Source organism: Chelonia mydas, chromosome 2, assembly GCF_015237465.2.
Source record: "Chelonia mydas isolate rCheMyd1 chromosome 2, rCheMyd1.pri.v2, whole genome shotgun sequence".
Lineage (NCBI taxonomy): Eukaryota > Metazoa > Chordata > Testudines > Cheloniidae > Chelonia > Chelonia mydas.
Window position 1 is genome coordinate 242,765,860 of NC_057850.1, and position 72,089 is coordinate 242,837,948.

The following is a 72,089-nucleotide window of genomic DNA, read 5'->3' on the forward strand; positions in this document are numbered from 1 at the left end:
TGAGGCAGTAGTGCACATGATCTGAGGCAGAAACATGGAAGCCTGGAGAACTTTTATTACAAAAGCTGAGACACTAAAGGCTTGTCTACACTGTGCCGCAGTTTGGACTCCAGGGGTGTAAATTACAGCATGCCCCAAAGTGTTGCGCTGTAACTCCCCCCTGTGGACACTGCAGGCACAAACTAAAAGGTTCCTAGTTCACATTAATGTAGTTCTCTTCAACAGGACAACACTAATGTGAACTAGGAACCTTTTTAGTTTGCGTATGCAGTATCCACATGGGGGTGGGTTATAGTGCAGCACTTTGGGGTAGACTGGTCTTAACACCCCTACAGAATAAGCTGTGGAGTATTGCAGACACAGCCTAAGTGAGGTGAGACACCCCCAGAGTTGGAGGGCTGCCAAGTGGGGTTTTCGGAGTGGCTAACTCTAGGGTTTAAGCGCCTAAGTATCTTTGTGGATCTGGGCCCAAGGTATCACTCGGTGTAAATATGGGTTTGCAAATCAGGCCTTTGTGCTCTTAAAAAGAGTGCTTTAACTTGCAGACCTGGGGATAATTTTTGAAGGAAATATATAAGCAGGTAAATACACCATTTTTGTTGATGGCTCACAGGAGGTGAAATCCTGGCCCCACTGAAGGCAGTGACACAACTCCAGTGTTGCTGTAGCTCCTTCTTTCTTGCTGGTTTCAAACCTCAGATAAAACAATTGAACCAAATACATAAATAGCGGCAGCTTTCAAGCCTGCTTGTCACGTTCCGCTTACTGAGTGGCAATGAGTTTGCAAGCTTTTCTGGGCAGGCCACCAGTCTGAATCTTTGGTGAACAGCTCCCAGGAGCTCCACTCAAAAGCTTTTATCATTGTAGGCAATGCTTGGAACTCATGATTGAGTAAAAAGCAATCTCCTGCTTCCTAACCTTTGCTGCCTGGCCCCTGCACTCAAACTACCCCAGACCGCATTTAAAACCAAAACCAAATGACCCATCACACCTGCCTACTCCGCTTCATAAAAACAAACCATTCAACTTGGGAAAGAGAGAAACAAAACTAAAATAAAATATGTGAACTGAACTACACACACAAAAATTAATCCAAAAATGCTGTAAAATTCTGAAGCAGGAGGAAATATGTGATTAAAGCACAGGACTAGGATGTGGGAGATCTGTGCGCTCTTCCTTGCGCTGTGACTTTGGGTAAATGTCTTAACTTCTCTGGCTCCATCTACATTAGCCAAATGCACTGTTCCATCTAGCTACGCCTTCCTACCACCATTGTCTCTGCAATGGTTCAATATGTTCATATCACAGCTCTGTATTTTTTTGTAGAATGGGTGTGATGTATTTTCACACACAGCACTTGTTCCAATTCTTGATGCAGCAGAACAACAAAGTACCTAGGCCACAGTTCCCCGTACACCCCGTACACCTCCAGAACAGGTGCATTAAAATATGGCATAGCAATAGGTGAAGATAATCCAGCAGAAAAAGGTTGGTTTTATTATGAGTTTATAACATCTATTTTTTTAAATCTATAAAAATATTAGTGATGGAGTATCCAGAGGTGGGTGAGGGATGCAGACAGTCATTTTCAGAACCTTTTGGTAATGACAGTTGTATATAACTTTTTGGGGAAAAATCAATCATTAAAATTTTCTCTCATTTCATATTTTGAAAATGTTTTTGGGTGCAAAATGGGATGAAATTTTCATTAAAATTGTCATGGACAATGTTGCACTCCCCTCCCCCTTTTTGCAGGAAATTCAAATTAGCAATATCTACATTTGCCTTGTCCCAGTGGGCTGGGCCAGTGATTGGTTCCAGCTTGGCTAATGATCCACACGTGCATCCTGAAAAGCTCCACTCTCACTTCAGAACTTCAGGATGGCACAATGGTGAAGGAGGCAGGGAAACAGGAGGCTCCCTCCAGCCTGCTGTCCCTGAGTAGAGTGCCCAGACTCTCATTATGATGGGCGCTGCCACAGCTGTAGGGGAAGGAGGCTGCTCAAGGCTGTTCTTAACTTTTTGTGCGTGTGTGTGTGATTTGATTAAATGTTTGACCTTTTTAATATTACTCATTTTCCTAAATGGACTGACAGCTTCCTTCACTGTGTATTTCACACATGGATGGATAGAATTCTCTTTGTAGATAAGGCCAGGTGGAACCTTGCCGTTGACAACAGGATCCAGGCCCTGGCTAAACTTCAGGGATCTCAATCTTTGTAGAAAGAAAAGGAGTACTTGTGGCACCTTAGAGACTAACCAATTTATTTGAGCATAAGCTTTCGTGAGCTACAGCTCACTTCAAGAAGCAGCAAAGCCTGAACTCAGGTTCCGGCATTTAGGTAAAAGAGGAAATAATTTTAAAATACCTGTTCATCAAAGGCATTTATTTGTGATTTTTAACACCTACCTTTTTGTTTCAGTCATGATTTAGGATCTCATACAAGTTTTTAGTATTTACTATTTATTTACTTACTTAAGTTATACTGGTTGAAGCCCTTGAAACAGATTTAAATAAAGTTAGGAGTTTGACAATCCAAGGACAAAGGTCCTAATAAATATATTTAAAGTGCATAATAGGATTTGCTGTCAGCTACCCATTCTTAAACTCCTTGCCCTTGGGTGGTTGTTACATTTCTTTCTATAACTTAAATGAGCTTAAGGAAGCCAAGTAATACCAGACCCTGACTTGTGCATGAATCCATCAGTGGAAGGCTTCTGTAATTCACGTATTTTTAAAGTAAGAATGCAGACTGCAACAGGTTTTAGGTACAGAACAGCTGTTTTATAGGGGCAGGTGTGATTTGTATGCCTCTAGGCCTTGAGGTAAACTAAGCTTTATTGGAGGGAAAGAGAAAGTTCCTTCAGGAGATGAATCACAAAAAGTGACATATGGTAGAAGTCAGATACCTCCATCTACAATTTCCTGATAGGTCAATGCGAAAAAACCCAAAAAACCCCCAGAAAAACAGACCCAGATTAAGCTAGACCCAGCCTTTGGAAAACCTACGATAAAGGTCAGATTATCTCATTAAAACAGAGGACTAGACTCCAGTCATCCCCAATATCAAAAGATCCCATATTGGTTTATATACACAAGGGATGTAGTCAGCCATTAAGTTATACTGGATTGCGTGCAGTAAAATGTTAGAACAACAGTTGTCAGTTGTATATTTATTTAGCTTGAAAGCCCTGTCACAAAAGAAATGTATTTGGCCTACTTTTCCTCCCAGGCAGTAACCTTTAACATATGAAGTTCACTTGAAGAACAATACAAATCAAACCATGCCAGATGTGTTTTAAGTGGAGTATTGAGTTGCATACTTTTGCCAAAGGCAGATACGACAGCCAGGCTTGTGATTTCAGAACAGAATTGATATCAGCTATCATCCCCCTTGCACATGACAATGGAAAAACAGAAAGTTGAAAAGCCTGCAGAAACCTGGGCCATTCAGGTATAGTGTTAAAACCTGCCAAAGGGATTTGCGGATGATTTATCAGTGCAACACTCCAGCCAAAGCGGGAAAACAGACTTTATTGCCCTGTTAATTTTGATACAAAAACCAGGAAAGGGTTTAAAACCTCATTGTCCACTAAAAAAAAAGGGGGGGGGGGGGAGGCCCTGAAATCGTGATAATAGATCTGTGTGGACTGTACTACATAGGTTGAAGGACTGAAATATTCTGCAATATATCTACCAATGAAACATCATGCTTATGGTTCGACTCAATCTAAAGCAAATCTCACAGTATTTTCCATTAGTTTTTCAGATGTAAGAGCCCGAATTACAATAGCTGTATGGTTTTCCAATATACTGTATTTTCCATTACTCTGAAAATCATATTATATTCATGGAATAATAAAAACCCTAGCCCCTCAGAAAGGATTTTTGCCATTTTATAAAAAAGCAATTTTGTTTCATTCAAATGAGCAGGAAACATGTTTCAGTTTTTACTCTGACTAGAGATGAAAAAAAGACAGCAGGTGTTAAATATTGTAATATTTAAAAATGAGTGAAGCTGTATTCTGTGATGCACAAAGTGGAAGGAAAGTCCTGAAGGACGTGTAACTTCCATAGCAAACTCTTGCTGGTGTCCAGTTTTGGAGAAAGCCACTTTCTTTCTGCAGTAATACCACAGACAACCCTGTTAGGAAGAAGAGGTGCCTTGGCACAGTAAGCTTTACTGGGAAGAAAAAGGTGTTCAATTTATTGTTGTCCAATGTTTTCCTTTTCAAAATTTCATTCTATACTTGGGACAGTACCACAACACAGAATTGGCAGCATGCAGCAGGTAAATTAATGTGTACACTCCTCGAAATGCAAATAAGACATCCCCAAAGTTACTCACCCCCAGCAGGTCATAGCAGTCTTGCCTTGGGGACCATGCAAAACCATCGTTTAAACTGCACGCAACACACTGAATGCATCCGATGAAGTGAGCTGTAGCTCACAAAAGCTTATGCTCAAATACATTTTTTAGTCTCTAAGGTGCCACAAGTCCTCCTTTTCTTTTTGCGGACACAGACTAACACGGCTGCTACTCTGAAACAGAATTTAAGATATCAGATCTATATCCTAGAACTTTCAATCTCAGTTAATCTCTTTCACCAGTTCAGTGTGTTTGGTCAAATTCTCTGAAGGCAACTTTTGTTGCTCTCTGAGCATTGCAATGTGGAACAGCACCATATTTCAGCAACTTCCCCTGCAAATTCATATTCTCAAAAGATTCTTAGAATATGCCACATCAATATGTTTTTTGACAAAAGTCATAGGCAAAACTGATTTTTGCTGGAAACAGAAGCAGTAGCTATGTTGTATGTCAGAGGCAAACACAGCAGGAAAGGCAAGTCTCAGTTATAAAAAGAATAAAAACGGATTGTAACTTTAAACTGTAAGGTTAAAGCCAGCACCCTTAATTGCAGTAGTAACTGTGCCTCTGGCAACTGCAGCAAATTAATGTATTCAGAACCATAAAACGCTAGGCAGAATTTCCATTGGTAATAGAGGATATTCCCTTTTGACTACAAATGGAAGCAATTGGACAAGGAAGTAATAGCCTGTCACATTTTGATTATTTTGAAGGGGGACATTTTAATTTTCTTCAAGAACAAGGTTGTCCCTGCCTTTCTGGCAAACTCCAGCTGGAATAACGTGAGTTTACATGTCTTGATTCATTACATATTAAACCACAAATATGTTAAAATAGCGTCCCGAAGTCTCACTTTCCTCTCAGCCCACCCCAAAAGCAAAGAAAGTAATAGGCAATTGCTGTGGCCTAAATTGAGTGCTTTTGTACTTAGCTCGGTTCCATGCATTTCACAGCAGCCTGAATCTCTATACAGTTACAGCAGGTTTATGTCAGTGTAACTCCAGCTGCAGGAATGCGGATTTGAGGCTTGGCACAGTTACTCCCCAGGGAACTATCTGCATCCCAGCATTTGACAGTGTGGCTGTGTTAAAGGGGTGCCCTCAGCTTGAAATCAAGTAAACAAGTAGGTTAAAGTACTTCAGTGGCTCAAAGTTTCCCGGACAATTTTGTGGCTTCAGTCACATCTTCCCGGTTTAACATTTTTTTCCTCTCTCATCTGTTATTGGGTGAAAGACCCACACTAACAAAAGAGGAAATGGACTGATTATACAGGAAATCTCTATACAAAGTACTGCCAATAGCCTAAAGTAAACTGAAGAAAGCAAAAACATTTCTCTCTTTCTCCGATGGTAGGTGTTACCTGTCACAATACTAACTACAATATTTTCAGTTAGAGCTGAGAATTTTAAGTTGATTGTGTCTTATTTTCTTTGTCTACTGCTCCATGCATCTTGCCCTTCCCAAACGAAGGCAATAACAACCTCACTTATGGCCCCAATGGCCATTCTGGGTGGCATCACTTTTGCTGGGCCTGAATGCTACTGTTCAGTTGAGCTGGGGAGAATTTCTTCCAAAATTTTATTTTTTTAATTTTATTTTTCAACAAGACTGACAAACAATGAAAAAAAGAAATTCACCATTTTCTTGTTTTCAACCATTTCTACTGTCCAATGAATTGAGACTTTATTGGGAACTGACTGCAATGAAACACATCTATTGCTGGGTTCTTAGCTAGAAACAAATTCTTTGGACAGAGGCAAATTTGAGGGAGCCTCACACACTGATAGCAAAACACAGAAATCAAAGTGACTAAATAGTAACTAAAATATTGTGTCATGGATCCCAAAGAAGTTTATCAAGCACCAAAGAAACAACTAAGTTTGTATTTCCAGGAGAGCTGGAAAAAAGTGCATTTTTTATGAGTAGCCACAGTCCTTCCAAAAAAAGGGCTATGGGATCTTTTAACATCCATAAAGTAGAGAGAGTGCACCTTCAAACAACATCACCCTCTATGTACCTGAAATGGTTTGTTGGTGTATTTAGACAGTAGGCTCCTTGGGGGCATGGACTGTCTCTTTATAGCACCAGGCATTCCATACCATACTAGTGGTATTCAGAATAATTAATCAACAATATAAATGTCATAACGCATTCTTTGTTTACACCTGTAGGAAGATGAGTTAGGTTACCCCGCTGGGATTTATTGCGTATGCATTGGTATGGCATCTGGGGGCATGAACCTATGGTTTCAAGGAGAGTATTTCAAACGTATGTTTAGATCACTAAGCCATCGATGCGGCCTAATGATATCAGAATAATCTTTGTTTTTTGGCAAAAACAATGAAGAAATTTACTACAGGTGGCAAAAACAATCATGAAACTATGGTTTTATCCAATATAAGCGAGACAAGGTGGGTCAGGTAATATCTTTATTGGACCAGCTTCTGCTGGTGAAAGAGACAAGCTTTCGAGCTACACAGAGCTCTTTTCAGTGTCACAGCTAACCACAAGATGGAACAGATTGTTTATCATAAATAATTAATACATATTGTGAGAGATCATTGCAGGTGAAGTGGCCAGTTAACACCTTTGCAGTGATAGGACAAAAAAAGGGAGTTGGGGGTTACAGATTGTTGTAATAAATCATAAATCCAGTGTCTTAATATTAAGACCATGATTTTTTGTGTCTAGCAAATTTATGAATTTAAGCTCCTATGCTCATCTTTTCAAAGTGTTGTGCAGGTTTCCTTTGACAAGAAGGACTGAGAGGTCAGATAAAGAGTGATCGTTTTGTGAAAAGTGTTCACCAAGTGGTAGGATGTTTTTGTCTTATTTTTCTGAGCATAGTAATTGTCTGGTTTCACCCACATACTTGTCATTGGAGCATTTGCTGCACTGGATAAGGTAAACTACACGTTGTGATAGGCATGTGTAGGACCCATGGATATTGAAAGGTGTATTGGGGGGGTGGTATTAATCATTGTAGCAGTTGAGATATGTCTGTTAGTTTTGCATCTGTTATGGCAGGGTCTGATGACACTGAGTTGGTGGGTCCTGGTCTGTTCTACTTTGTATTTAGCTCTGAGTACCTTTCTCAGAGCTGAAGAAGGGCTCTGTGTAGCTTGAAAGCTTTACTGGAACAACATAAGTTGGTCCATTAAAATATATTAGCTCACCATCTTGTCTCTCTAGTATCCTGGGACCAACATGGGTATAACAACATTGCAAACGAACAACATATAATATAAATAACAGACTTCACCCAGTCCACAAGAGATGAGCTGTTATGCAAAGAAAATTATAGGGACCTTCAAACAGCTGGATGGATAGTAGAGTAGGTATTAACTGAAGTATTCTCTTTTGGAAGATAGTTTGAAAGCCATCAGTTCAGTATCAGGCTACCACTTGCTCTCTATTAATAGTAAAATCTGAATTTAAAAGTTTCATTAAATCTCAAACAGTAAACAGCTGGCAAAATTTTAAAACTAGAAGACAGCAAAACAAGCACAATAAAATTGCACTAGGCAATTAGGTTAAAGTATTAGCATAAATTATGCTGTGATATTTAAACTCAGTATAACTGAGGAAGTTAGGCCTTCAGTCAGTCCACCAAGGTTTATAATGGAAACATCAAAAGATCTTTTTCTGATAGAGATGCAGGTGAACAAGGCATAGAGTTAATCAATACATCTCTTCCAACCCATATCTTCTATTATTCAATTTTATTTTAAATTGGGGAGTAGTTACAAGACTTACTCCCCAATGACTGCACCATCTAGTGGCCTGTTTTACAACAGATAATATGATTATGTTATTAAAAAGTTTTCACATTAAACTCATAGACCATAATATAGCACAGAAACAAAATTCGATTTTATTTATTCTGTAAAAAAGTGAACAGGTCTGAATATCAAACCCAATCTTACTCCATGATCTTACAGGAATTAGGAAGGCTAGAACCCTGGGGTTGCTGAACACTACCACCTGCTGACTGATTAAGTGGTATTAACTAAACTTTAAAGGAAACTCAGTTATCTTGCCTGATGATAACTGGCAACATGAGGTATACAAAGTGGAGGTGGATGGGGGACGACAATACTTTTTAAAGCAATGAACAACGTATAAAGATATATACTTTTTTCCTTCTTCAGTATTCTATGTTTCTATTTTCCCCCAAAGTTGAAACCATTTTTTAGGAGTGTACAATCCTACATCACCTCAAAACATGGGGTCCTTTGCAGCATTACAATCCTGCTCAGCATCTCAAGTCTTTGGTCTGTGAAAAACATTGTCAAGATCAGCTTTGTGCTTTCATGAAGTCCTTATTTTCCATGCAAGATTATTTGAAAATAAAACTACAGTTTTAATCTGGATTCTCTGGCTTGCAAAGTCCTGCTTACTAGTTCAACTCTTTCTTTTAGTAAGCTGGCTTCTTCAGCACTTTTGTGTGCTTGTACATTCTTCAGGAAAAAGTGGGAAAGGAAAAGCTTCAAACCTTCACGCAACATTCCTAATTTTGGGTTGTCAGTTAACCTGAAAAAGACAGACACACAAATCAGAAATAATTCCAGTTTCCTACTTTCCTACAATGTTATAAAGTCTCTTTTGCTATGCTGTCAGGTTTTGAGAAAAACCAAACTGAAAATTTATCAGGAAAATCCCAACTTTTTTTAAATTTAATATTAACAAGTACAGGCCTACACTGGTTTGGCAAACAGTTGAACATACTTCACATGCAATCTGTTTCTCAAAAGGTAGTTTGGAATTTTAAAGTATTTTTTAAGAGACTTGACTTAAAATATTAGTTAGGGCATAGTAAAAAATGTAAGCAACATGTGGCAAACCTCCCCCACATTTTAATGGATAGAATAGAATTTGAAAGACAGTACATGGCAATACAGACTTTCCACTTTATGTGTAGTTCTACAAATGTAAACATTGTCTTTTATTACTTTAGTATTTTTGGCAGATCTAATTCCACAGAATAAACACTATTATCTCTTCCATTATTAAATATTTATATAGCACCATTTCCATGGCTCTTTAAAAACAAACTAAAAAAGCAAAGTTGCTTCATGGAATAACTTACAAACTAAGGCCCTGACTGCAGTACAAATATACAACATGTCAGGAGACCAGATTACCTGTGACCCTTATTGAGCACTGTTCCAATATGTAGAGTGGATGAGATCTTAAAAGCATTCCGACTGTAACCAAATTAATGTCATAGACACTTATACGCAGCCGTCCATTGTGGGTATACAAGTGGAAGAATCAGGTCTAAATTTTAGCCGCTTCAGCGTGATTAAGACATTTCCTCTGATTACCTCTAAAAGGTGTTCACTTAATAACCCTTGCACCTTTAATATGAAGAATGGAGATTTCTAGATAAGATCTGCAAAGCTAGAGAGTTAACTTTCCCCCGATAAATTCCATTATTTCCTTTCTACAACAGGGAAATGTTGTAGCAAGAACAACTCTGCTGTGTGACTGAATTCTAGTTCCACACATAGAGTAAAGATTTTTGGGGTGGTTGGTAGGTCAGCTTTGTGCATCAACAGTTTTATTGTTCTTGCTTGATAGTGAGAGTTGATGTACTGATTATTTCAAAATTTGTATTAACGTTGTGTGTAAAATTCCATAATATATTTATAATGCAGTAGCACCTACAGACCACAATTAAAACCAGGGCAGCATTGTGCCAGGTGCTGTATGAACATATAAGAAGAGATGGACCTTTCACAAAAAAGCTTGCATTGTAAGAAGTGAGGTGTCAAGGGCTTCATGTAAGCAATGGATAATTAAAATAAATAAAATAAGCAAATCCCTTTTGTGTGTCCAATCACTACTCACCAAATGTTCTCTGGGAAGATCAATGATCACTTACCTTCCAAAAATGCTGGTAAGTTCTTCCAAGTCTGTTTTTATTAATAGTATATATAATACTTGCCGCAAGAAGTGGACTTTGGGTTTATCTAGTTCACTGAATTCAACTACCTAGTTAACAGAACCAGGGATGATAAAAAATAAATTATAAATCATAAATCAAAAAAATATGCCTTGCATAATTTGACAGTTGAGAGAGGAAAAGCTAAGACTAATCATGACCTCACATAGATATTGAACAAGAGTGGCAACACAACAGAATCTTGTGGAATCTGGGATGAGAGTGCATTCTGATTGCATGGCAATCGTCCAACACTGCCTTCTAAAACCTTGCAGGAAGGAATGAAGCCACTGAAAAACAACCTGGTCACCTCTACCTGATATACTAAGGCAACCAGATACCAAGGAGATAGGTATCTTCAAAGTATTCAAAGACACACTTAATGCACAGCAGTATTTTTAAATATATTTATTTATAGACATTACAACACTATCACTGCCATATCTGAGTGCCCCCAAAGGCTGCGGACAGATGCACTAAAAATCAGCATAGGCACCACACTTCTGTCCATATTAAGAATATTAATGCAGTGGCTATACCATACCCAGACTGAATGAATTAGGAGCTTAGGGCTCATCTACACAAAAGTTGGACTTCTTTAACTATAATTGGTATAGTTAAAGTGGTACAGCTCCCTTAGTGTGGATGCTGTTATACCAGTATAAAAGCTTCTTTTTTCAGTAGAGCTTGTTCCTGTAAGGGAAGTGGAATAAGGGCTTGTCTACACTGGCACTTTACAGTGCTGCAATTTTCTTGCTCAGGGGTGTGAAAAAACACCCCCTGAGCGCTGCAAGTTTCAGTGCTGTAAGGTGCCAGTATAGACAGTGCACCAGCTCTGGGAGTTCTGCTCCCAGCGCTGGTAGCTATTTCCCTCGTGGAGGTGTTTTTTTTAATAGCACTGGAGAGCTCTTTCCCAGCGCGATGCCACGACTACACACGTTGCTAGTGAAGATGTGCCCTAAGTTACACCAGTTTAAGGCATCTTTATACCAGTAAAACTGCAACCATGCTAGGGGTTGTACTGGTATAGCTTTCAGAAAAACCATCACTCCCCTGCCCCCAGCTGACAGTCACACCACTACAAAAGCTGCGTGTAGGCCAGGCTGATGAAATCAGTTGAACCTAGGTTCCACCCACAGCCCTCCTCAAAACAGGAAGGTTCAAGATAAGGAAGTAATTATCAAGGTCATGAGTATCAAGTGATGGTTTTTGGAGCAAGGTCTTAACCACTGTTTAAATGGTTTGGCATCTTGCCCTCCCCAAAGGAAAGCAACAACAATCCTTATCAGTAATAGCCCCAAACTTCACTGCTGGCTTTCAGCAGCAATAAGGAGCATGTGTCTGTCTGGTAGCAACTCCATCAGCACATCCAATACATGAAAGAGGCTGAAATGCCACCAGTAAAGATAGGAATGGGGGTGGGGGAAGATGTGTATTTCTTTAAACTCAGATTCTCTTTTAAAAAAGGAACAATAAATAATTTACTGTTGTCTGCAATAGCCCAAATTCTGTTTATCTTCTGGATAGCCATCTTAAGTACTTCTGTGACTCCCATTACCAGGGTATCTGAGCGCCTCACAATCTGTTTTAATTAACTTAACCTCACAACACCTCTGTGAGGCAGGGAAGTGCTACTATTCACATTGTACAGATGGAAACTGTAGGATAGAGAGATTAAGTGACTTGTCCAGGGTTGCACAGGAAATCCGCGGCAGGGCAGGGAATTTACCTGGGTGTTGCAAGTCCCAGACTAGCACCCTAACCACTGGGCCACAGTTCTTTTAAAAATAAATAAATAAAAAGTAAATTAATCTAATCTGTTTGGCCATTAAAACCACATGTATGAAACTAAATCAGATCCCTACGTTTGGGGCAGTTTTAGAAAACAGGCAAGTAAAGTTCACCTTAGCTAGGAAGTTCGGAATAATTTGTTTCAAAACTGAATAAGCAGCTGTAATACAGATTAGATAACAAGGAACACACACACATTTACCACAAAACTAACAAATGAGGTGGAAGTGCACAAGTACTTTAATAGAGACTATGCTGACCTTGAAGACTGATAGGGAGAGTGATTTTGTCTTTAGCAAGTGGGCCAACAGAGAAACCAGGTTGGAGAAAGTGGTGGTTGACAGGTTTCCCAAATCTCGGATTTTGTCCCATATACTGAACTGGAATGTCATCTAGGTATCAAAACAAAAACAAACACAAAATAAAAATTGAAGTCCAAGTCAAATAATTAATATATTATATCACAACAGGCTCTCAAAGCTACCTTGGCACCCTTTCCATTCAGCTATTAAGTACAAAACATATTATTAAGCTTATTTAATAAGGTTGTTTGATCATTTGCAATGCATTGGAAGCCAAAATGAAGGAGACATTACTTACCTTGTACAGTAACTGGAGTACTTTGAGATGTGTATCCTTCTGGGTCCTCTGCTGGGGGTGCGTACTTGCCTTCCATTGGAGATTTTTAGCAGCAGTGCCCTTTCAGTTTGCACATGCACCCTATGTATTCTCATGCTTCATACCAAGGATATATAGGGCTGCATGGGCGAACTGCCCTCAATTCTTTCTGCTCCTCAAAGCCCCAGGAAGATCAGATGGAGGATAGGTTGTGGAGCACTGACAGGGGCAAACATCTTTAAGAATTCCAGTTATTGTACAAGGAAGTAACCTCTCATTCTTCGAGTAGTGTCCCTACGGGTGCTCTATGAGAGGTGACTCATTAGCAGTATCCCTAAAGAAGGCGGGGGCTTCAGAACTCAATCTAAGGCTGTGTGTAGGACTGAAAAGCCAAAGGGAGCACCTGCCCAGGAAGGCTTCGTGCCTGGAGAAAGTGTGAATCAAAGCCCATGTATTAGCCTTGCTTTTTTCCATTAACAGACATCCTTTAGCAGGGCTACAGACACAGTACGATCTCACGGAATGAGCAACAACCTTAGAGGGGTAGGGTACATTAGCCAGATAACAGGAGAGTATGCAACCAGAAACCCACTTAGAAAGCCTTTGGATAGTCCCTGGAACCCCTTTAGTTCTGTCCACCATAAAAACAACCAATCTCAGGCCTAGTCCTGTCCTGATAATAAGCCAGCACTCTCCTGATATCCAAGTTATGAAGGACAGCTTCCTGTTTTGACTGATTAGGCTTGGGGTAGAATACCAAAAGATAAATGATAGATTGATATGAAAATCTGAAGTAAGCCTGGGTAAAAAAGGTGGATGTGGTTGAAGAGAAAAACTTTATCTTTGAAAAAGACCATATAAGGACAGTCAGTCATTAAAGCTTCCAGTTCTGCAACCCTTCAGGCAGAGGTAATAGCCACTAGGAATGCGGTTTTCATGGGGAGGCTCATAAGTGAGCAAGTTAACAGTTAAAAGGGTTGCTTCTTCAAAGCTCTGAGAACTAAATTAAAAGTTCCAAATGGGAATAGGGTGTCTAACATTATGGAAGAGGTTTTACAGACCCTTTATATATCTCAGTGTTACAAGGGGAGCAAATACCTAGAAACCTTTTACTGGAGAATGGAATGCTGTGATGGCAGTTTGGTGAACTTTAACGGAACCGTGCTTTCTTCAACGTAAGTAAGTAAGTATTCTAACACCTCGGAGATGAGAGAGGCACTAGGAGACAAAACTATGGTGAGTATGCTAGTGGTAAAACCTTTTCCATTTCTAAAGATAAGTCTTTCTGGTAGAATCTTTTCTACCATTCAGCAGAACCTCCTGAACTGCTGTGGAGCAAGATTGTTCTAGTACTGAGAACCATCGGGTGCTAGGCCTTGAGCCGCAATGTAGTCAGATTGGGCTAAGGACATTCCCTGAGTCTTGTGTGAGAAGACTGGGTGTCAGTGGAAGATCGATGGCCAGTCAAAAGGAAGATTTGCCAGGTTGGTGCAATCAAGATGACCGTGGCTTTGTCCTGCTTGACTTTGTTTAGGATCTTGAGGATCAGCGAGTGCAAGGGAAATGTGTATAGGAGATTCTTCGCCCAGGAGATGAGAAAAGCATCCCACCAGAGAAGTGGCAACCCAAGCCTCCCCTTGAACAGAAACGTGAGCGTTTCCAATCATCTGTGGTGATGAAAAGATCTGTTTTTGGATATCCCCAGTTTAAGAATTGTTTGAGTACAGATTTGTCTAGTTCTCACTCATGATTCTGAGCGAAGCGTCTGCTGAAGCTGTTAGCTATGGTGTTTTGGAGACTGGGTAGGTAGATTGCCAAGATCAGGATATTGTGGGCTATGCACCAGTTCATGGCCTCTGCAGAGAGGGAAAGGGCTCTTGCTACCCCTTGCCAATTTATATAATACATACTGGCCCTATTTTCTGTCGTTAAGTGAAATGATTGTCCTTGAATCCTGGATAGGAAGTGCAGACAGGCATGTCTGACAGCTCTGCTTTCCAGAACATTGATATGTAAGGTGGACTCTTGGGCAGACCATCTGCCCTGGAAATTATGGTCCTGAAGATGAGCTCCCCATCTGAGGAGGGACATGTCGGAAACTAAAATGTAAATGGGTTGGGGGTAGTTGAAGGGGACCTCTGGGAATATGCTTTGTCTGGATTCTTTCACCATTCGAGGGAAACTAGAATATGACAGGGGATAAAGAGCAGTTTGTTTAGACTGTCCCTGTTGGGTGTATAAACTGACCTGAAGCAGGCCTGGAAGCAATGCAGGTGCAGCTGAGCATGAAGCATGAGAAGGGTACCCTCTGTCATGTGCCCAAGAAGTTGCAGGCATGATCTGGCAGTGACTTGAGGACTGATGTGAACTTGCCCAATCAGATGTGACAGTGCAAGGAACCTCTGGCCGATAACCTCTGGCTGTGGTAGCATCTAGAATGGCCCCTATAAACTTTATCCTTTTTGAAGGTAGGACAACAGGAGGGAGGACAACACGAATCTGAGCTGGAGACTGAGACTGACCACTGCTAATTAGACACTGGTGTAAGAATGTCCCTTGAGGAGCCAGTCATTGAGGAAAACAATTAACTTCCCTTGATGAAGTTATGCAATTTCCATGACTGTTGTGAACACCCTGGGAACAGTGGCTAGCTCAAAGGGAAGGACCCACCAAAAAGAACAGAAATTTCTTGTGAGAAGGGTGTACTGTGATATGAAAATACACATCCTGAAGGTTAAGGGTTGTAAAGTAGTAGATCTAGAGAAAGAACAGTGTCACTATCTTGAATTTCTGTACCATGACAAAGGTATTCAGCATCCTTAGATATAGAACTGGTTTCCATCCACCCTTCTTTATGGAGAACCAAAACGTATTTGGAATGAAACCCTCTTGTGTTGAGTGGGAACTGGATCCACTGCTCCAAAATGGAAAAGGCACTGAACCTCTTACTTCAAAACAGATTCATCAGAGGGGTCCATGAAATGGAATGGGGGGATGGAGTAGAACTGAATGGAGTACATCAAAATTATAACCTCCGAAGCCCATCTGTTGGAGATAATCTGTATCAATGAGGTGTGAAAATGGGAGAGACGATCACCAAAAAGTAGAAAATTGAGTGAGGTAAGATGGTGCAGCAGCAGGTCTGGATCAGAGAAATGTTCATGGCTCTCAACTGAGGAGTCAAAAGGAACGTTTGGCCATCACAGGCTGCTGATCAAAGTTGCTGTAGCAGTTTAAAATTTTCCCTTTTGAAATGTGGGTTTTTTTCTAGGTGGCTCTGGTGGTCTGTGGAAAATGGAGAATTGGGAAGGGCACAATCTCTGCACCATCTGAGATTGACTAAACCTCTTTTTATTTGCAGGCGTATATATGCCCAGCGAATGAAGGATCACTCTGGAGTCCTTTAAGCATGCAGCAAATCATCCGTAGTGTCACCGAATAACTTTAGACCATCGAAAGTGAGGTCCTCTACTGTGTTCTGGACTTCACAGGGAAATCCTGAGGACTGAAGCCATGATGCCCTGTGTCACTGATCCACAGGATCTGTGCTATGTCCCAGCTTTTAAACAGAGGAACTCCTTCACTGTGCCAGATGTCCAAGAGGTTCCATTCTTTCTTACAGGTAGCCCACCCAGCCTCAGTGAATCCAACAGTTAGCCTTTGGGATCCAGCACTCCTGCTTCACACTGTGAGCTCTGCCCAACAAGTCCACCTGAGATAAATTCCTAGGTCTGAGACTTTTACACTCTTCAGAGACCTCTGCACCTTAGCAAGTATTTGCAGGGAGCCTTTTCAAAACAGAGTGGGATTTATTAGTCAGTTGAACACAGACGATAAAGAAGAGCTTACATTAGCACAGATCAGTGGTTCTCAACCTGCGGGCTGCATGCAGGCTGCAGCTCAGCTGTATGCTTAAAAAAAAAATTCAAAATGCGCAGCTCTGGTCTGGCAGGGGGTGGGGCTGGCTGAGGGAGAGACACCGTGTGACAGCCCTGCTGGAGTGCTTCTGCCAGCAAGGGGCTGGTGAGTACTGCAGGGGGGCAGGATTAGGGGTTTGCGCGGGTGCTACAGCACCCCCATGGTTTATGTGGGGCTCTGCTCCTGGCCCCATGCCTGGGGTCCTAGCTGCCCGACCCGGCCGCGTCCGACTGCTCGTGCCCGGCTCCACTCCTGGCCCTGCTCTGCAAAGGGGTCTCTGGGTGGGGTGCTGTGGTTCTCAACCTGCAGCCCACATAACACACTGTGGGCCTCATAAATAGGTTGAGAACCACTGGCATAGAGAAACAAAGATTAATACATACTTCATTCTGGCCAAGCCAGTGTTCCACCCAGCCAAGCTGCCATGGAATCATTTTCTGCCTCTAGTTCTCCATTTCTCTCCGTCAGTCCCAGGTGAGAGCTGCTGACTCACTACCATAAGCCAACTTTTATTTTAGTATCCTGACACCTTTCGGTCCATTGATCTTGAGCTGGGGCCTTTGCTCTGCTTCCCTGCTGAGAGGTGGGGGAAAATCTCCTTCCTCTTGATTATTGGTTGCTAGGTGTGAATGTCCTGGCCCCCTGGGGTTCCCACTATCTTTCAGAATTCTCCATTGATATGGGTCAGTTTTAGCCAGTCCTTTTAACAACCCATGGATTCCACCCCAGACAATTATAGAACACAGCACCTCATGTCTCTTGCTCTGCCCCAAGAGTAGATTTAACTGTTCTGCAACCACTGGGTAACAATGCAAAGTACAGAGGGAAACTGAGGCACACATAATCATAAAAATATTACAAAAATGTCTCACTTTGTCACACCCTGTACATGACTACAGTTGTAGCAATGGAATGAGCTGCCCTATCAGCTGAATCCGGAGAAGTTTGCAGGGTTGTTCTAGCCAAGAGCTGCCCTTCTGCAATGATGGCTTGAAACAGTTCTTTGTGCTTTTGTGGTAGATGTTCAATAAAAGAGCCGAACTTCATACTAATGTGATTGTATTTTTTCAGAATCTCCTGACAGTTAGCAGTTGGGAACTGTAGGGTCACAGAGGAACAACTCTTGATCCCCAAAAGATCCAAGCGCTTGTGGTCCTTGTCAAGGGGCATAGGCTTTGAATGATGTTGACTATGATACTCATTTACTCTAGTCATGGACGCAGAATTTGGTGTGGGGTGGGAAAATAAAAAGCTCTGAGCCCCTAGTTGGGACATAACTTTTTATCTGGTCTTTTTGCTGGGAGGGAGGGCAGTAGTAGGAGTCTGCCAAATGGACCTGGCAGACTCTAATAGTCCTTCATTTATAGGAAGGGCAACTCGTGCTGATGACGGTGTGTGCACAATGTCAAGCAATTGGTGCTGTCTCCCCTGCACTTCTTTTAATTGGATCTGAAGGGTGTCTGTCACCCTCTTCATCAGATCTTGAAACTTTGAAATCATCAATGTGAGACGGGGGGGATGATAGCTTCATCTGGAGAGGAAGAAGAAATATTAGACTGTGGCTTAGCCACCTCATCAGCTCTCCTTTCCTGGTCCTTGAATGTATCCTCCTGCCTTAAAGATTGCTGTGGAGGAAAAGAAGGAGCTGGAGAATGTCATCAAGGGATGATTTACATGAGTACTAGCATTTCAGAAAACTTGTGTTGGTAAGCAGCCAAGGATCCCAGTATGTCCACTGGAAGGATCACACAGGAATGGAGGGGGCATGCAAGGTTGATTATAATGGGTGGGATGTTTGGCAGGCTTTGATGGTAGAAGCCTGGAAATGTCCCTCAACAGTGCAGGTTCCAGTTAGTCAACATAGGTAGATGGTCAGCGGAGCACTGCACATAAACCTGGGAGTCTGAAGAACTCTCCTCTTCATAGCCTGGTGGAGGGGCAGATGGTGATTGAGTTTCAGGAGCTCAAGCTTAACAAAGAGAAGGTTAAGGGATGACTTGATTACAGTCTATAAGTGTCAACATGGGGAACAAATAAAATGGGCTCTTCAATCAAACAGAGAAAGGTATAACATGATCCAACTGCTGGAAGCTGAAACTAGACAAATTCAGACTGGACATAAGGTGTAACTTTTTAACAGTGAGAGTAATTAATTATTGGAACAACTTACCAAAGGTTGTGATGGATTCTCCATCACTGACAATTTTTAAACCAAGATAGGATTTTTTTTCTAAAAGAAATGCTCTAGGAATTATTTTGGGGATATTCTCTGGCCTGTGTTATACAAGAGGTCAGACTAGATGATCAGAATGGTCCCTTCTGTCCTTGGAATTTATGAAGGAGTAACTGGCCATCTTTCAGAACATTTTGGTACTGGCAAAAGGTGCGATACCACAGATAATACTGGTTGTGGTACTGGGAGTCCCAAACTCAACAAAGGAGACTCAGGCTCCTTGGAAACAAGCAGATTCTTTGAGAACCTGAACTCTTGCAGTACCGAGTGAGGTTGTGTGGAGACCTGGTGAGACCCAGTCGTAGAAGTACTGAGGGTTGTACTTACTGTTCTGGTACTTGCTCTACTGATGATCTAGGTACCAGTGAGGCAGTGAAAGATGAAGAGTGCACTGTCTTCTTCGTAGAGTGCATAGTTTTGGTAGTCTCTTGCCCAAGTTTCAATGGTACCAACGCTTCGGTATCATGGACAGTAGAAGCAAAGACTTAGGCATAGAGAATTCCTCAGTACGGAGACCTCTGCAGACACTTTCGCAGAGTGGAGGGTCTCCGGCACGGTAAACCTTTTTGAGTGATCTTTCTGAGGAGACCTGGCACTCATCTTGGAGGCAGGTTTTTCAGATTCACTTGCAGATCTGTCCCTAGAGGACCTGGGAGTGAGCAAGCCACAGAAGCTGATGGGGCACTGTGGTCATTCAGAGGCGTGTGTGTGTGTGTGTGGTTCCGAGCCCTGATCTGATGTAGGATGAACAGAGCACTCCATCATAAGGAGCTGGAGCTTTTTCTGTGTACTTCTTTGAGCAGCTCTTGAAGCTAGTGCAAATTTTTCACTTAGATGATACATGCGTATCCCTGAGGCAGCGGATACAGTACAGATGGCTGTCACTCCCTGGGGAGGGTTCCTGGCAAGTCAGGCAATGTTTTGAAGCCTGGGGAACTAGATAAAGCCCATCAAAAAAAGAAAAAAAAAAGAAAAAAAAAAAAAGAGAGAGGATTCCTAAGGAAGGACCTTGCTGAGGAGGAGGGGGAGGCAAGCCCAAACCCAGCAAAAACAAAAAAGGAATATCCCCACTCAAAAAACCAGGAACAAAATAATGTAAAATAACTAAAGAATAATAAAATAAAGTAAGCAAAGGTCTAAAATTGACAAGAAAAAGTAGAAGCTGCACTTAGGTAGGCACAACAAATTGCTCCATCTCAGGCTGAGGCAGCTGAAAAGGAATGGAGGGAGGTTCATCAGCACAGCCCTATATATCTTCAAGTATGGGGCATGAAAATCCATAGGGTGCATGTGTAAGTTGAATGGGCACTGCTACTGAAAAATCTTGGCTTGAAGGCACATGCACACCTCAAGTGCAAGTAGGGACACTACTCAAAGCAGCAGCAAACTTATGTTAGAAGTTGCTCTGTAGCTTGAAGATGATACAGGTAGTGTTTAGCAATCACAGAATTAAAATATACATCTATATGTAAATCCAAAAGAAAAAACATGCAAGTGGTCGAACCAGTTTACATAAAAGCCTACTGAAAATGAAACACACTTAACATATGCATTTTATTATTTTTTTCATTGTTGTAAAAACACTACCAAACCTCTTATATATAACTCCTCCATACCACAAGCAACATGTTTTGGAAGACACCAAGATAGACATGCTAGCTGCAATAGATAATTTATCCTATTTACACAAATTCCATGGACAAATACCTGCTTAAGCCCTTACTTAAACGGGGCTCTGTTTGGATACAGGAGTCTACTCCCAGTCTCTCAGGATAGGGGTCTTCACTTGATTTATATATATTAGGGATTAGGCCCATTTTAGGTTTCAAAATTTTAAGGCTCATTTTTTCTGACTACCATGTCCACAAAGGCAATACAAACTGCAGCAGTTACATATTTTGTTAATCTAGTCACATTTGATGCATTAAAGTACGTCTCTAACACTAAACTCTTGCAAACCTAGTACATTTTATTGGTTAAACAAACATTTTGGAACTTTATACATATAAAACAGGATATTTTTGTTGAAAAAGCAAACATGCACAAGAATATTCACTAGTGTTATTTTCTTCCTATGTTCTTTGTCAAAATACCAAAAGACCCTACTCTGTGTAACAGATATTTATAGTGACAGTTTTGATTCATGGTTTTTTTTCCATTAAGAATAATAGCAGTCTTGTAACTGCAATAGAAAGAGAGAAGCACTTTTGAATGGTTCAGTTTTTACAATCCTACCACTGAAATGCAGCAGGGGTTTATTCTGGGTGCAAGGGATTTTTTTTTCCAGATATTTACATCTTTCTTTTCCATCACGCAGTTTCCTTACTTTAGATCCTTCCCAAAGGCCCATTGTAACATACTGACCTATCCTCCTGTCAGGGGCGTAGACACAGGTGGGCCACAGCTCCCCTGATTAACACCCAGTCCCACCCAAATCTGATTTAAAAAAAAAAAAAAAAAGATGGAACCAGATTGCTAAGAGGTGCAGTCTTTTAGTAAAGCTGTTGCTGTCTCATATTGCTCCGTTCGGCTCTGCTTCCTCATCAACACAGGCTCAGATTTCACCCCCCCCGTTAGTGGTCCCCATTGGCTCTCAGTTCCAAAACTAACAGCCAATCAGGTTCTGGCCAGCCACTCACCCCCAGCGTGGAAGGCATACCTCTGGCAATGGGAAGGAAGTAACCAGAGCTGAGTGGTGTGGGATGGAGACGGAGCTTGCGTTGATGGGGAATGGAGCAAAGCCCAGGACTGGGAGCAGAAGGCCGTATGTCAGGTCGCAATGCCACTTCTTGACCCTACCACCTCTTGGTCACTCACTCAGGGGATGGGCTCTGGTTACAGGGGCGTGGCTCTCAAGTGCCTCTGGTTACTGCCTCTGCATTGGCAGAGATGCAACATGCCTTTCCCCCAGACATGGAGGGATGGGTGGCCATAGTCAAATACGCAATATAATAATATACAATATAAATGAATTGCTATGATGTCAGACCTTTGTTCACTGCCCACCACCACAAGCTGGGGCCCACCCAAATTTCCACTCCTAGCTAAACCACTACCTTCTGGCCAGAAGTGGCTCAATAAGCTTCCTTAAGTGATGAGCTAGTCACCAGATTTTAAATTTATTTATTTATAATGGTTGTGTAGGTAGAGAGACTTTTTCTGTGGTATTATGTGATGGAATAAATCTGTACAAATAGAGTGACAAACCTCTAATAATAGAAATCCCAAAAGAGTCTCAACTTAAACAGTACCACAACGAGGTAGGAACAGATCTTAGTTTACCTGAAATCTTCTATCGTATTCACAAAACTTGTTAGCCAAATATGCATAGAAGGGGTTATATGTCTTCTCCTGTAGGCAACAGTCAACGAGAACATGAACAATCTCTCTCTCTTGCTGATCTTTAAGTCCAAGCCTGCAATATCAATAACAGTAAAAAATAATTAACTGAGTTTAAACGAAATCTAACTGCCTTAAAGTAAGAGCCACTGGCAATTTCTCTAAACTAAGACGACCATTCTATTGCAACTGAAATGGAATCCTTAAAGGTTTACATTGAAATAAGTTGTCAGCAGTATAGGACAGCAGTTTTGTCATGGAGAGTAACATTGTGTATGCAGCATGACCGAGTGACCCAAACAACCCTGGGCAAGAGGAGAATGACAGACATTCTATCAGCTTCTGTGGAGCAAAATGAAGGTGACTTTCCATATTTGCACTTCCTGTCAGAAAGTGATAAGCAGTGGCACTGCAATCATGGATAGCTAATCTGTCCTCCCATCTTTGGGAGGAGTCGTATTACTGTGGCAAGAGCTGAGGCCTGGAGAACTGAGATGAACTGTAGAGGGAAGAAGATAAGGAGTGAGCTAAAAGCCTTGGGATCCCCACTCAGATTGGCTAATATTCTTTACTATGTTTTTGGGAGGAAATGGCTGCTTTTATATACATTCTTGCCAGGGTTAATGGGAACAGACAGGACCCGGAGCCCTTAAGTTCTAGGAAAAAGCTATGAATGAGAAAGAATACATCTTTAAAACCTTTTTTGGTTGATGATATGAACTTTTTTATCTCTTGGTCACCAAATCAAATCTACTCCAGATAGTGAATTGAAAATAGTGATTAGATGGTGGCTGGGTTATCTAAGTGAAATGAGTTTGGTGGGTTCAGTCCAGTTCCTAATAGAAAATGTCTACTTTAAGAACACCAACAATAATTACAAAAACACAATCTGCACTTATTGGCACACTCATTGGCTGCCTCAGTAGAAAGACCAATGACTGAATTGCCTTCTCACTTGTACAGCTGGCCCAACTAAAAGAGGATTCAGACCCACTGGCAAATAACAGTACCTTGTGCTGCACCTGTTCTGCAAATAAATATGATTTAGTCCTGAGTGCTGTCAAACATTTGGCAGCACTAAAGCCAATTTAAAAGAAAAATGCTTAGTGTTATAATATAAAGAGTGTCAGTCACAAAAATTATTTGTATCACTTTGAAATTGGACTTTCATCTGGCATTCATGTGACTGAACTGTCCTGTCTGCCTAATTTTAGGATATAAGCTCCGCTGGGTCTTCCACACAGTGCACAATACAGTGCAACCAAATTTTAGTTAGTAAGGATCTAAGTAATCTTAGATGGTTGTGTACTTCTCAAGAGATCTGCCACTGTGGAGGACAGGATGAGAAATCAAAATGAACTTGACAAATTGGAGAACTGGTCTGAAATTAACAAGATGAAATTCAATAAAGACAAGTGCAAAGTACTTCACTAAGGAAGAAAATCAATTGCACAACTACAAAATGGGGAATAACTGGCTGGGCAGTAGTACTGCTGAAAAGGATCTAGGAGTAATAGCAATCGCAAAATGAATGAGAGTGAACAATATGATGCAGCTGCAAAAAAGGCTACTTTCATTCTGGGGTGTATTAACACAACTGCAGTATGTAAGACATGAGAGGTAATTGTCCCACTTTTCTCAGTACTGAAGAGGCCTCAGCTGGAGTACTGTATCCAGTTTTGGGGCCACACTTTTAGAAACAGTGGACAAATTGGAGAGCAACCAAAATGATAAGAACGTTACCTATAAGGAAAGGTTTAAAAAACTGGGCATTTTACGTCTTAAGAAAAGAAGACTGAGAGGGGACCTGACAACAGTCTTCAAGTGTGTTAAAGGCTATTATAAAGAAGACACTGACCAATAGGTCTCCATGTACACTTAGGACAATAAGTAGTGGGCTTAATCTGCAGCAAGGAAGATTTAGGTTAGATAGTAGGAAAAACTTTCTAATGATAAGGTAGTTAAGCATTGGAATGGGCTTCCAAGAAAGGCTGTGGAATCCCCATCACTGGAAGTTTTTAAGAAGAGGTCAAACAAACGCCAGTCAGGGATGGTCTAGGTATGCTTGGATCTGCCTCAGCACAGGGGGCTGAACTAGATGACCTCTCAAAGTCCCTTTCACCCCTATATTTCTATGATTCCACCATAGAAACCTATAGTCCCGGGAAGATACTGCTGAAGTAGCTCACAGTTAGCGGCAGCAAAAGCTTGAGATTAACTCCCAAAAGGCATTAGCAAATAGTAAACAAAATTTGAAAATATATTTCAAAATAAATTCAAACTTTTAAAAGACAAGGATGGTCTTTTTTGATATTCAGAACTACGAGACTAAAGTTGTGATTAATACAGTGCACAACAACATGATACTTTATCTAAGTGGTGTGCAGGCCAAGTTTAAAACAGCCTATATTCACTGCTGCTTCACCTAAATTCTGGCCAGAAAGTTTCTGAGTCATATTACAGTAAAAGCCGTGTTATCTGGCATGTTGGGGAAATCAGGGTTGCTGGTTAGGCAAAAAGTCTGGATAACTAAGAGGGCTCAAGACTGGGGGTCTGGGTATGGGAGGGGGCGTGGGGCACAGGCTCTGGAAGGAAGTTTGGGTGAGGAAGGGGGCTCGGGGCAGGGGCACGGGAGAAGTTTCGGGGTGGCGGATCTGGGCAGTGCTCACCTCGTGCAGCTTCCCGCAAGCAGCGACATGTCCCCGCTGCTCCTAGGTGGAGGCGCGGCCAGGTGGGTCCACGCGTTGACCCCACACTGCCCCAAGCGCTGGCTCTGCAGCTCCCATTGGCCGGGGACCGTGGCCAATTCGAGCTGTGGGGGAGGTGCCTGCAGGTGGAGGCAGCGCGCAGAGCCGCCTGGCCACGCCTCCACCTAGGAGCGTTAGGGACAGGTCGCTGGTTGTGGGGAGCTGCCAAGGTGAACGCTGCCTGGATCCAGCACCCCAAAATGCCAGTTTCTAGAGTTTTTTGGTTTATAAAGTGCTAGAAAACACAGCTTTTACTGTACCTTGAGTATCACAATTCCTAAAAATGTTTTAATTTTCTATGTGACAGCATCAGAAAGTCTACTATGTCAAAGAGAGCTAGAACTTTTCCTATCAGAAAGTCTACTATGTCAAAGAGAGCTAGAACTTTTCCATCCTGCACAAATCTATTGTACACCCATTGTAGTCTAGCTGATGGATCTGTCAGTGGCTCTATCAGCAAGCATAATAATAAGCACAGCTTTCTGTATGGATTTCTCAGATACTTCCCTAAAAGACTGACCGACAAGGAAATTTAGATTTCTATAATTCTGGAAAACATGTTTATGTTTATCATAATCCTTATTTTAGCATATTCTTCTATGCCACATTCTTTCTGATTATAAGGGCCTTTAGTTGGTATTAACACATACCTCTGCAAAAAAAAACCCCCAAAAAACAAAAAAACACACCAAACAGGCTAGTGTAATGTATTCTAGATATTTTTCAAATAGTTTTTACATCATCCAAGTCTGTGTGTACATCACTTTGTACACACGTGTTTAAATAGTCAGTACTAAGTCAAGGACTGATTTCCAAATAAAACTGCCAGACCTCTGCTGTGGTAACAGCTAAGTTTTTGCAACAGAAAAGGCTGTACCGAAGTACCAAAAAGACTCCATCTCAGTCTAAAAATAAAGTTGTATTTTACAGAAACAGCGTAATGGAATTATAGTTGACTTTACCAAAAAGCCTATTTTGATTTGATTTGCAAATTAAACTGTTGCTTGCCATTCTGGCAAAGGTTACTCCCTTTGATTTATATAACAGTCGCAACAAAGCCCAGACCCAATCTCTCCCTTACCAGTCACCACAGACCTCTGATCAGAGCTGTAACAGACGACACATTCAAAATGAGGTTCAGTTTTAACTTCTCCCTGATTGCACTGCTTTCTTCCATGGCATCATTCCTATGGCTGACAACATCTTGGCCCATTCTCCCCCATCTGACTGGCAGCTCAGTTCTGCTGCACTGCTTGGCCCCTTTTCCACTCCTTACTCCTGAGCCAGATCAGTTTTCTTTGCTCCATTCTCACTTAGTCCCTCTGGGCACCCTCCCATCTGGCGAGACTAGCAGTTCTATGCTGCTCTGCCTGACGTCACTTACCCTGCGCACAACTTCCCCTGCTCTCCCTGACTGGCAAGGAGGCAACCTGAAAAGTTTCCAGCCCAGATAGCACTTCTATTTGTCCCTGGGTTTCAACAGGATCCTGGTGTGTACTTACTTCAAAAGTTTTTCAAATGCATCCAAAAAGTCTTCACTACTCATCAAGACACAAAATATATTTCTCCTGATGTCTGTGTTCATTCGCTGCTTACGAGCAAGCTCCAGTATCTTTGAACTCATCTGAAAAGAAACAAGTTTAAAGAAACATTTACTAACGATAACATTTACTTGCTATAGGAAACCTATTTCAGTGAAACTTCTCTGATGTGATTATATATACACATACCTGGAATGAGTTGTGAAGCAACAGTCCAAAGACCTAGTGACCTTACCACTGGAGATGAACATAAGGAGTATCAGGACTTGGCCTCCATGCAGTGAGATCAGATAACTGACCAGCAAAACTGGACTGGAAGTGATGAAATGAGCAGTCCTTCTCTAAGTGGCCATGCCCTTCTCACCATGTTTCTATGCACTTTTAAAAACAGTTCACCCATATGATTTCTAGGGGCACACCTGGCCCTACCTATAAGGCTACAGACTGTGGAATCCATTTCCAATTTGAGTCTGCCTTTTCCATTTCACATGACAGTGCACCACAAAGTCGTTTACAAATCCACAAGGTGGAAGAGAGAATTTCAGGGCCAGGGCAAACGTAAGTCCAAATACTAACCGCAGTATCACAAGGATATTTGTTCATGTTTCTCAAAGATAAAATTGTCTTGGCACTTTCAACGATTAATAGCAATCTTCATATTTACCTTTCCAACAGGCAATTTGTGCTGAGTCTTGCTGCTAGTACCATCAATCATTGGTGCTCCGCTCCAAGATGACCCTACTATCCACCAACGGCCAACCTGGTCAGCATTGAGGAGAGATTCCAATGACACACGAAGTTGAGTCTCTCTTCCAGAGCCACTGTTGTGAACCTTTTATAACAATAAAATGTTTTCAGTTCCAAAGAGACTTATTTTCCCTAACAAAGGGTTTAGATCACAGCATAATTTAACACGTTTCCCGACTATGCTCTCAGATTTTCTCCCCACAATCTCTCTCTCCAAACAAGATCTGCCAAAATCAACATACTTCTCATTTATTTTGATTTACAACACAAGAGCGTGCCTAAATCCAGGAGCTCGTGGCATTTAAAAAAGAAAAATGAATTCCAACCAAAAAGACAGAGCCAGTGGGTTATCTCCATCCACCAACTCAACACCTTTGTTCAACTTCTAATCTAGAGTTGTAAATTAAAAATAAACTGTAATGTCCGATTTTCTAATGGACATTTTTGTTCACATAAAATCACCAAAAGTTCTGGTACAGTTAATACTTGATCAAGAAACGAGTGCAAGGGAAGAGATGTTACAAGTGCACTAGCAGAGCTGTGTAAAAGGTTCTACAGCACCTGCCTGCAACATGTCTGGCTCTAGCTTACTGTATTAAATTCCTGACATCTGTGTTCTGTATTTACACAAATTTCAGAAAAAAAAGCCCAACAGTGAACCAGAAGAGTGACTTAATGGTGTAAGCCTCATGTCTAAGATACATGGACTCTCTAGAACCAAAGTAAAATCCTGAGGAGAATAGCAGCTTCTCAATCTGCAGAGGTACATATTTTACTGTGTGGGGTTTTTCAAATAAGATCTTAAAAATGAATGGCCTGATTCTCAAAGGCTGAGCATTCACAAATCCTGTTGAAGTCAATGGGAGTTGCAGGAACTCAACACCAGGGATGAGATCTTGGTCTGCTCTACACAAACATCAAAAGATCCCACAAGACTGTCTGGGGGCACAGGGATTTGTCTCAGTGTCCTTGGATAAAAAAATGTCTCTCTCTAAATGTTTTGCAGTGCGTTGGGTGCTGACTAACATTCAGAGATGGCTGCATTTCAGTGGTGTTCTCTGTATACAGTCCGTAAAGTCATTTGAAATTCTTGGGGACAAAAGGCACTTTTCACAATGTGTTGTTCAACCTGCGCTGTTACACAAATTCCAAAGTAATATTAGCAGGTCATCTGGTCTACGGTATTTTACTAGTAGCTTAAAAAAGGATCTTGCAATTACTTCCAAAAGTATGATTTAGGAGAAGTAACAGCGCCCACTAACATACTAAAAAACGTTTTTACCAGTGTTCTCTGCAGCTTGAGCAACTTCTGAGCTGGCTCAGGGTCATAACCTGGGATTTTCCGCATGTCATTGTTTTTTAGTGCCAGCATCGTCTCTAGCATAAAGCGAATCTATGGGTAAAAGAAACAACAGTATGGCAGACGTGCTGGAAAAAAATGTTATTTAACAAGTGGAAAATGTATCTTGAACGTATTACTGCGCATATATAAGCATCTCACCTAGCAATACATTCTGGAATCTAGATTATGACCTCACAAATAAAGAATACTAGCTAAAAATCAATATTCATTTTAATTCCCACTACATGTATTTGTGCTAAGTTTAGATTCAAATCTAATTTTGCTAAACAATACTACAGCTGTTGAATTATTTTGGACTTTTAAGTGTACAAACTGTATTATTCATGAAGTAGATGCATCATCATTTGTATAACACACAAAGCAGACAACTATTTCAGGGCATGCTGGTGTCTATGCTCTGAGAACAAACTTTTAAGTGCTCATTATTTTCTATATGTTAAGTAAGCTAATGCAACAATAATCTAATGGGATGCTAACACTATCTTAAGGTCTAATCAGACTATCGCGTGAAACAATTTTAATAGATAAACTTAATATAAAAATTAAACAATTTGGCAAACAGATTTAACCAAGTCCCTGATGAATTCTGTTCACGCTGGGAAGTTTGTGCCCGAACGTATTCAAAATGCATACATACCCTCGACTGGTCCTGAAATTTCTTCCCCACAGCATTTGCTTTGTTCTGAGACTCACTAATCAGATCCTTCAGGGCCAAAGCATCATCTTTTCTCAAGGAAAAGCCCACATTTTTCAGAAGGAGCAGAATCAGTTCAATGTCCTTTTCTGTAAAAGTGCTAACAAGCGTCTTGAGAATATCAAAGATCAGCAGCGAATGCACTACGTGAAAGTTATACAGATGGCCAATCAAGGCAAACAGGTTATCGCATTCTTTCCCTTCAGTGTCACTTTTATAAAATTCATCAAATTTCCTCACCACAGCCTCCAAAAAGTGAGCACCAACCTGGCAACAGTTGTATGAAAAGAAAAAGAATATTAGAAACCAATTAAGCATTTTGCATATGTAGACCCCCCACCCCCTCAGTTTTACCTGCAAAAAGCATAAGCAATGGGAAACAAACAAAAATTAGCTTATAGGAAAACTGTTGTTCCCATCAGCCAACATTGATTTTCTATATGAACTCTAAGCTATCAGTTCCATACATATTTTTTAAGAAACATTATTTGCCTGGTATCCATTTCACTTTACTTGAAATTATGTATTTACATATATAATCCAGTTATCTTTTTATACCTTTATTTGGTAGTAAAAGCAGGCTTGATGAAATCAAGCTAACGACTTACTAGAAAAGATTTGTTTAGACAACGAAAACTGGAAACATTTCTCAATGCAACATAGATTGCCATGCTTCCAGCTGCCAGACTAATGCTACTCATTATCACTCATAATTCAGGATACGTTTTAGTCATGGGTATTTTTAGTAAAAGTCACGGACAGGTCACAGGCAGTAAACAAAAATTCACGGCCTCTGATCTGTCCATGACTTTTACCATATACCCCTGACTAAAACTTGGGGGGTGGGGAGGAAGATAATTTGCCCAGGGGCACTGTGGGTGCTGGGGGAGGGTGGCAGCATGTGGCCCCGGAAACCCGCTGGTGCTGGGGGGACGCAGGCAGCAGTGCGTGGCGGAGGATCTCTGCTGGTGCTAGGGGGGTTGGTGGGGCCAGCAGGCTCCCTACCTGGCTCTGCGCCTCCTCCCCCCCAGCAGCAGCAGAGTTTGGGTGTGGGAAAGGGGTTGGGGCCTGGGACGAGGTGAGGAGGGCTCTGGGTGGCGCTTACCTGGGGGGCTCCCTGGAAGCGGCAACATCCCCCTTGCTCAGCTGCTAGGCGGAGGCATGGACGGGCAGCTCTGCGTGGTGCCTCCTCCTGGAGGCACCGCCCCTAAAGCTCCCATTGGCTGTGTCCCAGCCAACCCCCTGCCCCCTCCCACACCCAAACTCTGCTGCTGCGGGGGTGGGGACAGGGGGAGGAAGAGGGGGCGCATCCTGTATCTTTTTCAGAGAACAAACTTGAGTGCTTAATAATGCATTCAAGTAGTCCCACTTAGCTTCTGAAGTCTACATCACAACTATGTCAATGGTCTATGTGAGAATCTAGAAACTGGTTGACTATGTTTAATAGTTTTAAACTTATAAAAAGATGGAGGTTACTATTAAAACAGTGCCAAAATTTTCAAGTCAAATGTGGGGTAAGAACAACCCTTTAAAGGAACAAAAGGAGTAAAAATAAATTTACTATAATGCAAAGGTTGCACATAGAAAAGTTAACATGGTTGTGCCCCTCTGATATTTAGTTTGTTTTTTAAAACAGCTAATACAGAAATATTTCCACCTCACCAAGGTCAACACATTACAGACGCAAGAACTACTTGAATATATCTTTTATATGCGTTCTTTCAATTATGTTTCTGCATTACAGAATCAGAATAAAGCTTTATGGGAACAGCATCCTGAAACAGCTCATTGTCTCTTGGCAAAAGTTTCAGTGAAATTATCTAAACTCCTGCAATAACTTCCCTTTGACATTACCTGTTCCAACATGTCCTTCATATTAGTAGACAAAGCTTAAGTTTATTTTGACCTGATATTGTCAAGCCTGAAAATACAACCAACCCTCAAAAAGTTGCTTGATGTGTGTCAAATGCCCTGATCCTGCAAACACTTATAGCTGCAAGCCAACCCACTGACTTCAGTGGGACTACTCACATGCATGCGTAAGTGTATGCAGGATCGGGCTTTAGTGGGGTTCCTCAGATGCAGGTGGATTTTTTTACTCTATAATGGTTTTAATGAATTCTGTAGTTGGATATATAGGACTCAAGAATGATGTTCTAAAGTAGCCATAGAACAGGATTGGATAATTGTAGTTAAAGATGGAAAAAATAGTAGCTTTAAGAAATTTTTCAACATACAGATAAATGCAGGTAGGCATATAAGGCACTAATGGTCTCAATGAAATATGTTACACTTTATAAAGGTGACCAATAATTTATAGAAGAAATTACTCATTCAGATGCAGTAACAAGCATAAGTGCTTGTCACTTGCGAGAGCCTACTAAACCATAACTGCAACCACAAGTCAGCCCATATTGCTATATAGTGAGGTGTAATTTCAGGGATACCATATACTTATGTTCTAACAATTTCAGAAACCACACTTTCAAAAAAGAACCTGGATAAAGCACCATAGAAAGTACTGTGCAACATGATTAGAAAATAAAACAAGCCCAGGCAAAAAGTTACCTCAATTCCCACAGTATGATGAAGAATGCTGACCAAAAGGACATGCTCCATCATCAATCTAACTGGCATTACGGCTGCAGTAACACAAGCATTCATAAGAACATCTGTTAGAGTTTCATTCATGTCCTTTCTACTGTTAGTCATGTATAGCTCTTCCAACTGTCCACTTATGGAGGCCAAATTTGGTTCACTCAACCTATTGGGAAATAAAATTCAGTGTTTGCTTTAGCTTTCCATTTCTTCTTTCCGAGTATATATACCCACTTTTTTTTTCCAATTTAATATTGCTTTTAATCCAAAACAACAAATATTTTATTTTTAATCAACTAGTAGCTCAAAAAGAAAAAAGGGACAAATATTTGAAACAGATTTTGGATCTTTCCTGTTCATCAGAATAATTCAGATGCCCAAATATTTAGTTCACATCTTCTCAGGAGATACTGTATATAAAAATGAAGTAGTAGTATTCGTAAAAAGTTGATGATGCTAAGCGGTGATGCGCAAAAGACCGTCAGATGCGCAAAAGACCGTAACATACCATATCTAAAATCCAAAAGTACCCATCCTCATGTTTGTAATTTATTCAGTGTAGTTATAATGAATTCTTATTCTGCATACCAATGGACCATAGCCTGCGTACCAGCCTGAGAACCACAGGCACAGACTAAAATTAATGTCAACTGAATGTTTTTAGATAAAAGCCACAAATAAATATACGGTAATGCACAATTATTGCTGTAAACCTATTCTTCAGTAGTATAAGATACACACTTCTCCTGAGATTCAAGGCTCAGCAGTTTTAATAGTATTTTTTTAATGCTCTTACTTCTTTCATGTGCAGATTGTACAAATTAAGGGCCAGATTCTACAATTTTTTTTTAAACCACACATAGTCCCACTGATGTCCATGGAATTATGTTTGGCCTACAACACCTAATAGTGTTCGTGGAATTCAACTCAAAGTTTTAAATTCATTTATCAATCAATACATATCTTCTTTAATAGATTTTTCAACTTCTATAAATGTACTTTCTCCAAAATAATTGAGAATAAAAAAAGATACTGTCAAAGACGGCATGCACAAAATTTGACTTTTATTTTAAAAAATCAGTTTGCAAGAAAGAACTCATACCCACTCCCCTCTCTGGCTTGAGCAGTGGCTACTGTAAACACAGCCTAATAATTAAACAACTTTCACGTGTTATATTACCTGTTAATTAGTCCTTTCACGGTTTTCTTCAATCTTCCCAGTTCTTCCCTCTTTTTGTCATCCATTGTCTCATCAACTCTTCTCGCTGCAGGGGGAACATACATCGTAGCTCTATGGCAAAGACTCTTATCAAAAGAGAAAGACAAGAAAATAGGGCCGTGTGTTACAAAAAAAAATCTTATTTAAAAATAAATTCATATTCATTTGAAAGTATCTTTTAATTAAATATAAGAAATGGGGTTATTAAGTATACCATAGGTTTATTTCTAATCACTATGAAGCTTTTTTAATTGTAATGCAACACTCGTAGTACAAAATTATGCTAAAGGAGCTAACTTGAACAGCATCCAAAAAAGAAACATGCACCAGCTTATCACTTAGGATCAACTCAAATCAAGGTCCCAATTCTCCAAGTTATTCAAGTGCACAACACCCATAGAACTCAACGGGAATTATGCAAGCCTTCCAAAAAGCGTGCTTGGCCCCAAATGTACCATCTGTGTTCACAAATGCACAATTCAATACTGTATCTGATACATCCTCCGTCAGCGATGGGATAAATGGTCTGATAGGTCTTTTCCACTGCTAGCTTCTGTAGGCCTACCAGTATGCTGAAACTATGACAGCAAAATCATAACAAGAACCTCCATATACATTTCAAGGTTTATCAATGCTCATGCTTCAGGGCATTGCCCTATCCCCATAGCGTCAGGGAATGTCACCCTGTAATACATAGCATAAAATTGTCCTCAGTTCATCAGTCTACTGAACATAGCATGTCTTGGTCAGGGCAATTTCCAATCCCTTACAAAACTCAGATCCGAAGTGAAACTTCATGAGAAGGGTGCAAAATTGTATTTGAAAAGCCTGAAGCTATTTGATGCAAAACCTGCCCCCAACGTACCTGCTCTTCTCTGGAGGTCTTGCCTTTGCAGGGTTTATGGTCGCCACAATCCTCTGGAGACATGGGCAACTTTCTGCTTCCTTTCCGCTCATCCTCCCAGTTCCCTTCCATATCGGCCTCCTCTGAGGTTTCTAAAGTGTCCTCCGTCCTCCCCGCCTCTTCTTCCTCCTCCCCATCTAGCTCCCCCTCCTGATCATCACCTAGGGACTCCAGGTCTAGATCCTCCTTATCAACTTCATCCTTCCCCTCATCCAGATCTAGGGGCCGCTCATCAGCCGCCTCCTCCTCCCCGCTGCTCTCCTCATACAGGCCGCAGAGGGTGGCCTCGGGCTCCAGGGCGCCCAGCACGTAGCCCAGCCCATCCCGGGCGAAGCTCTGCGGCAGGGAGGAGGCTCCCGCCTTCCTGCGCTTGCTGAGCCCCAGGCGCCGCTCCAGCCGCCGGATCTCCTTCTCCTCCTCCTCGTTGGCCGCCAGCAAGGCCCGTTTCCGCGCAGAGGCCGCCGCCGCGGCGCTGGGTCCCTTCTCGGGGAGCCGCTTCGCTGCCTCGCGGGGGCGCGGCCGGCGCTGGTGTCCCCGGGGCGGCGAGGCCGGGGCCGCGCCGGGGAGGGGGCATTGCCCCACGCCCTGCGTCTGCCCGCCCCGGCCAGCCCTTGACTCGCCCGGCCCCTCGCCGGCGTCCGGCTCCTGGTGGTGCAGGCGGCGGCGGCGGCTGCGCTTGAGCCTGCGCTTCTCCTTCCTCAGCTCGCGGCGGCTCCTCCTGCCCCGGCCCCCCGCGGGCTGGACCCCGGGCTGAGGAGGGGAGAGGCCCCCGGCCGCCTGTACGAACTCCTGCACCGCCAGCCGCAGCTTCTGCAGCCTGCCCGGCTGCCGGCTCCCGCCGCGGCCACCCCGGGCCCCTGCCGCCCGCGCCATGCTCCCCGCGGCCGGGCCCACCCTCAGGCTCCGCGCCGCCTGGGCGCCGCCATCTCGGCCAGGCAGCCGCCACCCGCTTCCGGCGCGCTGGGCCGCGGCCTGGGGCAGCAGCGCCACCTGCTGGGGCGGCCCGGGAGGGGGCAGCGGGGCGGGAGTGTCGCGCGGGGCTCGTGGCCCTTGTCGCGGCTGGGGCAGGCCGCCACAGCCTTGTAACATTCTGTACCCCGCTTTTTAAACGGGTTGAATAGTAGTGAAAGGCACAGCTTGGACAGACCAGAAAAATGAAGGTCTCTAATAACAAAAGAGGTAGTGCGAACTTGAGGTTGGAGCCTACAGGATTATGTGGGGGAGATGGAGGGGTAGGGTATCCTGAATGAGGACTCACTCCCACAGACCCTGCCTTCTGTTTTACCCAGCTGTTCCTTCCTGAGCCTTTGTCCCCGAGCCTTCTGGCTGCTTTCTCCAGGCTTACGGGGCTCCAGCAAAGGGGACGGGAGAACTGACACTGGGGGAAAAGAGATAATTATCTTTGCATTTGGTTCCAACGCACAGCAGCCCCAGTAGTTGGGTGGAATTGCTGCAGGGAAAACCCTGCTGCTTTTTGTTAGTTACCTTATTAAGTTAGAACTGATTCAGGCATGCAAGAAATCTTTTACAGAAATCTTGCATTTTCTGTTTTCAAGGTTATAAATAAAAAAAGTGGGAGAGGAATTTCAGGTTCCATCTAGACATTATCTAACCCCACATGTGGGGCCTGTTCCTCTAATTTGAGAGAGCCTGAGAATAAAAGGGGAGTTCACTATCCATGCCCTTGGTGCCACTGCTGAGACTGCCAACAAGAAGACCAATTGCCAGCTTTGTATTATTTTTATCCCTTGCAAGTATCCTGCAAGTGGACTCTTTGTACCCGGGCTCCTGGCCCATCTCTATAAGGTCTTGTCCAGGCGAGTGCTGAATGAATATTTGTATCCAGTTCTGGCTGAAACTTTAATGTCTCATTAATTTCCAGAAGATGATTTTTGTCCCTTCTGTGCATTTTCCCGTTTTTAGTCATTACATCATACGTCCTACGTGACACTTGCTTCAGAACGCAGTGCTCTTGTTCCAAGATTGAAAGGCCTTTATGCATAATACATTTCTCCTTCAGTGGCACAAGATGTTCTGTTGATTTGTCAAGCATTTCCTTTGTTATATTTTAAACTATATTTTTATGCGCAAATTCATTCTTATTCTGCTCATGCATGCAAAACTCCTATGCGATTTGCATCCTATTAGTAGCTTTGCTGGCAATAATCTGTATTCCAGAAGCCTGGGATGCTAGACTAATATAGCTGATTAAGGAATGAGTAAACATTTGATGCCTTTTCCAGCCATCTCTTTAAAATTTGTACCCTCCTTCTGTCTTGTCGTGCTTTGGCATTCAGGGGACTAGTAATGACTCAAAATTGTGATCATACAGTCTGTCCTTCTGTATAACAGAGACCATAGAACTTTCCCAGAATAATTCCTCGGGCATATCTTTTAGAAACAAATCTAAGCTTGATTTAAAAATTGTCAGTGATGGAGAATTCTCCATGACCCTCGGTAAAGTGTTCCAATGAATAGTTACTGTCACAGATTACGCCATCTCTCAAAAGAGTCTCAGAGAAAGCAAAACTACTCAATATTTGAGTTCTTTCCTTACTTCATATTTCAATACAAAGTCTGGAAGGCATATTTTGACTGAATGATATGTTACATTCAGAAATTTGAATGAAAATGGGCATTTAGCTTTGGCAATGTATATATATAAAAATAAAAAATGGAATTATGTTTATAAAACTAAAATAGCCACCTTGTCAGAATTTAAAAAAAAGCAAAATTTCAAACAAATTCAAACATCAACAACAATTAAATTTAACATTGCATAAAACAAAGTAGTATTTTTTTCATGAACTAATTCACTAGTTTTGCACAACTCTGACAGCATGCTTGAACTAATAAATTGATGCACATATTTCAAATACTTTGCTAAAATGCTGTGGATCATTGTTTTATGACTATTGTTGATGAACTTCTATTGCTAGTGAATATAGATTTCACAGTGCATTAGGGTATGGGCAATATGGCAGTCCCTTGCAAATTGAACTACTAGTGATTAAAAATTCCCTTGTGCTTAGTAGTTTCACTACCCTTTCTAACTTTCTTGCCATGCATAAGCACCCATCATATTTTCTAACCATCATGCTCAGATTAGCAACCAGAGCAGCATTATAAATTGTGGGAGCATTTTTGGGGGTGGACTTCATATGGATAGTGACACAAGCAACAGACAGCAAGTAGCAGAGACATGATGACGTGATTCATTGGAAAGGACTTCAAACAGATGTGTTGTTCTTGTGTATTTGTGCTTGCTATTGAGGTCTTCTTCATCAGTAAACTTTCTCTGAAACTTTTTCTGGATTTTGTTTTTTTAGATTGATCTCGAGAAAAGGAGAGTTTTCCTTTTACCTTGGCTTCTGCTACTCTCTCCTGACTACCATACCAGATGGCATGGTGATGGTGCCATGTAATTACCTAAGATAGGTAGATGTTGGCTCTTTTTTTAGTTTGTCATTGTGAACCTCTTAATATTTCTAACCATAGGAAAAGGTTCAAGCAGCGTTAGTGGAGGAAAAGGGCTGCTTCTTTCTAAATATGCATGAGTACCACTTTGTGTCAGAGTAACTACAGTATTTAAGTTGAAGGATTTGTGCCAGAATGAAATTATCTAAATAGCCAGAGCTTCTCATAGCAGCATATATTATCAATGGGATCCACAATAGCTGCCTAGCTTGCTACCTGCATTCTCAAGAGGTTGCCTCTGTCCCTGTGTCATGCTCTCAGAGCATTCTGTATAAGAGCCCCTTTCTTTTGGAATGCTCTCCCCAAATAAAGTGTCAAAACAGGCTCAATTTGTTGACCTATACGTGCTATGAACGCTGTCTGTTTCAGTGGGCAGTGATGGGAAAGTGTGATGGGGGTTTTAAACTGGGTCACATGACTGGAGATTAAATGATGTATGGTAGGGTAGAAGGAAAGAGAAGTGTGGCTGCTTTGAATGGTTCTGTTTTGTAACTTTTATTCCTGACAACAGTTAGGCTGTCGGTGTGTTGAGACCACTGCCTATCAGGCTGACTCCTTGCACTGCCCCATCTGTGTGCATCCATCTGTAGTCTCTTGTCTTATATTTAGATTGTAAGATCCTTGGGGTGGGAACCGTCTTTATTCTGTTTGTACAGTGCCTAGCACAATGGGACTCTGGCCCACAACTGGGGCACCTAGGTGCTACAGTAATATAACATATTTTAAATTTATGTCAAGGTTGCCCGGAACTTTGGATTTCAGAGGCTGGATGCTCAGCACTTCCTGAAAAACAGGTCTCTCTAGTCAGATAAGTGAAAACTGAGGTACACAAAACTGATTGTCACTCTGGAAAATCTCAGCCCTGGCCTTATTCCCAGCCCTGCCACATGCTGCCTATGCAGCCTTGGAGAAGTGATCTAACTTTTCTGTGCTGCAGTTTCCTCATGTGTAAAAAAGGGATAATGCACTTTATCTACCGCATGAGGTACATTATGAATCTAAATTAATTAATCTTTATAAAACTGTTTTATTTCATTGGAAGGAAGGAGCTATAGAAATGCACAGTATTATTATGAATAGTTAGAAGACAGACTAAAATCGTAGATATGTTGGAGGAAGGTAGGAACCCACTTCCCCAATCCACTACAATTTCTATTTTATTATGCCCCAAACTATAAATAGATCATCTAATATGTGACATGGGGCAACTGGAAAAGTGTAATCAGAATGACTTTCCTTTATTAAGAGAAATTATGTAGGAATAGTAAGGTTGTACCTAAAAACTAGCTTTTAAATTAGCTGATTTTTAAATATCACAGTTCAAAAACACACAACAATAAATCAGGATAGCCTCATTAATCAGAATCTCACATTATGGGACTTTGCATTTCCTTTATGAAATTTATATAATTAATGTGTACGTGCCAAGAACTATAATTCCTCCCTCTCTGGGAGACTTAACTCTAAGCTGAAAGTTGACCTACCCCTGGGAACACTTATCATATTATTTTGTCACTTATAGTGTGGTTTTCATAAGAGCTCAAGTGGTAAATATTTAACAAGGGACATTTCCTTTTGTCCTCTCTCCATGTTTGTAAACGTATTTATTTTAACATAGGATATGTCATTCTCTGCCCCAATTTCACCCTCAGTGTCCGTCCTTATTTTCATTAAACTATAACTATGGCTGTAATTTTGACATGGCAGTTTTTAGTGGGGGAGGAAGCAAAACTCAAGAATAAAAAGAAATGAATACATTAATTAAATAAATGAAAACCAGTCACAGTCACTGTTATCTAATGAATATAACCCTTCTAATTGTTTTTAAAATGAAAATAAGAAAAACACATATAAGGGTAAGTATCATGCTACCAGCATAGGAGTGACTATGCAAATAAGAATGGAGCTGGCTGTTAATGCTTATGTTTAAGCCTATATTTCTTATGCCCAGTGTGAACTACGTATTCCCAGAAAGCCTGAGCAGACTCTGACTGAGTGGAGTGTTCATGCCATTAATAAAAATGCTGTGCCCTTTCTCCAATCAACTTGACTCCAGAATCTTGATTAAACAGTACAGTACGTGGGTCTGATCCAAAGCCCACTGAAGTCAACAGGGATCTTTCCCTTGAGAAAAGAAATGGAAGAAAAAGACAAAGAATATAAATAATTTAAAATGTTAAAATGGGGTCTAAGAAGTGAATAAATAATAAATAAAATAAGGAGTGCTCCTCTACATGTCAGCCGTACAAAGATCAAAGAGGTATTTTAACATTCCCATGCCCAGAATGAATGCTGAGTTCTGCATGTGAGTTATTCCAGCTTTCAGGTGGAATAACTCATCAGTCAGCTGTAATATTTCTGCATACTTGAGAGGTCTGCATATGTATGGATATTTATGTCTGTATGCTTTACACACATTTGTTTGTATAGCAGAAGGTGGCCACAAGTGATAACGGTTATCTGTCCAGGGGTGAACTATATAGATACAGAACTCATTTCCTTTCTTAGGCATCCACACAAATAGAACAAAACCCAGAATTTGGTTCAGTGTCAGTTAAAGCTGCTGTGTTAATTCATCATGGTTTCCTCCCATTTCCACTGCAATATTGATAGAAGTTTGGTCTAGTAGCCTGAGCACAGGATCAGGAACACTTGAATCCTAATCCTGACTCTATTACTGGCTTGCTGTGTGCAAGTCACTTAACCTCCTTGGTTCAATTTCCTCCTGTGTAAAATAGTTATAATAGCATTTACCTACCTCATAGCAATATTGCAAGGATTGATTAGACAATCTTTGCAAAGCACCGTGAAGATGAAAAGTGCTGTGCAAGAATTATTATTATTAGAGAGAGGTCTGAGATGAAAGGTTCAGATACTGAACTTGATCGTAACTTCTTCAGAGTTGGTAGTGGTGAAGTGGTGTTAGACTCTAAGAGTTTAGTACAAGCTCATCTCTATTATTGTCAATTCAGAGAAGGAGAAAGTACAACTGCTTCAGTCAGGATGCAAAATTTTCCTACTCCAACTCTAATGTTGCATACCTGAGCTCAATTTCTCCCATCTTTCAGCAAGAATTTCAGAGAGAAAGTCACTCTCTTGAAGAGACAAATAACAACATAGTCGTCAGGTTTGATTTGCATATTTAAATATGTAAATAAACTTGCTTCTAATTTTTCTGTAGAAGTGTTGGCCTGAGTGCAAATGGAAGTTATCCTAGTTCATGCTAAAAGTGAATTTTGATACAACATATCTGATTGGATGTCATGAGTATCTGACACCCTATATTTGTGTGGGATTCTGATGCCAGACAAAAAGACTGTGGCTAAATTTCAAAAGAATGTAAAACTAGGACTCAGCCTACTAGCTTCCAGACTTCAGGAAGAAATAGAAGTGATTAAGCAGAATGATTAGATTTCTTCAAAGCCAACATGAAACATTATTCTATGGACCAGTGTTTAAGATTGATGTGACCAGCACCCTTCGGATGCAGACTGGGAATGTAGCCATGGAACGATCCCAACCAACAGTAATGAGGAAACTGAGAAATTCAAGGTCACTTCTAAACCTAAATGCCTCATACAGCACATTGCAATGCCTGCTTAGATGCTAGACTGACCATAGGTTAATATATTAATGAGGGCCATGATTGTTCTTCTTATATTAAGTAATGTCTGTGAACAATTATGGTATGAGAATAATCTTGCCCTTATTTCCGATGTTGGATCCTGAGATTGATAATATATTATTATTCTGAAAATAGAACTCAAACACATTACAAGATTTTATTCTTCGGCAACCTGGGTGAATCAGTATTCATTTCAAAATTACTACATAGCACCTTGAAAAATAATTGGGGGATAAAAAATTGTAATACATCATCATCTTAATTACAGTGAAAATGTACACTGGTGTTTTGTCACTAACCTGCTTAAATCCTGGCATCTTTGTGCCATCTATTACTTCATTTTAATAAAAGCTATAAGCCCCAAATCCTGAAGTTCTTACTACATTTTTATGTAGTCAAAACTCCAGTTTTGCCAGAGTAAGGACTCAGTAATGATGGAGTAAAAACTTCAGCATTTGGCTCTATACTTGTATTAGTATGGTAGACTAGGTATAACTCTCCAATACATATGTGTAGTTTCCAACAAGTATCTTTATATGGAGACAAAAATATAAAGATGATACCTCAGTTAGTCTATATCCCAGATGTACATATAAACATAATTTTTCAGTTGGTAATGACTTACTTTAGATAACCAATTCTCATGATTCATTCAACCACCAGTCTTAAATGTCTCACCTAGGCTGAGAGAAGTGGTTTCTTTTTGGAGGAGATGCCTAAATCTGTCCAAAAACTCTTTCTTATATATATAGATAGATTTTTTTTTGTTTTGGGTCCATCTTTTTATGTGTTTATATAATGCCTGGCAATATGGGGCACAAATCCATGACTGGGATTCTTAGGCATCATCACAATGCTAAGAACTGAATAAATAATAAATTATTACAATAATAAATAAAATAAGGACTGCTTCTTTACATATTAGCCATACAAAGCTCAAAGAGTCCCCATAGCATACTGTGTTATGTCTTGTATATATTGTGACAAAGCTCTGTCCTTGCTGCCGTGGGTCCCGCGTTTCCTGGCGGATTTCACTAGCCTCAGAGGCTCACCGTGACCCTGCACGTAACCCTTCTCTCTCTAGAGACAAGTGTCACTGTCTACTGAGCCATTTTCATCATAAGCCAGTGAGGGAGGTGAGGTGAAGTTATCCTTCCTTGTGCAGTCTCTGTTGTCTCCAAGCCTCAGTGATTAATCAGGGGGCAAAGATGGGGGGGAGGGAGCCTGGGCCCACCCTCTACTCCAGGCTCCAGCCCAGGGACCCTAATAGTATCAGCTATGGTAGCTGACCTTTTAGAAACATGACATGTACAATTCCCTGGGCTACTTCCCCCACAGCAGCCCTCACTTCCTCAAGCTCCACTTCACCCTTACCTCAGGGCCTCCTTCCTTGTTCCTGATATGGTGTGTACTACTCAGCCTCTCCAACAGCGCAACTTCCTCCCACAGCTCCTGACATGCATCCCCACCTGACTAACTGGGAGGTTTTTAACTAGTTTCAGCCAGCCCCTGATTGGCTTCAGGTGTCCCAATCAACCTAGCCTTCTCCCTGCCTTCTGGAAAGTTCTTAATTGGCCCCAGGTGTCTTAATTGACCTGGAGCAGCTGCCATTTCACTTATCCTGGTACCAGGGATTTGTTTAGCCTGGAGCTAATATATCTCCCACTACTTTTCTATAGCCATCTGGCCTTGCCCCGTCACAATATATATCAAGCTATAACACAGTAGGCAGTGGGGACAGCCTAATAATAATTAAACTTCAGCTCTCTCTTCTTTATAAAGCCCCAATCTTGATCCCACTGAAGTAAATTGAATTTTTGCCACAGAGTTCAATGGTAGCAGAACTGAGCCTAAATATGAAGAAAAAGAGCAATAATACATTAATATGAAAAAAAAATTATGTTTTTAAAATATAAAAATGTGTGCCAAATATGCACAATATCTATCCCACTGAACTGTAAGTATATTTTAGTCCATAAAATAGGGACGGAGAAATTGCTTTGAAATTGTGGATTATATTTGCTCCTGATGCATGAACACAACTTTAATCAGGATTGTGTGCACACAGATCGAAAGGAGAGTGCATCTTCTAGAGTGTTACACTATTCTATTTTAAATTGCATACACCAGACACTGGGAAAATATATGTTTTGCTGCTTTTGAGTTTACACAGCTTAAATCCTTCTAGGCGAGTGGTACCAAATCAGTGCTTCTGTTACAAAAATAGTAGAATGAATTAGCACTCAAGTTTTCTGAAACTATCTTGAAAGAGATTGTTATACTGCCGTTATTCAAAAATAACTTGGATGTTGAGGGTTTAATTGCATGGTGTTTTCCATAGGATTACTTTACAACATCCAAATTACATTGTAATAAAAATAATCTCAATTTTTCCAGATATTTTTCAAAATATTTCTTGATTAATTATTCAGTAAACGAGGGGGTATCTTGAAGGAGAATTCTGATGCCTCCTTCATAGTTGTGTGATAGGTGAATGTTTAAGGAGCTCCAAAGGGCGAGAGAAGGGATATAGAGCTCTGTAGGCGGGGAGGCCTGACAGAGATACTCTGAACAAACAGAAGGCAGGGATTACAAAGGTCTCCAGATAGGGAGGCCTGTGAGGATGAGTCTACACGACAAGCAGAAAACTGCAGCAGCAAGTCTCAGAGGCCAGGTTATAGACTCAGGCTTCCTGGGTCTCCCAAGAGCTCTAAAAATAGCCATGTAGACATTCAGGCTTGGACTCTGAAGCCCAGGGAGGGGGTGGGCTTCAGAGCCTGAGCTCCTGCCCAAGCCACAGCATCTGCACAACTGGTTTTAGTGCTGTATGGCGAGCACCATGAGCCTGAGTCTGTAGACCTGGGCTCGGAGACTCGCTGTGGCTGGTTTCTGCTTGCTCTGTAAACGTATCCAAGAGACCCTGACTAAGCCTGAGTCCTTACACAAGAAGGAGCTGTTGCTGGAACTCAGAGAGGTTTTTGTTTAGGGGCTTCTAAATGTAGCCTGAGCTCTGAGGTAAGAGCCTGTTTAAGTACTTTTCCAGAAGGCACCATTAAAGAGACGCTGATGCAGAGTGTTTGGGTTCTCTTTATAGGCTGTTAAAGTGAACATATTGCTACCTCACTGAGAGGGTAACAAAGGCAGGGTGCTGCAGAGCCACCCCGGGCCTTGATGGGGCACTCAGGGGGCAGCTGCTCTGCTACAGTGACCTGCTTAAAAGAGTTAATTTGTTACTAGTTGCTCCCACAAGCAGTTAAATAGAGTATCATGATTCAAAATGTGATCAGCCAATAGGAGTTTGTTCAGCTGAGGAATGTGAGGGTTCTCTCTTCCAGCTTGTTCCTGCCACTTCAGTTAAACTTAGCATAATTAATCTTTCTCTTAATAATTATTACCTTTTTAATTCACTTTTGGACTCTTCATTAATTATTACTACAAATACACAACAATAGAAATATATGTTGGTTTAGTCCTGACTCCAATGTCAAAAACAAATACTGTATACACAAAATATTAGCACACGATATTTGTTAGATTGATGTCAGCAGCATTCCTGCTTTTGCAAACACTAATTTTTGTTCTGTAATTTGAATAAGGAACTGTCTGTATTGCTAATCAGTTGGATTAAAGAAGTTCTGCCAGCTGTGCTAATGGCGAAGATATACTATATACTAGATTTTGTTTGAATTTATTTAATTTATTTGATTTTATTGAGTGTATTTTATACAGATCTTTTTGTGCTCAAGGTATTCCAAAATGTTTTACAATGAGTTAGGATCTATCTTGGATCTGGTTTTAGATTTTGATAAGAAGCTAAGAAGTACATCCTTGCCTTTGGCAAATTTACCAGGAATGTTGACAAAGGCTGACATTTTATAATGGGCCATAATACAAAATTTGTTGCATTAATACACAAGTAGGAGGATATGACTGTCAACAAACCTTGTCAGCTTTAAAAAACATTTTGTATCAAGCCTTTCAGTTTAAATGGGTGATTACTCACAGAATGGAATGATCTAGAAACAAGAGACCATCTGTCTGTCACTATGTCCTTCAAGGTACCAATAGTGAAAAAGGAAGCCACTGTACGTTTATTAGTAAACATATTGTGGGGAGGAGGCCTAATGGGAACACAAACAAAGGATTACTGTATTATTTTTTCATATAGGAGCAGAGACAATTCACTGTGGCCGATATGAATGGAGTTCTTTAATATCAATACGGCTTAAATGTATATATATTAAGAATAATTCCTAATATGACCTAATATGGTTTTAAGGGCCTAAAATTAAGTAGAATAAGTATTAGAACAATAACATACCTATGGGAAGATGGAAGCATTTTAAAGAAGTGGGTGAAGCCTCAACCTTATCATCCATCAAAAGAATATGCCCTCTAATCATAATGGTGGTGTCCAGTTTTAGGTTTTCCAAATAGTCTCAGGAGCCAGAAATTCCTTTTTCCATCTTTCTTTGCAGTGTTGTTGTAGCTGTGTTGGTCACAGGATATGAGAGACAAGGTGGGTGAGGTGATATCTTTTAAAGGACCAACTTCTGTTGGTGAAAGAGAGAAGCTTCTGAGCTCCAGAGAGCTCTTCTTGAGGTCAGGTCTTTACTGTCTTTGGTAGGTTTGCAGGCTGTCCCTCTTTCTAGCACAATACACTGTACCTCGGTAAGGAAGTTAAGGCCTCAAGGAAGGGTCAATCTTCAGTGAGCAGTGGCATGGCTTCTTGGTAAGACAGAACAACCATCAAGTGTGCAAAATTGCACCTGCAAAAATTGAGGCCAGTGTTTAAAAATCTGACTATAATCATTGTCCCCTGTTACAATAGAAATGCTCTCTTTTTATAAAGTTTTCATTTTCCAGATAAACTACTTGGCATAACTGAAGGTGTTCTGTGGAGTTTCCCATTCAAATACTGATCCAATCAGGCATTGTTTATCTTATGACATTTGGTGGGATCACAAAATAAGGTTATCATGGACTACATGGTCACAATAGTCCCTTCTGGCCTTATAATCAATGAATAAGCATATATATTAGACATGAGGGGTAAAGAGAAACTTATCGTGGCAATTAACAAATATATTAAAAGTGTAGTTTATATATGAATATTCCAAGGAGAACAGGAGTAACCAAAAATCCATAGAATTTATTTGGAGTGACCTTGAGCAACATTGAATACTCAAGATTAGGTACTGTCCATGAGCAAACCTATTCATTTCTGTTAATGAGACAGAAAAGAAAGATAAAGATTTAAAAAATGCTGGGCATCATGTTTTATTAGTCACCCAATATAATTATTGACAGGGATCAAGGATATTAAGGTCCAAAAAAGGACTACTTATTATCTTAACACTCTTGAGAGGTATTAAACACATTTGAATTTAATTAGAAAGGAACATCCATGATTTAAGAATAAATCTTGCCTCTATTAATTGTAATAATTAAGATGATTTATTTCCTTAAATATTTCTAGCATTTTGGATAAAAGTCCTTCATAAAAAGTGCACTACTTATTGTCAAAGGCAAAATTACACAATGTGATTATGTAAACCCAGCTGAAAAAAACTTTTAGGTTATTGCTAGATGGATTTGTGAAATGCCTTCCCTGAGATATTTAACAGTGTAATTGCCTCAGTCACAATGATTCAGATACTAAATTTAAAGGGAGAAAAATAAATTAATTAATAATAACTAAAAGGGTTTTCTACTGTTTGGCAGTGCAATATGTATATTTTTATGTTCTCAAATTTTTCTTTTTACTGTCAGATGAACTCCTCAAAGATGTGAAACTGATGAGAAAAATCTTGGAGCAGTTCAGGATGATCACATATGATTCAACAAATTATCTCCCTCTATTTCTTCACTGGACAATGAGGTTAGTAATGCTAGGGAAGTCAGGCTTTGGTAATATGGGCTGGATGTTTGCACTCTCATCATTCATGGTCCAGCTAATGCAGTGAACAAGCATACAGCTCCAGAATCAGCAGTGGAGTGGCAGAGTTGAAGACTTTTTGCAAGAAGAGGGGTCTTCTAATACTCGCGTGGAAGATGCTGGATAGCTTACAAGTTACGGGAAAAGAATATCCAGTTAAGACAAAAACAGTCAAGATCAATGTTTCAGAGAAAGCACAAACATGATGACAGGTGAGGCTATGTATCTTTTACAGCACATTACACCTAAATTATGTAGTGGGGACCCTGGGTATTTTACAAATGTACATTTTAGATGCTTCAATGAGGGGACTGGGGGCCAGGTATATGGGAGCTAGGAGAGAGGCATGTCCACCAGGGATGACTGTGCAACACAGAGCCACATTCCAATGTGAGAGACGGCTGTACAAATGGACAATGTGCACAAAGTAGGAGGGCTAATCTCTTTCGTTGGAGACTCACTGGAGCAGCCAGAAGGGCATTAAACAATGTAAGGGGAGCGTGCTAAGAAAGCAAATGTGGTTCAAACTCAACATATTGAAAACAAATTGAACCAGTGTGACAGATTGTGAAGAAAATTTTTGATGCTAGGAGTCTGGATAAGAAGCAAGAAGAACTGGAAAATCTTATTACGAATAAATTTGAATAAGTGGCATTACTGAAACCTGGTGGGATGATTCACATGATTGGAATGTTAAAATCACTGCCTATAACCTGTTCTGGAAATATATGATGAATAAAAGAGATGGGGGTGGCACTCTACATTATATACCTCATTACCTGTTTTAAAGTTACTAATAGCTCAGAAATGCAGGATCTTGAATGTATATGGATCGGTGTACTAACTAGCAAAGCCAAGGAGGGGGTACTTACAGACCACTGAATCAAACCAGAGGACAGGATGGTTTACCTGTCAGTAATGTGTGGAAAGAAAAACCATGGAGGCCTTCAATATGGGAGACATGCTGGTGGTCTCATGCAGCTAGTACTACAACATCACTGAAGTTTATAAAAGTTACAAATGTTAATTTTCTAACAAAATATATTGTACTCAAGAAAAGGCAACTCTGTTTTGGACCTCATTAGGATGAATAAAGATAAATTGATTGCTGGACTAGAAGTTAGTGGTTGCTTAATGACCAGTGATCATGACCTCATTATGTTCAATATAAGCAAAAATGGCACTCCCAATCAATAGTATGTATACTTGGTGCTTCAAAAGGGCTAATTTCCCACACTTTAAAACAGATGTCGAAAAAATTGGAGAGGGTGCAGAAAAGAGCTACAAAATGATATGGGGGTTGGAGAAAATGTCTTACCATGAGAGACTTAAAGAGCCCAATCTGTTTAGCTTAGTCAAAAAAGAGAGGGAGAGAGAAAGAGGTGACTTGATTATAATGTGTAAGTGCCATTATGGGGAGAAATTCTGGGCACCAAAGGGCTCTTGAACATAGTGGAGAAAGGCATAACATGGAAGAACCAATGGCTGTACATTGAAGCCAGATAAATTAAAATTAGACACACATTTTTAATAGTGAGAGTGATTAACCACTGGAACAAACTACCGAGGGAAGTGACATATTCTCCACTTTAAATCAAAACTGGATGTCTTTCTGGAAGATATGCTTTAGCCAAACAAGTTATGTTTTAGACAAGTGCAAGTTATTGGGCTCAATATAGGGGTAACTGGGTGAAATGTAATGGCCGTTGGTATACAGGAAGTCAGACTAGAAGATCCAATTGTCCTTTCTGGCCTTAAACTCTGTGAAGTCTGTATTGGCAGAACTAAACGAGCTCTGCAGGTAAAGCATCTACTTTACCTTAATGGCACATAAGCCATTGATAGAGATCAACAAGCAGGAATTTGTGTACATTACAACATTTTATTGTGTTCAGATGAGACTGAGGAGTCAAGTTGGCTGACATGATGCTGACCACAACTGACTAGTTAGTGAGTGTAGACTGGGGCAAATAGTGTCAGCTAATCATGATTAAGCCTTCAAAGTATAGTAGGCACTGGGCCTGCAGATTCCTAAGGAATTAAACCTTTATTAGCTGACATGATGCTGAACGTGATTTGCCCTGTTCTGTTTTGACAAAGAGGCTTAAAATTTTGCTAATACAAAACTTTAAACACTAAGTAAATGTGCACTTTGTTCCTGTAGTGCATTCTCCTCTGGCTCCTGGCCTCTACTTGCTAGCTTTCACGCCCCCAGTTAAGAGTTGCCTGGCCACCCACCCCCTCAAGACCTGTGGCTCATGCATATGTAAGATAGATGAACTCTGAACTCTATAGGGTAGTTTTCTGCTCTTTAAACACTATGGGTATATTCTGTGTTCTGCCTCTTGAGAGGTGCAGCACAGAAGGCACAGCCTGGTGTGCAGAGTGGCGCAAGGGTGTCTTTACGTCATGTTTGTGCCCTCTGGTTTTGGACTTTATCTGCTCTAACTTACAGCTGCCTCACCTGGGCTTCTTATGGGCTGTTCAGCGGCCCAGATTTCCTGTAGCGCTCAGCACTATGGGTATATACCCTCCTTGCCCTACACCAGGGCTATTGAGGGTAGAGTACAGTGCTTGTCAGCTCTATGCTGATTCTGTGCAAAGGGAATTCTTCTCTGGCCTCTTGCAGCTTCTGTATGACCTCTGTGCACTGCCACAATAGTGTAGAGGGGCCAGAGTGGGGAGCAGAACTGGCCTCTTGCAATTTTGCAGATATAAACTTATATCTTCTTGTGCAAGCCTCCCTCATTGCTGCAGACCTCAGTAGCTTCTCCTGGCTCCCACTCTTCCAATTCAGGACTGCCTGGTTCCCCACTTACCTAAGATCTATGGATGATGTGAAGCTAAGGTAGGTGCTGGTCCTGTGATGCTCACTAAACTCCATCAGGGCAGGCACCTTCTCCTGGATGCCTCTCTAGACTCCAGTGGCTCCTAGCTACATGGAATCCATTCCCATTCTGGCAAAGAAGATAAAAAACAGAAGGGAGCATATTTGGTATTATATTGGTTATATCATTGATTTGTGTGGCAACTTTGAAAAGAGAATTATGTGGCAAGTTGCATGCCCACATAATGGCATAGCACAGGTGAGAGAATATGTGCACTGCTTCTTTAAAATCAGCAGAAAGCCAAGGAGAAATGAGATTGGGAAGGTTCAAGGCAAAAACTCTCCAGTGAAGAGGAGAGACAGTAAATTTAGGGATCAAAGTTTTCTTTTTCAGATAAAGCTGTTTGTTTGGTTTTAGAGGAAAATGACTCTTTCTATGAATCTTCACCATTGTTACATGATAAATGAATGTGATGATACGCTACCAGGCCTTTGAGACATTAATTCAAGGGTGTTTATGAGAACAGGATGACTGTAGATGCATAGCAGTCAGTTGTCCTGTGGTGGCTGGCAACCCTGCCGGATAGCTTCAAGTGCCTGCTGCTGCATTATGATCTCCCTTGGTCTGTGGGGTTGCCTCTGAGGGAAAAAGTGAAGCCATGTATTTAGAGTCTTCGCACTCTAATGAAGAACAAAGGAAACATATGCTGCCTTACCTTTTCCAGAAAGGTATACAGTTTATGGTTTAATGTAGCATTTTGCTGCACAGTTGTAGCTAGCAGATTACCACAACAGAGCAACCCAGGCTGAAAACATTTGGGATTACATGACTCACACATGTCAAAAAACTGAAAGGATGATGGGCACTGATATGAATGAAATGCCATTTACAAATATTCTTGTTGAAGCTAGATCGGAGATTGATAGATCTGTCTTTCTCAAGTTAAAATGCAATTACTGTTATGGCTTCAGCCCACTAAATGAGACTTTAAAATGATCACCCTATAAATAATGTTAATATGTGTAATAGTGTTGAATAACTGGATTATGATTTGATATAAATTTAAACGTTGCCATTTGTTTTTCATCTCCCACAATTAGGGTTTGATTCTGTAAGATGCTGGGAATCACCTGTGAGCTGCTGAATAGCCTAATTCCCATTAACATCAGTGGGAGCATTTAGCAGCTCACAGGACTGGGCTCTTAGGCCCCACTCTTGTGAACATTTAAGCATGTGCTGGATTTAAGCAGGTCAAAAGTCACATTAACCATGTGAGTAGTCCCACATTTGTTGTTCTGCACCCACAGTTTGGTGTAGTAAAGGACAGAAAGGAAGACATGATCCACAAACAGACACTAGTCACATCTAGAATTGTAAGAATGTTTCCTTCTCTGAGGGGTTTGCAGTTAAGAGGTGGATCTGACCGAAATCAGTGGGAGCACTTTCCAACTTGAATAGTGTCAGCTTTTTTTTAGTAGTATCAACTGTAAGCATGTGCAGCCCCAATTACACCAGTTAAGGATTTGTCTCAGAGTTTTCTTGGGCTTTAATCCTTGCATGTATGTAATTCATTCTTACATGGGAGTTTAGGATGCTGGACATGTTTGAAGGGGCATCTTGGTGCTGAAAAGTTGTTTTAATACTTATTCCTTCCCAAATAAAATGGAAATGAACAAAATTTTAAAATTCTGTTCCATTTTAACAACTGTGCAAGCAGCACAGACTTCTGCCCTTGAGCAGGTTGCTGCCCATAAAAATAGTATGGCAGCCACCACCATGGCTGGGTGTCTTTCCCAATCTCCCACTTCCCATGCATGTGCATGACCACCTGTGACACAGAGGCTCCTTGGTAATTCACTAGTGTATGTCAGCTACTCATGTCAAGTCTGCACCTAACACACTGTTGTAATAATCTGCATCTCAAAGATGTCACGTAAGGTATCATATACAAATTGGTAACGTGATGATCCCAAAAATCGTTGTGTAGTTTATGTATGGGGTGTGTACAAAGAGTTATAAATATGTGCTCGAATTATGTTCTTAAAATGTGTTTGACAAGCAGTGCATAAGCCCAGTCTGCCCCAGATAAAGGAATGTGTGTTTGCTTGTCTGACCAGTCTGCTCGTTAGGCAGAGACAATGAAAGTACCTTTTCATAAAAGGTAAGCAAAGCCACCAATCTAGAGCAGTAGTGGGCAACCTGTGGCCTGGGGGCTGCACGTAGCCCGTCAGGGTAATCCGCTGGCAGGCCGCGAGATAGTTTGTGTACATTGACCGTCCACATGCACAGCTGCCCGCAGCTCCCAGTGGCTGCGGTTTGCCATTCCCGGCTAATGGGAGCTGCGGGAATTGGCACGGGCCACAGTGATGTTCTGGCTGCCGCTTCCCACAGCTCCAATTGGCGGGGAATGGTGAACCGTGGCCACTGGGAGCTCTGGGCAACCATGCCTGCGGACAGTCAATGTAAACAAACTGTCTCGCAGCCCACCAGTGGATTACCCTGATGGGCTGTGTGCAGGCTGTAGGTTGCCCACCACTGATCTGGGTGGGGGGTATGATGGGGTATTCACTCCAACACTGGCACTGATGGGGTTAAGGTGGCAAGAGTGACTGTTTAGCCATAGGCTGCACCTCCTGGGGAGCTACGGGACAATGATACGAATTGAGAATGACGCTCAGCTGGCGAGAAACAGCTGGAGCTTCTATGAAACCTGGGAATTGAGGATAAAAAGGGGCTGCAGTGAGGTGAGCCTGTAGTCACACTCCCTGATACCAGGGGGAGAGTAGGAGCCTGACAAGGCAGTGTAGGAAACAGCCAAGGAAAGGAGCAATAAAGTCTGACAGAGTATAGACCTGAACTGCTGATTTGAGGGTCTCTGGATTGGATCCCGGAGAAGAGGGCAGGCCTGTGCTCCCCTACCAGCCACTGTGGGAGTGGCACAGTCGGTGCAGTGCATATGGAGGGTGCCTGAGACTGTGTGGAAAGCGACTCTGATGATACCCCGACAGGGGAGGACATTTGTGACATGGCTGGAGGGCTAAGCCACAAAGGAGAGGTGCTACAGCTCCTGACTAGCGAGAGAGGGGCTGTAGAATGAGTGACTGAGGCAATGGGCTGAGCAACCTCAGGACAGGGTTCAGACAGAGGAGAGCTAATTCCCCAGAGAAGCATGAGGAGGCACCATGGAGTGATGAGTAGCACACCCTGTTCGGGGGGAGACAGCCTCTCAGCTATCACAATGTGGAGAGGAGATTGCAAAAATTAATATGACATCAGCTCCCTGGTGGACACAGCAAGCTGAGCCTCCAGGAAGGCTTCCTGCCTCTTGAAGCAAGGTCCATGAATCTTGAGAAGATATAAGGAGAGAGAAAAAGCCATTTTGGCATCATTCACCTAAAGAGACAAAGGGACTGAGCACTCTGAGCTCTGTGAAGCATCCTGGACAGAGACTGGTCATCCATGCTGGAAAAGAGACTTAGTGAGAAACACTTCTTTGAGCAAGAGAATCTAATTTGTTAAATGAGGTTTTAATCTTAGAAGTGTATTTTTAATTTTGTTTACATGTAACCATATCTATCTTTATTCCTTATATTTGGTATCTTGTAATCCTATGTCCTTTTGTGAAATAGACTTGTTTTACTTTTGCTATAAATTGCAATTCAGTGCTGTTACTGAAATACCAGTGTTTGTCAAACCCCAGTGAAATTAACGAGTTGCTGTTTACTGACTCTTTAAAAGAACCATGAACACTGAGTGTTCCAGGAGAAGACTGGACACTTCAGGGCTGACAATTTTGGGGAAGTTCAGGACTGGACGGATGTTGGGGGTCACTCTGCGAAATAACTGGGCAGTGGAAGCTAAAGTGTGACCTGGATGCTTGTAGACTGGCTGTTGGTATCCAGGTTGTGACCCACAGAAGCATAGCATTTAAGGACCCAGAATTGCAGGGCAGGCAGTGATGCAACCCCTTAATGGTTTGGGTTGAACCCCAAAGTGTCACACCAGCAGAAACCCATGTACCTCCATATAAAAAGATGCATGACTCCTACCTAATACTAGTTGCACTAGATATTGGAGTGCCTGCTATGCGGGCTTGAAAACTAACTGGGAATTTAATTTTAATTGTTGATTTTTTAAAACAAAAATGGACCCAGGAGAGGGCAAGGGGAGAGTTTCTGTCTCTTGAGGCCTGCAGAGATTTAGACTTGGGAGATGGTCTCCTGTATTCTTGGAGTCTGAAGAGAGTTTGGTATCTGGAGGCCTGGCACAGGCACAAATGAAAGGAGATGGAAACACAGGCTGGCCTCACTAGGAGCACCCTGCAGCCTCATGGGTGGCTATCAGGTATCAATTCATGCAGCAAGAATTGAAGGCACAGAAAGAGAAAATTTGGTCTTACCCATATGTAGCAGGGTTGTTACCCGCTCCTGCCCTGTGCGGCTTAAAAGCCAGCCCTGGGAGAGAGCCAGGGCTGAGGTGAAGAAAAGTTAGGCTGATTGGGGAAATGGCTGCAGCTGGGCCATGCCCCAATCAGGCTGCAGTTGGGCCTATAAAGGGGCTGCTAGGCTGAAGCTTAGCCAGTCTCTCTCTGCATTCAGAGAGGGAAGGACCTGGCTGCAGGGACCTGATGGAATACCTCGATTGGAGCAGAGCTGAGGGGGAAAGACCAGGGGAGCTCCAGCCTAGAAACCCCCAGGCTGTGAGGCCTAGGTTAGGGGCTGTTAGGTACTGGGATTGCTAGGGGGCAGCCCATGGGTAGACAGAGGCAGCAGTCCAAACCCCCTCGCCTGTGATGAGTGGCTGATATACTGCAGTCTGCCCTGGGGAGCAGGGCTAAGCGATGACTGGTAGTAGCCAAGACTGAGGTGAGGTGGGGGTAGTGGGTGGGGGTTTGCCGGGGAGGGGAGACCCTCAGGGAGTGTTGGGGTTTACTGCCAGAGGGCAGCACCCCAGTGGGAGGAGGCACCAGGTCCGGGAAGGGACTGGGGCCAGCGGTAAGGCAGATCACCAGTCGGCAGAGGGTGCTCCAGAGGCTGACGAGCTAATTCCCAAGGACAACCAGCAGGAGGCACCGCCGGATGAGTCTGGCTCTATTACACCATGACATTTCTTTCTATGACTTTCCAGCTCAGACAGTTTCATGGTGGGGTGTTCCCTGTCCTCATGACAACTGGAGGCAAACCAGATCTTTGCTGTGAGTATGCATTTAGGACCACCCCAAAGGAAGTTCTCTCCAAGATGATAGCTTCCAAGCTGAATAACACTAACTAAATACAAGATTAAAAGTTTTATTCAACTCAAACCATTTACAGCAGAGCCTTGACATCAAATTCAAGGTCAAGCTGCCTGACATGGAGAGTTCTAGAATGAAAAGTCACAGGTAAGACAGAATTTTCCTTCTCAGTCCCTTTCATGTCAAAGAATTTCCACAGTGGGATATACAAAGCAGTAAACCATTTCTAGGGAGGCAGGACAATTCAATTTACCTATGTAGAACTGAAAAGGCACTTACGGGTTGTGGAGCACCCTATTCTATAACAATCTTTTGCCATGCACTGTCTCAGCAGGTGTGAGGCTGTCGACACTTTTGTGTTAGAAAGTGTGGATGGAAGAGCCTGTAGTAGTTTTACAGATATCTTAAGATGGGTGTGATGGCTCCACCCACAAAATCGCTGCTCTTTCCATAGAGTGCATAGTAAGGAGAGGCGTTGTACTGGAGGCTTTAAATGTCTCTGCTATATGCACCTGTATGTATTTTTGTATAGGCTGTGTTCATATCTGTCTTACGCATTTCAACTTTCTTAGGATGTTTGGATTCAACCAGAAGGGCAATAATACCACTTCCTATTCTATGAGGAAGCTTGTGATGACTTTGGACATGCCTTATATGCAGTTGACCCATCAATCAGCTTTGAGCCCTTTAGAATGTGGACTGATGGAAAACCTGTGCCTTTAGAGTTGGACCTGTTTGAAAATTTGTGTTCTACCTGACTGACCCCTCCCTTCAGATATTGGAGTGCCCTTTCTTTCACTGCAGTCTGCCTGCCTGCCATTGGTTAAACATTCGAAGGCCACCATTTTCGTTTTCACAGCGCTGATTCCTTGCAGCCACCATTTTCTTTTCCTTCACTGTGACCGCTTAAAACTATCCTTATTAATTATTTAAATTCTTATAATTACCAAACAAATTACATATTTATATACACCGTATCATTGTGTTTCAGTGTCACTACTCCAATTTTGCTAATTTACATAAGCCCAAATCTTTATTTTTTCCCTGCTTCAGCTAATGGTGACAGATCAGCACCATTGATGCTGGACAGTGCCTAGTGTTAAACAGCATTTTCAGCACACAGAGAGCAGCTGAAAAATCCTCTGTATCACCCTTGAACAAGGAGGTGGTGAGAAGAAGATAAGACACTTCCAGTGAGAAAAGGAAGGGACCTACCTATTGTGAAACTGAAAGGTGGTTTTGTTGGATCATATTAAAGAAGTTCTGTATTAAAATCACAAATGAGTTTGATTCCCCATAGTTTAAATTCCAGGGTATTACTAATTAAGAGGTCTCTTGGTTTTTGGTACTGTTTCTCTCCCTCTATGTGAAACTTGCAAGCTGCTAATTGTGTTAGTACATTCTAAGACAGAGTCTGTTCTCAAAGCAATTCTTTGTAACAACAACTACTCACACAGAGAGAGACTCAAAGCAACACTCTGTAACAACAGAAACAGCACCCAGAGACTCCCCGCCCTTTTGTTGTATTCATCTCGCTTTGTTAACAATTGTGATTAAAATAGAGACAGAGGATATATGTGGATGGATGCTTGGTGTGGATAATGACTGAATGATCAGGGAGGTGCCAGCCTAAGAATCCAGTGTCCATCGGCTGAAGAAGGCGTCAAGTGGAAATAACCAGAGGACCCCCGGAGGGCAGACTGGAATCCACCCAACAGTCTCAAGGATGGGAGAACCAAAGAACAAGATAACATCTGGCAGCACGGAGCCGTCAGGAATGTGCCATCTGCTGATTGATTCAGCAACAGCATGATGAAGCAATTCCCATAGACTGGCATAGGAAGAAATTCCTATAAAAATGGACTCTAGAAAGTGAGAACTTTGGGGTCTGATTCTGAAAACCAACTTCCAGGAGCGTCAGATGAGCATCTGACAAGGCCCTGCTCCCTCCTTATGTCCAGGACACCTGGCCAGTGGCTTGGCATGAGCAACTCTAAGGCTGGTAACTATGATAACAACCTTGCAGAACCTGTGTGTGAATGAATGTGTGAATAAATATGAGATTGAATGGAATGTTATAGCTATAACTAACTGCTTACTATGATTCTTTCTGTATTCACAATAAATGTGGTATTTTGCCTCTTCCCCTTTAATAAGATCCTGCTGGTTTTTATTTTATTGGTATAACAGTTTTATTAGGACATGTAGCCCACAGATCAAGATCCTGACAAGAATCCGCATATTCGCACAGGATTGAGTAGAGTGGTGGTCTTTAAGAATGTGTTGTATGACAGCAATGAGAGATTCTCATGGGTTTTCCTATAGCACAATATGCATGCAGTCACTGACTTGTTTTTCCGAAAAAAGTGTTGGCCTTGAGCCCCATGGTTAAGCCATCTTGTAAAAACACTAGCATGTCCTTTGCTTCAGCTGACTTTGCCCTGATATGTGTCCCTTGTAACATCAACATCTAAACCTCAAGTGACACATAAACACTTTCCAACATCTCAGAGGAAACTCTCAAATTATGTCTATCACCTTCTTAGAATGAGAGACTGTAGTTGCTTTTTCTGAGCTTCCCACTTGATGGATTAGGCAGGACTGGATATTGGTTCAGGATAAATTCATGTTGCACTATAGAGTGTGTGTGTGTGTGTGTGTGTGTGCTGGGAGTTTCAGAGAAGGTCCAAGTAACATCTAAGTCAGGTCTAAGATGCAAGACCTGAGGCTTAATAAGAAGGTGATTATAATCATTGTGGCCTATTCCTTCACAATCTTCTTTGCCATCTTTACTCTCAGTGGCTGAGGAAGAGAAGGCCTCTTTTATGGCCCCTTCTGAGAGAAGGGAACCACAGCCTCTAATTTTGAGTGTCTCTTTCTCATAGTACCTCTTTTTTGGTTCTTCAGTGGGACTTGATACAAACAGATTCTTCAACAGGCTTCCACCCTGACTTGTGATGCAATGAAAGACTAATTGATAAAGACTGCATTCCCTTGGTTCTAACTGTGTCTTCTGATGCTTTGAAGGGTCTTCTTGACAGTATTGGTTTATTTTAATTTACTTTGGGAGAAAGGATAAAGTTGTCCCAGGAACAATGAGTGAATTTTATTTAACAACCTTCTCTGATTTTCTCATACACTTATTTTCTGAAGTGGTTCACTCTCAGATGAGGGCCCACTTTGAAGCACCCCTTGCAAGGCTGGGGTGGGGATTTGCCCAGACTTGAGGAAACTCAAAATACAAGAGAAGTCTTTTGACTCTCAGGAAACACAGCAGTGGCCTTCTCCTAATATGTAATCTGTGTGCTGGAACCCAGGGGAGCATCATCCACAAAGGGAACACCTGCTGGGATAAGGTGGTCGGAAGATTCCTTTCACTGGAAGGAGGGAGGGTCTTATTCTTTTGACTGAAGTCTCAGTGACTGCTTTGTATCTATACTCCCCAAATTGCTTACCAACAAAATACTTGGAAGGATATCATTTTAGCCTGCAATTCCAGGTTCTTCAAGTGGATTCACAGTTGCCCCTGGGACATATACTTGGACGTTTAAAATATATAGCAGATTAGTCAAATGAAGCACTAGTTCTGAAAAAAAAAAACTGCTAGGGAAATTCCATTTAAAGTAGACTTTTTTTTGTATTTTTTTGGTATGTTTTTGAAAACATGCTCACAATGGCCACCCAACTGAGCACAGACCTCCACAACAGGAGACTGCAGCCAATATTCTCCAGACTAGCTGATTTTCTAGTCATAGGTCCGGTACTTAAGGTCCTCCAGCTGAATGTTGAAGGGTTGTCTGTCACCAAGTGGGAACTTATTGGTGTTCTGGCAAAGGAAGTTCTAACTGATGTTATTTGTCAACAAGAAACTCACATCACGCTGAGTGAAGCACATCAGTTTAAGATAATTGGTTTTGATCTGTTAAGTCACAATCTTCATGCAAAACATGACCGAGCCACATATAACTGTAAAGATATAACGGATGCTGTCCGTGTTGAATCTTCACCCTGTTGCCACACGATTGAAGTTGGTGGATTTCAAATTGCAAATATATATAAGCCACCGGGTGAAACATGGGGTCCACAAGTTCTCCCAAGACTTAAGTATCTGCCAGTATATGTTGCCAGTATATGTTGGTGACTTTAATAGTCGTCATAGCGAGTAGGATTATGCAACTGCAGACCTAAACAGTGAACAACTGTTGGAGTGGGCAACAAATAATTATCTCGCACTGGCAAATGATGTGACCTAGTAGTCCCTATTCCAACGTGCTGAATGGAAGGTACTACGCTGCTTAGCGTCATGGACCAAACACCCACAGCCAGTGGTGTGTACTGTACTCAGTGATTTTCCACATAGCCAACATCGTCCTTTGTTGATTCAGATGGGACTGCCAATTATAAGGAGTGTACCAAAGCCTAGATGGAACTTCCGGAAGGCAAATTGGGGCTCCCCTTACAGAGTACTTAGAATGGAGCATTGAAGCCACCCCATCATCTTCATGGAAGATGCAAACCGTTGTTTCTGTTGTGCCATTATTAAAGCTGCAAGTGCAACAATTCCACACGGCTTCTGACCAGCGTGCATTCCATGTTTGAATGAGGATTGTGCAGACTTGCTGAGGCAGTATGAGCAATCAAGTGATTCAGAGATTGTGGACCATCTTATAGATTCATTGGATGCCACCGGGCTAGATGGGAGGAAGCGATAGTGAGGCTTGACTTTATGTGGTTAAGCTGGAAGAGCTGGAGCTTAGTTCATCGACTAGGTATGGCTCAACAACCATGTGCACAAAGCAGGCTGGCAGTTACTCCAAATCAGATTGCCAGTCATCTGTTGAAGGTTGCCAAAGCTCCTGTTGACAGAGTTGTCAAACAACAGGTACACGATGAATGGCGGAGTTTCCTAAACAGTAAACCAGCCGACAGTAAGATGGAGCTATTCACTAGTGTGGAGTTGGATAAAGTGCTGAATGATTTAAAAACGTGTACAGCTCCTGGATATGATAGAATTGCACCTGAATTTATTAAACATCTGGGTCTGCCTGCTCAGGAATGGCTTGTTCAGTTTTTCAAGAGTTCTGCTGGAATCCAAACTGCCTAGAATCTGGTATCAAGCAAAGGTCATTACCTTACTGAAACCTGAGAAATATCCACATTTTCCTTTGAGCTACAGGCCAATTTCACTTCTAAGTGTCTGCTTTAAGGTGCTTGAGAATCTGATTTTGCAAAGAATTTCACCATCTGTGGAAGACATGCTGGCACCAGAGCAAGTTGGTTTTCGTCATCGTTGTAGTACATGTGGTCAAGTACAGGCACTTACAACTTTCATCGAATATGGATTCCAACATAAGCTGAAGACTGGTTCAGTTTTTCTTGACCTGACCGTAGTATACGATATGGTTTGGGACATGAACCTTTTGGTGAAATTGTCTAGAACTGTGCCAGGTTCGTTTGTTTGTGCAATGGCTCTGTTCTTGAGAAATCGCCATTTCCATGTGCAAATTGGTGATAGAACAAGTGCTTGGAGGCACCAGAAGAAAGTACTGATCCTGCAGGAGGCCAATCTCCAATGTTATTCAACTTATAGTCGAATGACCTACCATATACCAGGTCTCGGAAATTTGTTTATGCAGATGGCATATGCCTTGGCACTCAGTCACACTCCTTTGACGTACTTGAGAGTGTTTTGAATGCAGATATGGCTGCTGTGGCCAATTATTGTCATCTGTGGTGCCTGATACCAAGTGGAAATAAGACTGTGTTGAGTGTCTTCTACTTACATCATGCACAAGCGGACAGAGAGCTGAATATAGTTCTCAATGGTCAGTGAATAAAGCATGGTTCATACCCGGTCTACCTATGCGTCATGTTGGATAGAATGCTCACGTATCATGACCATCTTACAAAGACCGCGACTAAGGTCAAAACACGCAACAGCCTGTTTGGAAAACTGGATGAAACAACAAGGGTGCCAATGCCCAAACATTACACACTTCAGCCTTGGCACTCTGTTATTCAGCAGCGGAGTACTGCGCTTCAGTATGGGCTCACTCATGTCACAGAAGGATGATTGACGTACAACTTAATTCCAGCAAGCATATTATTTCAGCACACTTAAACCTACTCCTCTATCATGGTTACTGGTTCTCTGCAATATTGCTCCACCCAGTGTTCGCAGAGAGGAAAGCGTAGCAAAGCTCCTGACGAAACTGCGTGATATGCTACATCTACCATTAATTAGAGGCTTGTTTAATCCACCACATGGTCGTCTGCCTTCACGACACCCATTGTGGATACATTTACCACGTGAGGGATTTACACTAGAGGACACGTGGCGAGCTTCATGGTCTGCAGAGAAAGTGACAAATAATTATCTTGTCTCAGACCCCACTCAGCATCAACCCAGGTTTGATTTACTGTTAAGGCAATGAAGACTTCTCAACTGGTTTTGTACCAGACATGGAATTTGTGCCGCAGCAGAATTTCAGTGGCATTTTCGAGAGGTCCACTATGTCAATGTGGGCAGCCACAATCCATGACGCACATCGTTGAGGACGGCAAAATAACTCAACTTCTTGGAGGCCTTTGTGCCTTGAACATCATTGATAAGAACTCTGTGGCTTGGCTTGACCAGATTGCATACCCCAAATAAATAAATACTCTCAGGACCGAGGCTGCTGTGTCCAAGTGTAGTCTGAGTGATGATCTTATTCTCCTGTCTATGGGTCTGAAAGGAATTGCTCCCTCAGCTGGTATGACTATGCCCTTTACTGAGGAAGTTGCAGCAGGCTCAACCTTAGCCAGAATAATGAAGACCTTTTTAGTTCTTAGGTACAAGTAGGTCTTGATGGGAAATTCCCACTCCACCTTAATCACATTGTCAAAACAGGTGAAGAAGAATTACAAAGCACTTCTACTTTGCAAGGTTTCTTGGTGTATTTCATTTTCTAAAAACACAAGCACCTATTAATTTAGGATCCCTCCACCACATATTCATGCTTAATTCTGGGAGGCTTAATTGAGAGTCTGTGGTATCTTGGTCAAAGCTCCACCTTTAAAGATTTATCCTTCTCTTTAGAGGATTTAGAGAGGAGAGTCTCATAAGAGGTTTTAAGACTTTGTACTGCCCCGTTTTAGAATTAATTTGTGAGCAAGATTCTTCACCAGTCCCTGGGCCAAATCCCTGAGGGAAAGGGCTCTGGGGGAGGGGAGAGGGAGGAGGGCGGAGATTGAAAAGACAGTTTACATGTCTCCCGAAGGAAAAGAGTGGTCTCTCTGTGATCTCTTGTGGGACCCCTGGAGCCAGGAGGAGGAGAGGAGGTAGGCCCAATTCCCAGGGAAGGGGATATCAATCACTTCAAAGCAAGCTCCCTTCTGCTGTGTTCAGACTGATTTCTGGTGCAGCATGAGCCAGAGCCACTGGAGACAGACGACTCATTGGTATCAGAAAGGTCACATGAGCTGGCACTTTTCATTGGCAGCTGAGGTTTTCCAGGTAAAACAGTTTGTGAGAAGTGGGGATGCTTTGTGGCCTTCTTGCCTACAGGCTGTCTAGGAGCAAGATAGTCTTCCTCTTGGTTTCTTTGAGGGGACTTTGCCTATGGGAGAGGCAGGGGGCCTTTAAAAATGTATCCATGGTTGCATATGACTCATTCTGGCCTGGTCTCAGTGAGGGAACTTTGATGCAGCCTGTTCAACTGTCTCAGCACGTATACTGCTTACACACCAGCAGGAGCCAGGTTTTGATGCAGCCTGCTCAACTGTCTCAGCATAGCCCTTGCCCATGTGCTGGCTGTGGCCAGTTGTCTGTATCTGCCATGTCTAAGGGAGGGAGAAGAAAGGAGAGGTGTTGTCCTCCAAATCTGCCTCAGAAAGCCAACAGATTTTTTTTTAATAGTTTCAATCTGAGGAGAAAAACTTCTAAGCCAGTGAAGAGACTGAGAGACATTTACTTAAAAATCTTTTAAAATGCTGTGAAAGTTCTGCTCCAAAGGGAGATTTGGAGTTTACCGTGTGTGCTGCTTGGAGGCAGAGAATTCTGGAGAGGTCTTCTAGAGGGCTGATCCTAAACCCAGGCTCACATGGAAAATTTCATCTGCCTCTAGTTGTCATGGAGACAAGAAATGCCCCACAGTGAATCATAGAATAAGACTGACATAGAGGGGATTGAGAACTTAAACTTATTTCTATCTGCATGTAAACAAAAGTTAAAGAAAATTTAGAGACAGGTTAAAGAACGGGACTGATGAAACTTGGAATAAAGCCTGTATGCAGATTAAATCTTCCATGAATACCAAACTGCTATAATTAGCATATGTGACATTAAAGAAATTAGAGTAATACAAAATGAAGACTTCCCACAACTAACTCTGTAATATTCATACTACCCCACTCAAACCATATCTAGAAATGTTCTAAACTTGTAAATTATTGGATACATGTTTTTAAACATATCTCCAGTATAATTCACATTAACATCACTTCCTAAAACCACTCTCTAATGCAAATTAGGGAGGATGTCATATTTAATTTATATAAAAATAGATTTCTGCAGATAGCATTATTGACGGTAAAGAGAAGAATCATAGCATGCACTGGATCTCAGGAACATTCCTGAAAAACATTACACTGTTTCAAAAAGCATGCTATAAATTTCAACGTCTTCAGATTAAATCATTTTATACAATATATTCAGTGATGGCAAATAGAAAGGAGACATCTTAACCTCCTGGAAGAAAAGATGGGGATTGAGATTCTGTTACATCTAAATTACATTTCATTTTCACAGCAGATACAATGGCATTCATACTGCTTCTTTTTCTTTTGTCTTCTCAGCTTTTTTTAAAATAAGTTGTTCAGTGAGTCTAAGGATTACGTTTGAAGTTTTAGAATCCTTTACAGCTTCAAATTCATATTTTAGGTAGGTCAACTCAGACCTTCCCTGTTTCAAGGTAGATTAAACTGAGTTCCATGCAGTTTATTGCATTTTGAATAAGGTCCTGAAAGTTGAGATCCTATCTGTTTTCTAAGAACAGGGTCTTTGCCCTCAAGATAGTGGATATAATTTCCACTGCCAGTTCTTTTGTGCAGTGTGCTGCCTACTGCAATACACACTAGATGGGAGTACATTCAGGCTGTGGCTGACCTTCAGGGCTCTAAGGAAATCTCCTAGGATTCCTCACGACTCAGAGGCCTTCCAAGACCCACCCAAACAGCATCAGACTGAGCACAGATCACATTGATCTGCTCCTGGCTGGCAGGTGATCCAGAGCCCAAGAAAATTATCTGAAATGGTTCCTTAAGATATCAGGCCTTTCTGTGCCTCCTGCTGGAGGGATCAGTGACCTGATACACCCCTTCTCAGGTCAAGCTACCAAAGAGACTTAGTCCTCCACAGCCTAAAAGGGCCAGGAGGAGAAGCTGACCAATCAGGAGCCAGCAGGTCAGTTAAGAAGGCTTGCCTGCTCCTCACTGCCACAGAGCTGGTGAGACTGGGTTAGAGGAGGAGCAGCCTTTCATGGCTAGTTTAGAACCCCAGTGACTTGCTTTCAAGTGGTGTAGCTAAGTGCTTCCCTTGAGGTTTTGTTCATTTCCTGGAACAGGTTTTGAGTTCTTTATTTAACTGTTTAGAGACTGACAGGAAGCACATGTTCACTCAACACACAGTCAACCTGTGAAACTTGTTGTCATGGGATGTTGTTAAGGCCAAAGTATAACTGGGTTAAAAAAAGAATTAGATAAATTCATGGAGGATAGGTCCACCAATGGCTATTAGTGAAGATGCTCTGGGTCCCTGAACTTCTGACTGCTAGAAGATTAGGGGATGGATCACTTGATAGATTGCCCTGTTCTGTTCACTCCCTCTGAAGCATCTGGCATTGGCCACTGTTGGAAGACAGGATACTGGGCTAGATGGACCATTGGTCTGACCCAGTATAGCCATTCTTATGTACACTAAGAGACCTCACAAAAGCCACTGCACCCAGAGCAATCCATTGGACAACTGAATGTAACAAGGCCTTTACCAAGATAAAAACCTTCTATGGCAACAACCTGTACTGCAGTATCCAGGCTTCTTACTCCCTTTCTGAGTGCAAACTGATGTTTCCACAGTTGGTTTGGAAGCAGTCTTCTCAGAATTTTCAGGGAATGGAACATCCTATAGTACACATAAGCCAGAAGCTGCAGCCATGAAATACTAGTTACTCTGCCATCGAAAAAGAATGTCTGGCCATCAAATGGGCTGTAGCGGCATTGCCTTATTATCTTTTAGGGACTTCTTTCAACCTAATAATGGGACCGTGCACCCTTTAAATGGTTGCAGGCAAGGATACTAATCTTTGCATTACTCAGTTGTAATTGGCACTGTAACCATGTGCCTTTTGTGCGTGACACTGACCAGGTTTGCAGCACCAGAATGCAGACTTCTTTTCCAGTGGGTTATTGCAGAAGTGGGAGATCAGGCTCTCAGGCCCATTCTAGGGGAGGAAGTATGTGATTGGGGGGGTCTATCAAGTATTCTCTGCCCTCTGCTAGAGGTATTGGTGCTGTGGCATGCCCCTCCTCCAGCTGGACTACCCACAATATTTAGTCCTCCAGAGACCTAAAAGGACCAAGAGGAGACACTGAACAACTGAGATCAGCAGGCCGGGTATGACCGAATATACCCGTGTCCACACCATACATTCTACAGTATGTACGTAGAAGGTATTCCTTGTGAGGTATCATTTGAAAACTCATAATTTGCTGGTCAGTATTGTCCTGATAAAAGATGTATAGCAACAATGTATGTGAAGTTATAATATTCCCCTGCATTATATTATTAACTAGGGCTATAAATTAATCACAGTTAATTCACATGATTAACTAAAAAAAATTTAATCGTGATTAATCTCAGTTTGCACTGTTAAACAATAGAATACCAATTGAAATTTATTAAATATTTTTGGATGTTTTTCTACATTTTCAAATATATTTACTTCAATTACAACACAGAATAATGAGCAGTGTACACTTTATATTATTTTTATTACAAATATTTCACTGTAAAAATGCTAAACAGAAGAAACAGTATTTTTCACTTCTCCTATACAAGTACTGTAATGCAATCTCTTTATTGTGAAAGTGCAATTTACAAATGTAGATTTTTTTTGTTACATAATTGCACTCAAAAACAAAAAAATGGAAAACTTCAGAGCTTACAAGTCCACTCAATCCTACTTCTCGTTCAGCCATTCACTAAAACAAACAAGTTTGTTTACATTTATGGGAAATAATGCTGCCCACTTCTTATTTACAGTGTCACCAGGAAGTGAGAACAGGCGTTCACATGGGAATTTTGTAGCCGGCATTGCAAGGTATTTATCTGCCAGATATGCTAAACATTCATATGCCCCTTTATGCTTCACCCACCATTCCAGAGGACATGCTTCCATGCTGACGATGCCTGTTAAAAAATAGTGCATTAATTAAATTTGTGACTGAACTCCTTGGGGGAGAATTGTATTTCTCCGGCTCTATTTTACCCGCATTCTGCCATATATTTCATGTTATAGTAGTCTTGGATGATGACTAATCCCATGTTCATTTTAAGAACACTTTTGCTGTGGATTTGACAAAATGCAAAGAAGGTACCAATGTGAGATTTCTAAAGATAGCTACAGCGCTCGACCCAAGGTTTAAGAATCTGAAGTGCCTTCCAAAATCTGAGAGAGATGAGTTGTGGAGCATTCTTTCAGAAGTCTTAAAAGAGCAACACTCCAGTCCGGAAATCGAACAACCAAAAAAGAAAATCAATCTTCTACTGGTGGCATTTGACTCAGATGATGAAAATGAACATGCATCGGTCTGCACTGCTTTGAATTGTTATAGAGCAGAACCCATCATCAGCATGGACGTGTGTCCTCTGTAATGATGGTTGAAACATCAAGAGACATATGAATCTTTAGTGCATCTGGCATGTAAATATCTTGCAACACTGGCTACAACAGTGCCATGAGAACATCTCTCCTCACTGTGATACAGCATGGCCAGAGGGCAGCAGGAGAGTGGTTTTTATTTTTTTTTTTTTGAAGCAAAAAAGAATTTTATTTGTGTAACACTTACAAGGAATCACCAAAAAGGATAAAGCAAAACTATGCAACAAAACAAAAGCAAACACAAGGTATAACACAGCAGCCTTCAGGAGGGAGAAGTGTTCAGGCTAGCCTGGGCCCAGAGAGGGGGGGCTTCCTCGCCACTCGTGGTCTTCCACTCTCCTGAGTTACCTAGTGGCCTAGAGCGGGGGGGCTTCCTCGACACTCATGGTCTTCCACCCCCTCGAGTTACCTAGTGCCACGCCCAGTGTCACCGATTATTCCTCTCCTGAGAGTGCCCGACAAGATGGGCACGGCTGCGGGGTGGGCGGTTTGGGGGTGGGGGGGACATACACCATGTGTGATAGGACCCCTCCTAGGTGACAGTGATGATGGTATCCACAGCGGCAACGGCTGGGGCTGGGGTCTCTCGCTCCTCCCCTCAATCAAAGGGTCAGATGGAGGGAACCGGACGGGGTCACCGAGCAGAGAACCTCGGACAGCACCCACCGCTCCTCGAAGGTGTCAAGGGAGTCGGTGGACGCCGCCCAGAGGAACTCCGCCCGGATACGTGAATGTACTGAGGATCAGAAAACGGCCCTACAATCGCAGGACGCTTCATTAGCCAACCTCCCCTCTCTGGTTTTATAAATGGCTGTTTTAGCTAGGGCTAGGAGGAGGTTAACCAGGAGATCTCGCGATTTTGTGGGGCCACGGATGGGGAGTGTGTAGATAAAAAGGTGAGGGGAAAAGTGTAGCCAAAAGCATAATAAAATATTCGTGAGGAGCTGGAAAAGGGGCTGCAGCCTGGCACACTCTAAATATACGTACGCCAGGGTTTCCCTCACATTGCAAAAAGGGCAAGTATCCGGGATGGGGGTGAACCATGTCAAAAACATGCCCGTGCTCACAGCTCCGTGAATGAGCCGCCAACTAATGTCCTCAACGGACCTCGGGACCAAGGTGGAATACAGGCTGGCCCACCGGGGTTGCTCACCCTCCAAAGGTGGCAGGAGGTCCCGGCACTTTGTATCGGGGCGGGACACCAGGGTGTGGGCATAAAGGGTGTGAAGCGTGAGTGTGTATAGATATTTCCGTGGCGCAATTTGGAAGCTGACCGGCTGCAGTTCATGCAGCCGGCTCGCAGTGAAAGGATCTATGGGGTAGGGGCCCAATTGAAAGGTCCGGTGGGCCTGGGGTAGAGGGTGGGCGGGGTGCGCCCTCGCGCAGGGCTCGGTTGAGATAAGCCCGAGCAGCAGGTGTCAAGGCGGCCTTCACCTCCTGAAGTACGCGCCGGGGGGTACGAGGTCTGGAGAGCCCTATGCGCCGAGCGAGCGTCACGGGATCCAGCCAGTCTCCCCGGTCGTAGTCCAGGAGGTCTCCGATTCTCGTGACTTCCACCAGGACCAAACTCTGGCACACCGAGCGGGACTCTGCCGCCTGCACACAGAGCTGGGGGTTGTGTAGCAGGGGCTCCGCAAGGAGATCTGCTCCCATGGTGGCCACCACGGACCTGGTCGTTGAAAACAGTTTCCAGGTCCGGAGGAAGTCCTGGTAGAAGACCAGCAGCCCGGAGAGGTCTCGCGGAAAACCTCTCGGACAAAGATAAAAGAGCTGCCGGTCGTATCAGAGCCCTTGGAAACGGCACAGGAAGGCGTGCGCCAATATGCTCCACATCGAACTACCTGCACTATAAAGGAGCCTCTGCAGGGCCTGGAGGCGGAAGACACGGACCTGAGTGTGCAGACACTTCAGGCCCTGCCCTCCTTCCTTCAGGGGTAGATGAAGAACCCCAACAGGGGCCCAGTGCATTCCTGACCAAAAGAACTCTAGAATCGATGTCCGGAGGTCGGTCAGGAAACCCAGGGCCGGGACCAGGGTGTTGAGCCGGTACCAGAGCATGGACAGAACTAGTTGGTTAAACACCAGTGCTCTCCCTCGGAGGGAGAGACATCGGAGTAGCTTCGTCCATTTCTGGAGCCGCTCTATCACCCCACCTTCTAAATTTTGCCAGTTCTCCGGCAGAGAAGGGTGCGTGGCAGAAAGGTAAACACCTAGGTAGAGCAGTGGGCCCGCGCTCCACCGGATGGTCTGAAGCGCGGGTGGGAGGGAGCTCACTTGCTGCCAGTCCCCCACCGCCAAGCCAGAGCTCTTGACCCAGTTGACTCAGGCGGAGGAGGCTGCCGAATAGATGGCCTGGCAAGCCTCCACCCGCGCCAAGTCCCCCGGGTCCTGGACCACGAGGAGCACGTCATCGGCGTATGCCAACAGGACTAGCTGCAGCTCCGGCTCCCGCAGCATCAACCCCGTCAACCTCCTGCGGAGGAGACAGAGGAAGGGCTCGATCGCCAGAGCATACAGCTGGCCCGAGAGGGGGCACCCCTGCTGTACTCCTCGCCCGAAGCTGACCGGTTCTGTCAGGGTCCAGTTGAGCCTAACCAGATGCTCTGCGGAAGCGTACAGCACCTGGAGAAAACTCACAAACTGAGGTCCGAATCCAAACGCCCGCAGAGTGCCTAGGAGGTACCCATGGTCCACTCTATCGAACGCCTTCTCCTGATCAAGAGACAGGAGGGCGAACGACAGACCGTCTCTACGCCCGAGTTCCAAAAGATCTTGGACTAGAAATAGGTTGTCAAAAATGCTGTGACCCGGGACAGTATAGGTCTGGTCTAGGTGGATCACGTCCGCCATCACGGACCCTAGCCACAGCGAGATTGCTTTCGCTACGATTTTGTAATCCGTGCTAAGGAGCGAGACGGGACGCCAATTTCATAAATCGCGGAGGTCCCCCTTCGGCAACAAGGCGAGCATCGCTCGCCTGCACGAAAGAGGGAGGACCTCGCCCTGCAAAGACTCAGCCCAGACAGTGGCTAGGTCTGGGCCAAGAATGTCCCAGAACGCGCGGTAGAACTCCACGGTCAGCCCGTCCATGCCTGGAGATTTATTGGTGGGCATGCGACGGAGGGCTTCCGAGAAATCGGCCAGGGTGGGAGGCAGCTCTAGTCGGTCTCGGTCGCCCACGCTGACCGTGGGGAGTTCCTCCCAGAGCACCCTGCAAGCACCAGGATCGGTTGGATTCGGGGAGAAAAGGCTTGTGTAGAAGTTACGGCCCTCCCACACATCTCCACTGGATCCGTGAGGGGGCGCCATCTTCTGCTAGAAGGCAGGTGACGTGTTTCTTGGCCCCCCTCGTTTTCTCCAGGGCGTAGAAGAAACGGGAGCCGTGATCCATCTCCCGAAGGAGGCGGATGCGGGATTGAACAAAGGCACCTCGGGCCCGATGATCCTCGAGGGCCCGGAGCTCCTCCCGCTTCCCCCGGCACGCTCCGCAGAGGAACGGGTCCTCAGGGCTGGTGGCCGGACGCCTCTCCATCTCTAAGACCTCCCGTTCCAACTGCTCTATTGCTGCATTTCTCCGTCGGCTAGTGCCCCGGGTGTAGTCACGGCAGAAGAGCTTGGCGCGCACCTTCCCTAGATCCCACCATCGCCACGCCGAGGGAAAGGCACACCGCTGCTCTCGCCAGGCCAGCCAAAACTCCCGGAAGGACGTCACGAAGCCCTCATCCTCCAACAGGCTGTTGTTAAAGTGCCAATAGGTCGGCCCCGGCCTCTCTGCATGGAGGGAGGCCGTTATGGTGGCTAGACGATGGTCGGAAAATGGGGTCGGCCGAATGTTGGAGGAGTGGGCCTGTGAAAGATGGAAACGGGATAAATAAATACGGTCCAACCGAGAGTGGTGTGACCGATGGGCCTCCACCCGGACAAAGGTGAACATGGAAGTGTCATCTGGGTGGTGGTCACGCCAGACGTCTACTAGGGAGTGATGTTCAACTATTTCTCGGAGAATGTTCGCAGCGGCCGGGCTCAGCTCGGCCCCTGAGCGGTCCTGTTCCTCGAGGGTGGTGTTAAAGTCCCCTCCCAGGACTAAGCACTCATGAGAATCTAGGGTGCTGAGGAAGTCGGACACCCGCTGATAGAATTGCAGCCGCTTCGGGTTCGTTGTCGGGGCATAGATGTTAACGAGGTTGACCACGAGTCCCTCCATACGGACTCGGAGATGTAGCAGGTGGCCTGGCATGGCCTCAGTGACCCCTAGCACCTCGGGCCTTAGGTTGGGGGAGAACAGGGTCGCCACTCCACCTTGTCGGATCATGAAGTGCCTGAAGTAGACCCCGTCCCCCCACTCCAGCCGCCAGCTGTCCTCGGCGGTCGGATCTGTATGGGTCTCCTACAGGAAAACCACAGAGTACCCCCCTTCCCGAAGGTAAGAGAGCACCTGGGACCTGCGGAGAGCCATCCTACAGCCCCTGGTGTTCAAAGTTGCAATAATGAGGGGTGTCATGCGGAGGGCTGGGGCTTTGGGGGTTCCTTGTTGGCGGGGGTGTTCGCAGCCCCCGGCGGGTCGCACAACAATCTGTGACCCATCCCATAAGTGAGTAAATCGTCACGGAAGCTGCGGGCCTGCCCGTAGGCCGCGGCACCATGCCTTCCTTTCCCTTTACCCTTCTTTATAAGGGCCCTTGTGGCCTGGAGGATTTGATCAAAGTCCCCCCATAGCTGGAGAGCTAGCTGTACCCTGTTGTGGGAGCCACGGATGTCTTCTAAAAACTCTTGCAACGCTTTTCGTAGCTCATGGGGGGGTGGGGTTGCAATTTCCAGGTTATTCCCTGGTGGGGCTCTGGGTGCAGCCTCATGCTCCACTGAGGCGGGCAGGCAGCGTGCAGACCACCGACGGGGCGTCTAACAGGCTAAAGTTATTAGGTCCGTCTCAAGCCTTGGGGTAGAAGAGGATGGCGGAGGGAAAATTGCAGCTCCTAATGGGCCGCAGCAGGAAAATGCAAAGGCTGCTCCTTGGGGGGGATCCGCAAAAAACGGGAAG

At 42.8% G+C, this 72,089-nt stretch overlaps 1 protein-coding gene across 1 annotated transcript; it reads right to left on the bottom strand.

Annotated features, from left to right (window-relative positions):
- Nucleotides 1-8,221: 8,221 nt before the first annotated feature.
- NOM1 (nucleolar protein with MIF4G domain 1) lies at nucleotides 8,222-34,970 on the bottom strand. Its single transcript, XM_027823896.3, has 11 exons — nucleotides 33,991-34,970; nucleotides 33,087-33,211; nucleotides 31,877-32,072; nucleotides 29,252-29,575; nucleotides 28,534-28,644; nucleotides 27,169-27,336; nucleotides 26,466-26,587; nucleotides 22,160-22,292; nucleotides 12,369-12,500; nucleotides 10,258-10,367; nucleotides 8,222-8,903 (listed from the first exon to the last, which is right to left on the bottom strand). Exons 1-11 carry the CDS (start codon nucleotides 34,900-34,902, stop codon nucleotides 8,726-8,728), a joined length of 2,511 nt encoding a protein of 836 aa, XP_027679697.2. The 5' UTR covers nucleotides 34,903-34,970; the 3' UTR covers nucleotides 8,222-8,725.
- Between the last annotated feature and the right edge of the window lie 37,119 nt (nucleotides 34,971-72,089).

What these genes read in the sequence shown, in the direction of transcription:
- NOM1 (XM_027823896.3), bottom strand. Translation starts at nt 34,902, where the DNA reads ATGGCGCGGGCGGCAGGGGCCCGGGGTGGCCGCGGCGGGAGCCGGCAG. An exon ending in GCATTTGAAAAACTTTTGAA is followed by an intron (nt 22,293 to 26,465) that starts GTAAGTACACAC and finishes TTGATATTGCAG; the next exon opens with GCTTGGACTTAAAGATCAGC. An exon ending in CTTACCAGCATTTTTGGAAG is followed by an intron (nt 8,904 to 10,257) that starts GTAAGTGATCAT and finishes TGTCTTTTTCAG; the next exon opens with GTTAACTGACAACCCAAAAT.